This window comes from Triticum aestivum, chromosome 3A (assembly GCF_018294505.1).
Source record: "Triticum aestivum cultivar Chinese Spring chromosome 3A, IWGSC CS RefSeq v2.1, whole genome shotgun sequence".
Classification (NCBI taxonomy): Eukaryota; Viridiplantae; Streptophyta; class Magnoliopsida; order Poales; family Poaceae; genus Triticum; species Triticum aestivum.
In genome coordinates, this window is record NC_057800.1 from 474835332 (window position 1) to 474907420 (window position 72089).

A 72089-nucleotide genomic window follows, 5' to 3' on the forward strand; every position below is an offset into this window, starting at 1 on the left:
AGGATGAGGTGAAGCTTGCTTACTAGTACGCCTTACGCCCGCTCCCTCGCTCACGCGCGCGGTGGCTCACAGCACGAGGAGAAAATTTTACTACTCCCTCCGTTTACTCCTCGTCCCTACTACGTACTTTGGTTAGTACTCCCTCCATTTACTTATACAAGGCCACTATAAAAAAATACATTTTGCATCTATACAAGGCCACAAATAGTAATCGAGACAAAAGTTACTACTCCCTCCTTTCCAGTTTATGGCTCAATTTCAAAATCTCTCCAACCAAGGTAGACGGTGAGTGGTCGAATTAATTTCGTATGTTGCACAAGTAATTAGTACGCTCATTTTTCTCAAGAAGTTATGTTTACCGAGGCATTAATTAGAACGAATGCATGAATGACAACTAAATTTCCATGAACTTGTACATGCATTGGTTAGTTTCCTCTTGACACTGCTTGCGTCGGGTGATCTAACGCACCTCGAAAGCCAACATGTAATGGTACTACTACTAGTATAGTAGAATTGAGACTTATCAAACGGAAAAAAGAATGTTTTTTAAATGAGCCCTATAAACCCTAGTGGGTACGTACTCCGTAAAAACAGATTTTTCCAAAACTAAGTCGCTCCCTTTCATGAATTCTGTAGTATACTCCTCCGTCGACGCTCCCTTTCATGAATTCTGTACTTCCTATTGCCGACATGTGGGACATATAGCAACCGGGTCGATGTGTTAAGCACCAAATAACAGTGCAGAACAGGAGGGGGACGCACCCCACTCGTACCAGCCCAGTAGTAGTAATGAGCAATGAGACGTCAAATCACAATGCCGCACTTTCCCAGACGGACGAAGCAACCATTATTTCACACTTCGGTTCGCCATCATCTCAAACCACGTACTAGTATTGCTTCTTCCTCAAGAGGGACACGCGCATCGCCTTGGTACATCATGACATGTGGGACCGCATGACAGGCCATGCTCCCCCGCCGATTGCTCGGTAAAATCACCTCATTTTTACTATACTTCCTCCGTATCGGTTTACTACATGGCATGCACGTCGTTCTAGGTTGAGAATTTAACTGGCTATATATGTGATGAACAGTACTCTAGCCTTTTAAAAAATGTATACTTTTGTACAACAGTAGTATCGATGGATTGCGCCATGGAGCAAAAATTGAAATTTAAAAAAGGTGGTACATATAGAGAGCACTTGTCGCCAAATTATGCATATAGTACTATTAAAAAGGCTAGTCACAATAATGGTGTCCAACACAACCCACCCCTCAAATAAAACTAAGAGGGTGCTTGGATACGTTTTAGTCCCATGACTAAAAGTAGTGGGACTAAAACATGTAGCCTCACCCATGCTTGGATCCAAATACTAAAAAGGCTAAAATCAAGTTAATGAGCATTTATTATCCTCGAAACCCTCCAATCCAGAACTCGCCTGTGTTAAAGGAGAGGAGTTAAATGAGTAGAGAGAGGACTAATCCACATTTTAGTAGGGATACCCCTGACTAAATTTTTTTAGTCTCAAGACTAGTTTTAGCCCCTCTTTAGGCTGGTCGTAATGGTAGTATGATAACTAGTATCATGCATGCCAACTAGGCAATTTTGATGAGGTGTCATAATATTAAATGAAGAAAGAGAGGGTGGAGTATCATATCATGATACCGTATCATAATAAATGATATGCTACTTTGTGTCATGCATGGCAATAAATAGAGTACTACATGATACTAATATGTGATACTATGCATTAGGGAGGTAGTATCATACACTAGTATCATATGCATGATACTAGTATATGATACTCCCTGTTACAACCAGCCTTAGTCAGGGGTGCTTGGAACTTTAGCCTCTTAAAGAGACTATTTTTAGTCAGACTAAAATAAGTCCCTTGGATCCAAGCACCCTCTAAGCATCCTGGAATTCTTTGACAAAACTAAGCACCCTGAAATTCTTTGACAACTAAACTGCTGGCTATATGATGTTGGCCATATATATTGTACGTATATAATGTGAAGAAACGAGTGGTAGTACTATACCAGCTAAAAGATGAAATGTAAGAAATACTAGTATGTACGTACTGAAGAGTTAAAGTAACTAGAAGAAACATAACATAGTTCTGCTGGGGGCTCAGCACAACACACCCCTCAAATTAAATTAAGCACACCTGAAATTAAACTTTGCAACTATTCCAGTAGACACTGCATTAGAACCACCATGAGCAACGACACTGCCACCTTACTCGGAGTCCTCGTCCACGTCCTCGACTTCGTCCTTGTCCCTCTTCCTCTTGGCCGATACTTCTTTGCTTGAACTGCACACTTGGCTATTGCTCTTCATCCAACCCTTGTAGATATTGAAGCAAAGGTAGCCATCCATTGCAGCATAGTCGATGTGGTCTATATCTAGTACATTCCGCTGCCATGCATGACAATGAAACGTGTATGGAGGTTTCTCCAGTTTACCGTACGAAGGATGAACCATGGCTCCTGCCAGGGTCAGCATTGAAGGCTGATGAGAGGACACCAGCCGATTTCTGGAGGTCGAAGGTCTTGCCTACAACGAGGCCTATCCGATGCAGGACTTCTTTGTCATTACCAAAGTCTACAGTAACAAATTTGACTAGGTTGCTCTCGAGGGAGTCCTTAGAATCCTGGCACTCAACGTCGGCATGGCATATGTGGTAGACCAAGCATAAGTCATGCACGCAAACCTGGATCACGGCGGGCTTCTTCCTCTCTTCGTCCTTTAGATCCTTCTCTCGTCCCAGGACTGTGGTGTACTCAACATCTAGCCCAGCGACCCACTCATCATCTGAGCCTTCGGACATGCGTCTGAAGCGAGAAAGGCATCCTTTCACCGTCGTGGAAGAACGGGTGTAGATGGCGTCGAACTCATCGTCGATGATGGTTCTAACCTTGTACTCACCGCCGATCGTGGAGATTTGGGACGCCATGGATTTGGGAGGAGGGTTAGTATTAGTGGAACTGCCGTAATGTGAATGGACGGGATGACTAGGAGCGAACCGCCGTAGTATTGAAGGACGTGCAGGGACGAGTAGGAGCGAACTGCCAGCGTGTGAACGGCAGGGTAGTGGCTTTCCATTCTCCCATGATACGGGCTTCCGAGAGCCCTTGGATCTGAGATCGAACGGTTGCATGGCGTGATTCTAGACCTATGGGTGAATATCCTATCCTGGAGGGTGATTCTGCAAATTTTCAGCAACTTAGCATGCGACCGTTTGATCTCAGATCGAAGGGCTGCCAGCAGCCCATATCATGGTCGCACCTACCACGACCGTCGCATCGCTCGCGGGGTTGCGCCCTTGGAGATTTAACACAGTGCGTTAGGCTATCTGATGTTGGCATGTCATACATAGTCATCACTTAGTCACTCATACTACAACAAGGTTTGCTATAAGTGTATGTTTTTACTCCTCTCTATCTCTTTCTTCGTATTCAAGGAAGAAACGATGCTAAGCGCGTGTGTATTTATTGCATTTTCCAAGGAGTGACCTCTTCCAATGAAATGGTGTTGCTAATTTTGCTTCATTTAATTAGCTATAGACTCAAAATTGTCTTTTCACCTAGGTACACGCGCTTAGCACCGTTTCTTCCTTGTGTCACCAAACTAGTCTCTCTCTTCTTGATTAACTTGCCACATCAGACTTTATGATTATGTGGCCAGCTTAAGCACCTGTAGGAGCAAGTAAAAGTAAGTACAATAGTGCGCTTTACATGGCATTTTTGCATATGTGGAGGAAAGAGAGGCAAGGAAAAAGTGGAGAAGTGGGCTCTCATGCAAGAGCCAGCCTCTACTACATGGTGGAGCATTGGGAGAGGCACCTGTATGGAGGTGGTCAGGAATCTGGGAGACTCATGCCGGTCGTAGCACCGCAGTTAAAATGATAATGGCAAGTCAAATCACGGGGCCCCACCTGTCCAGCAGTAACTCGCTGTCAAATCACACAGCCCTACGTTTGCAGCAGCCTACTCCCTCGTCTTCTCGTGTCTCTGTCTAACCGACTAGGCGGAACTGCCCCACCACCTACCCCGCAGGAAAAGCCCCGCCCTCGACTTTGAAATACAACTACATCCACTTAAGAATCCAATGATATACTTTTTGTGACATAGTAACTCATATTTAGTTAGTCAAATGGATGACCTAGAACTACGTGCAGGCCCTATAAACCGAGACGCCTAAAAATAAAAAAAACCGAGACGGAGAGGGTAGTTCAGCACGTACTCCCTCCTTCCATCTATATAGGGCCTAATGCATTTTTCGAGGCTAACTTTGACCAAATATTAGAGCAATAATATATGACATGCAACTTAGACAAAGCACACCGTTAAATTTGTGTGTGAAAGGAGCTTTCAATGATCTAATTTTCACATTGTGCATGTCATGTACTATTAATCTTGTCAATAGTCAAAGACGGTCTTAAAAAACGCATTAGCCTCTATATAGATGGAAGGAGGGAGTATCTTTTTAGATCAATATAGTCGGGATTCACCAAGGAGCAAAACCAAGTGGTAGGCTGCTCCTATCGTGTTGGCGTAGCAACTCAAGCAGGGTCAGTCCGCACACGAAATGGTGACACACTTAACAGGACCCCTTTGGCCGACATGTGGCTCATCCACCGTCTTGTTCCACGTGCGATGCACCAAATTACAGTTTGGAGCAGCGGTTGGAATTGGAGGCACCTCGGTCGTAGCACCATAGTAGTAGAAAATGAGCGACAAGGGGTCAAATCACAAAGGCCCACCTTTCCCGCATTAAGCTAGATGGACGAAGCAACCATCATTTCACTCTAGGGCGCAAGAGCATAAAGAAAAGAGAAAACAATGATGTGTGTGGAAGCTACCTAGGGCACCCTAGGGTAGGGGTCTCCACTACAGATCCTTTTTTGAAAGCGCCTCCACTACAAATCGGCTTCTCCCTCGTCCTCTTGAAGAAAACCGATGATGAGTGCCGCGGTAGGGTTTGTAGGAGTACTACGGCGTGCGGGGACACGTCATAGTAAACGGGTTCGATCTGACACCTTAAATATGTGTTGGCCGCTTGGTTTTACGGGAACGAGGCAACATTTTGGGTTCGGGGACCAGTGGAGATATAGTACGCACAAAAAATTGTGGACGTAGGTTCGACCGAAAGGCAATGATGCATGGGCCCTGCATTTTGATATACCCGGGGCCGCGTGAAATTTGCTACTTTACTCAAAACTAGTATGGTACACATGTATTGAACGCATGAGATTTCGAAACCAAATTATGAATAAATACACACTATATGATGTAAAGCTTTGAGTCATATATGCATGATGTAGATGTTCATTTAGTTCTTATAGTTCATCTCATTCAAAATCAATAAGTTTTATAAAAATGTTAAGATTCATGGGGTTGTGCATTGTACTCCCTCCGTTCCAAAATAGATGACCCAACTTTGCACTAACTTTGTACAAAGTTAGTGCAAAGTTGGGTCATCTATTTTGGAATGGAGGGAGTAAATCATAAAGTAAAAAACAAATAATGGCAATTCATTTAGAAAAAAATAATCAATTATGATACAAAAGATTCTAGAACAAAGGAGAAGTGCTTGTGTTTTGAGGTTTGTGCATTATGCTTAAGTTCAACCATGGAGTCTTCTAAATTGTACATGTGGCAGATCTGGTGGAATGTTGATGATATCCAACGACCAGTAGTGCTCGGATTTGCCTATCTCTGCACTGTCGGGTTAGCTTCATCGAGTGGCCATCTTTCAAAGTTATTGGCACACTATATAGTTCTTGTGCCATAGTTGCATGTTTTGGAAAAAAGCTACTAGTGGGTTGTACTATCTATTTAGGAATAGAAGATGTATACATGGAAGTTGTAGGGAAAGAGATGACATGGAGCATCTCAATTCCTATGAGTAGGGATTGGAAAAGAGATGTCATTTGGTTCACATGATAGGGACTTTTCTATTGAATATAGAGATGACATGTTTCTCAATTCCTATGAGGAGGGATTAGAAAAGAGATGTAATTTGGTTCATATCATTGGAACTTTTCTATTGAATATACGCTAATGTTTATTTTCCTTTGAAATTAAGGGAGTATAGGAATCCATTCATATGAACCAAGTGGCTCTAAAGCTATAGAAATGATATCATGTTTATTTCCTTTGAAATGTGGAGTATATGAATCTATTCCTATGAACCAATTGACTCTAAAGGAAAAAAATCCTATAAAAATCATATCATATAGAGTTCCTATGATATTCCTCGACACTAAAGGATGCTTGAAATTGCTGCGGGTGATACGATGGTCTTTCTTTGTAGACTCCTCACCCAACTTTATAGTTACCTCTCGAAGATGAATGAAATGATATATACCTGGTATTCTACATGTGCAATTTGGTACACGAAAACTCGGTAAAAGTTTGCGAGGTTTGAATTTTCAATAAAGCCATATGCACTGCATTTCGGAACGGAGGGAGCATACGGCAGTTGCTAACACTCACGTGGAAGATTTGTGTGTAGGAGGAGTGGCTGTTCTGTTAAATGACATGGCAAACTGACACTGTCGGATGCCGATCTAACGGTCCTTATGGCGTTCGTCAGGAAAAGGCTTGTGGCGAACGTTTGTCGAATAATGATTTACGGACACATGCATTGCATTGATACGTGCCCCCCTCTCTCTCACGCACACGCACCCTCACGAGTCACGACTCTCCCGAGTCCTATCGCAGACTCTCACGTCGCACCCACCGTCTATCTGCAGGTAGACGTCACGCACATATGTGCTCTTCACACCCTACCCTCAGAACTTCTAAAAAACAAAAGACGACATGCACATTTTATTTTAGCTCACATGTCACACACTTGTACTATTACTCTTGCGGCGAATGTTCTTTGGGCATAGTATATTGTACTCTCACGAAGAGAAGCGGTGCACGCACGCACTAGTTCTCTCACACCCACTCGCGGGTACACGTAGGAGCGCATTTTTTGAAGCTGGTACAACAAAATCACTCCACTATATATAAAAGCAGGATCCTTAGCGCTTGCTTTACTAGGGTTCCTCTCGTTCACTCTCTCATGCTCTCTAGATCTAAGCAACACATAGGTGGCCACACTCTCTCTCAGCTCACGGCTGGTCACAAATCCGGCCGGACAACCTCGACCGGGGCAGGGGTGTAGGTGCATCGTTCACGCTGTCGTCAGCGGCGAGGGAGGAGACCAATGGCTGCCCGCGCGTCCCGATCGGCGGCCGTGTCGTTCTCTCCGAGAGAGCGCCGGCTCGGGAGGGCCTCCGACCCCTTCTTCCTTCCTGCGGTATTGTGGCCAAGATGCAGCCTCCCGACGCCGTCTTTGCGACATGCCGACGACCCTCAGGTATATATTCCTTCGAAACCTGCCTTGCTCTACTGCCCCAGCTCCCTTCGTGTGGATCCTTTTCTACTTCCATCCGCTGTTCCAAAGCCACCTAGACTTCTACTAAGGCATGTGCTTTGCACGTATGTTCTGTATGATAGATACTCATATACCTTCTTTTTAGAGGGAGAAATGGGTACTCGTATCTTGAGTAGATATCATAGTGTGTTTGTTTGCATGATCCAAGGACTATTCTGAAATAAGAAGCAAATCACTTGCACAAATCAAACTGAGTTCCAAGTAAGAATTTGATTAGAAGATAAAAGTTGTAGTTTTATTATATGTTGTTTCATGGGTTCCACTGATGTATAGTTCCAGAGTTGTTTGACGGTTTACATGCATGTTTATGGACTATTTTGTGCAACTAAATAAGTCATTTAGGTCTGACAGACACTCATGTCCTGTATTAGCTTGAGGTATAGCTTATGTATGACTGAAATAAAATATTACACTTTTTCTGCGAATAATAAAAATATTACATTTCTCGATGAAGAAGAATAAAAATTTAGTTAGCATCAGCCATGCAATGTTATGTTATGTGAACAGTGTAAACTTTGTAGTATAGCGACATCTAAAAAATCCATTTTTACAGTAATCTAAAAAAGTTAGTTAGTAGTAGAGTGTTTATTTCCCAGGTGACAACGGGGAACCAAAATGTGCTAGCTATTTGCCAACTTGTCGTACTTGCATGTGAGGAGGTGGCAGCAGTTTCTAGACATTTCTCAACTTTAGTAGGTGCAATCCAGATTCAACGGGGACTTCTTTATTTGTTTACTTGGAGAGCGGAGTCGGCCATGTGCATAAGGAGCGGGAGCGAATCCGGCAGCTCTTAGCCGTCAGATCATGTCATCCTTTGTTTGATGGACGGCAGTGATATGCATGAGAGGGGAAATGAACGGTGGATTTTGAGCCAATGCTTGTTTGGGCGGGAGAACCGAAGATGGAGTGGTAAATCCAATTTCAAAACTGCCGCATTATAGTAGTAGTAGATTAGAAGTAAAGCTATTTCATACAGTCTACTCAAAGCGTTGGTTCAAACAGGGAAGAAAGTGGGAAAGCTGTAGCATGTATCTAGGACTTGGTTCTAAGAGGAAACGGGGGAAAGTAGTAATATTTTTCAGTGTTTAAATAACCGTATATCTTATTTGCGCAAACAGGGATGTCTGTCTCCATATCGTTTCGGGATGTCTATCTCCGTATCGTTTCTATCCGTGCAATCAAAAGCACACACCTCAGTTTTAGTACAACTGCGCAAAATGAGATGGCTATCCCTCGCTGCCGTCGTCTAACCTCCCGTCTTCAAGGTATCCCTACATTGGTAGTAACTAAGGTAGAATGACCAACGCAATCTAAAAGAAGCTGATTCGTATGTTTTACTTCCTGATTGTAGTGCAGGGACGAGAGAAAACAACTGCATCCTAGTCCGGAATGCACTTTCTACCAGTTCATCCATGGACCAAGGACTAGCTGGCACGGCTGCACGACGGTTTTTTGGATAGGTGCGCGGACAAGAGGCATTGTGGTCTGCTTATTTCTGCAAATAGTGGTGCTTAAATTTAGTGGAATGCACAAGCATTTTAGCTGGTTAGTACACTGCATGGTTCAGTTCAACATTCCAATTGATACCAAAATTATAATTGGTTATTCTGGAATGAGAGAACCTAACCCTGAATGGTGGCAACAAGAAAAAACCAGAGTGAACTCCAGGAAATTTAAGCCTGCCGGGAGGCCCTTTGCTCAGAGAGAAGCCTTGCTTGCTTTTTCTTGATTTGTAAACCTTCTCACAACTTTGTCTTTTGCTGTGAACTAGTATATGTTTGTTATGTTCTATGAATCATTGAGATGTATAAAATTGCTTAACTTATGCTTTTCAATTTTTTTATGAAGACAAGTTTAATGTGAGTGTTCCACATGAGCGCTGGACTAGCGTGTGAACGTTTGGAATTTATTACATTGTGGCCTCAATTAACTGAATGAACCACTATAACAAGATACATAGTTGCTTATATGTCAGACAGCAGATTGTTGATTGTTAGATGGTCGATAGCCTAGTGTTGAAGCGAGCTGAGCCAATGTGCCGTGTTTTGCACAACTGCTTACAAGTGGGGTAGCACCAACAGTGTTTACAAGTACTTATGTATACGTCGGTGCACGGTTCTCGAACGAGTGCTCTATTTCATCAAAACACACACTGCTCGTATGATAAACTGTGACAACTTATGTCTTACCATGCCATATTCATGAAAAAACTAGTGAGGACGCATCTGTTTCGGCAACAATTACGATGGTTCTCACATGATTCACGGGCACACAAAAGTAGCAGCAGTTCCCATAGACGGATTCAAACAGAGTACTAGCCCCAGAGGGGTCAATAATAGGCAAGGTTCGGATAATTAGACACAATCCAAACTACTATTAAACACTAGCTGGGGCAACTATTTCATGCCTCAATCTAATTTGGGCGAGACACAAGACGGACCTTGCCATGAACATCATCGAGGATGCCCCGCAGCAGCTCAATCCTATGAACCTTCATGAAGACAACCTTGTGGCCTTGCCACTGATAAACTTGTTTGTGGAGGCATGCCACGTCATCTTCCTGCGTAAGCTTGACAAGAACATTATTCCTCACAAACGAAGGAGTAGCTTTGAACTTCTTGTTCTTCAGTACACCCTGGACAACACGCCTGACAACAGTGAGGCTGGAATACAATTCTTCATTGCTATAACCGCAAATGGCTTCCAGGATCCAACAGCCTAAGAACTCTGTTTTCCCAGTGCGTATATTCAGGTCGTCCGCCTCATAGCGAGTGACATGTACAACCACACAATCCTTGTCTGCATCAGGGCTCTAATTGAAACAGAAACAAATTCTGAATTACTTTTCAGTATAAGAAACACAAGTTATTTAAACCACTACATATACCATGGCATCGAAGCTAATAAAAGTGTGCATTATTAATCACCACATACTTCCTTTTCTAAAAAAATCACCACATACTTAGATGAAAAACCACAATTGAGATCGGCAAAGAAGGAAAGCACCTTGGGCCGCTCAGCAGGGGGGGACACATCCTTGAAGGGGGAAAACTGCTCCTGCAGTGCCACGGGGGCTATAACCTCAAACGAGGCGTTGACCATCTCAGTATCTGGGGTCGCCTCGGTGGTTGCCTCCATCTTCTTGGAGCTCTCTGTCTCGTGGGGATCAGCCTCCCGCATCTGCTCCAATATCGGTAGATCTTTGCCTGGTTCTCCTTGGTCCATCATGAAACTAACGAATACTAGGAGTCCACTGAAAGGAAAACACAATCGCAATGACAATGAAACAAAAAAGAGAGTGAGGATCGGTTACTGCTTTGCAAAAGTTCTTTTTTTCCTCTGAACAAAAATATACCAACATCACAAATCCGCTTACCTTCCCTTCGTTCGGAGAGAAGAACAGTGGCAGATGCAAGTGTTGCCTTTCTTGAAGATGGTGAGGGAGAAGGGGATTCATCAAAGAGTGAAATGATGGTTGCTTCGTCCGTCAAACTTAGACTGCGGGGAGGTGGGGTTTTGTGATACAACGGCTCGTTACTGCCGCGCTACGACCGGGGTGACTCTCCGCCTGCATACTGCCTTCTAATTTGGTGGATGGCATTTGGTCCCGTGCGCTGCATGGCCCGCATGTCGGTGAACAAAAGTATAACGGCATTCAGTAGAGGGAGACGTTTCAATGACCTAGGAGGAGCCAGGAGCGGCAGAGTGTCTCCACTGTACTAGTAGTAATTGTTTTTCTGGGTAGCTGTAGAGTGTCTCCACTGTACTAGTAGTAATTGTTTCTCGGGTCCCAAGACAAAACAGCCCATCCACACTAGTAAATAGTAAAATCAATTCAAAAAAACCTGGGTGCTCTTCTTCCTCCTCGCTCCCACCCACCTCACGTCAGCTCGCTCCACTCGTACCCCCAAATTCCTCACCTCACTCCTACAGAAAACCCTAGCTCCCCTTCTTCCTCACTCCAACAGAAAACCCCAGCTCCCCTTCTTCTTCGCTCGCACTACAACTAGGCTCGTCATTCGTTACTCTGCTCAAATCCGTGAGCGCGACGCGACGCCCTCGAGGAAAATGGAGTCGGCTGACCCCAGCGCCAAGAAGATGAGGCTCCTGCTAGCGGCGACGCCTGTTGTAGATCCTGCACCCGGCAGCGTGGGGAGAAGCGGCGACCCTGCCCCCACCGGATCCCAGGAACCCGTAGAATCTTGGGTGGACCGCATCAGCGATCTCCCGAACGCCATCCTTGGGGAGATCATCTCGCTTCTCCCCACCAAGGATTGCTGCCGCACCCTAGTCCTCTCAATTTGGTGGCGCCCTCTATGGCGCGCCGTGTGACACTCCAAAATTTTTACTTTGGTTTTCAGCAAAAAAAAAACTTTGTGGTTTTTGAAAAGAGGCCATTTAAAATTTTCCAGAAAACCTTCCTCTTAAGAAACTCTCTTTCCTTTGGCAAGGTTTTTTTGTTCTTGCTTCAAACTTTGGTGTTTGACCTTTTGAAACTTCTTCTCTGTTGGTTCTCTCTCAAAATTATTTTTGGGAGTTTAATCTTTTTCTTTTAAAAAGAAACTCCATGAAATTTGGGATTTTCATATCTTGGAACCACCATGACTTGGCATTCTTGCCCATGTGGTAAAACCCCTCCAAAACCTCCCCTACAACTTGTGATCAACCTAAATTCTCTGTCCCAACTAATCCAAACTGGTTTTGGATTTTATTCTAATTATTTTTCCCCTCAATTCAATTCTGAAAATTATTTGGAGCCTAAGAGATTTTCAAAGCAAGTGCCCTATTGCAATTGAGTTTTGACCTCAAACCAATTCTCCTGGATTGTCCTTTGAACCCACAACCCAGAACCATCTTGATCCACTCCTCCTCTTTTCAAATTTTCAAAATTTAGTCTCTGCAAGTTTGGACCAGATTTGCCAAATTTGGTGAAATTCATATCTACACTCCTCCAAAAATTCCACCAAAATTCAGGCAGCCTATTTGAGCAAAGAGAAGCCACTCCACCAAAAATCAGCTCAAGGAAAAATCCCTACATGCTTGGATCATTCGGTCGAACACCTGGTGGGCATTGTTACTGTTCAAAGTTCAGAAAATTCAGTTTTTCAGTTTCGACAGTTTCAGTCACGCGGCCACAGTGCACTTGGCACGTTGCTCGCGGCCTCGCTTGCTTGTCCGAAGCTTCACACGCGCACTTGGCGCGACCCTGGCGTCGGTGGCGCCCTGGCCCGCCTGCGCCGGCGTGTATTGCGGCGGCCGGCTCCCCGTTACGGCTAACAGGGAGGAGAATGGCGGCGCAACGCCGTTCGGCGCCGCCCAAATCCTCTGGTGGCTCCGCGTGGCCTTCTCCGTGCCAGCACACGCATGCGGCACCGTCGCCGTGGCGCAGCACGCACGGAGCGCGCTCTCTGCCGCCGACGGGCCCGCACCACCCCGTTCCGTCGAGCTCGCCCTTAGCACCCAAACCCCGGCTAGCTTAGCACAAAAACGGACCCTTTGAACCTCCGTGATGACGCTCGACCCCCTAACCACCCCGACCGAGCACTGCGCCACCGTAATCGCTCGTCGGAAATCTCCGTTCACGGCAAACCGCCTCGGGCCGCCTATAAAAAGGGCCCCGAGCTCACCCTCGTGCGCGCAGCATCACCACTCCTCACCAAAGCCCCGCCAGGCCACTAGGGGACCTCGAGGAGGTCTCCTTCCCCAGCTCCGGCCGCCCCGATCCGCCTCGGCCTCCAGCTCGATTCACTTCGGTGAGGCCACCTCCGGCGTCCAAACCTCGTCCGTAGCCCTCTCTTGCACCCAGTAGTCTAACCCCCACCTCAATTTAATCTTTGCAGCCCTCTCCGACGAGCTCCATCCACGCCCGAACCACCGTCCGCCGGAGTTGAGACCGCCGTCGACGTGCTGCTCACCGGCGACCAACACCACCACCCACCGTTGCGGAAGGACACGGTGAGCACATTGGTAACCTCTGATCCCCATGCCTCGCCGTGGATCGCCGCCGGCGACCACAGCAGCTCTCGGGCGCCGACGAGCCTCGTCCCTCCCATTTGAAAATTTAAACATGACAAGTGGGACCCGCTGTCAGCCTCTCTGTCCTTTCTAAACGAAGCGTTATCTGAAAACGCCTTCTGCCAAATACGTTTTCTCTTCGGGCTGGCGTAATCGCTACCGAAGCGTTTTCTGCTTTTATAAACTAGCCCCTGGAAATCTTCTGTTTCATTACAGATAAGTCCCTGGACAAAAACCCTTATAACTTTTAATCAGAAAAGTATTTTTGATTGATTCTTTTTCTGTTCTCTTTAAAATTTTGTCTAGTTTTTTATCAGATTTATTTGAAAAATATTTGGTTTACCTTCTGTGCTCTCCTTGGTATTTACGTTAGCGCATATATTTTCTTTAAACCGTAGATACCGAAGGAGGTGACGGAGCCGCGAACTTCACCGAGCTAGGCTCCGACTACTCTGAACCAGGCAAGCATGTTTGAACTTTTGATATGATGAGTGTCTTGGCATGTTTTGCATTTAGTTAGTTTCATGGCATGCCGGTGAGTATACCGATGAACGTTATTTTATGTGATAATGAGGTAAGTGAGTTCGATGATCCATACGTGGATGAATGTGAATATGAATGGCCATGTGTTGGCATGAGGATGGGTACGACGGCAGTGTTGTAGCATGCCAGTCTTACGCCAGACTATGTGACTTCAGTGTCAAACCATATCGGTCCAGTACCTATCATTTCCTTCCTTGTACTACCACATGTTTTCCGCAAGGAATATGGTTTAGTAAGTTTCAAACCGCTTTCATGGTACACACCAAAGAGGAGAGGCCGTGATGATGGTTCCATGGCCCTGGATTAAAGCCAGTCATCCGGTCAGGGGGCATGGGTGTTTCCGGTTGGGACCGAGAGGGGGGCACCCCTTAGAGCGCGCGTATATAAATTTGATCCCATGCTATTCGAGATTGTGATCTCCCCGTCTCAAAAGTTTTTCTTGGACGATGACTAGGGTGATTCCTAGCATCGAGAGGTAGGATGGGTGTGTACCGGTTAGCTGTGTTTTCTTCTGAAATACCGTAAACGGAACTAGTCCTTCGTGACTACGGAAATCCGTTGACTGTGGGAAAAATTTTGTACAAACTCTGCAGAGTCATATATTCCTCCAAATCATCTCTTCCATGTCAAGTTTCGTTCCTTCTTATCCTAATCAATTGTCAGCTTTGATGACAGAGACTCCGGTGAATCGCATGAGTGCTAAGTCCGGTTAAATGATTACTCCTGTGGATGGACTGACCCGTTTGTTTTCATGAATTGAATGTTTATTATGAGTATTATGTACTTGTGAATAAAAGCCCTTTATGTGATGTCGCTCAGACGTCCGACTGTGGCATTTCTTTTAAAGCCCTTTCTGCGATGTCGCTCAGACGTCCGACTGTGGCATTTCTTTTAAAGCCCTTTTTGTGATGTCGCTCAGACGTCCGACTGTGGCATTTCTTTTAAAGCCCTTTTTGTGATGTCGCTTAGACGTCCGACTGTGGCATTTCTTTTAAAGCCCTTTTTGTGATGTCGCTCAGACGTCCGACTGTGGCATTTCTTTTAAAGCCCTTTTGTGATGTCGCTCAGACGTCCGACTGTGGCATTTCTTTTAAAGCCCTTTCTGCGATGTCGCTCAGACGTCCGACTGTGGCATTTCTTTTAAAGCCCTTTCTGCGATGTCGCTCAGACGTCCGACTGTGGCATTTCTTTTAAAGCCCTTTCTGCGATGTCGCTCAGACGTCCGACTGTGGCATTTCTTTTAAAGCCCTTTCTGCGATGTCGCTCAGACGTCCGACCGTGGCATTTCTTTTAAAAGCCCTTTATGTGGTGTCGCTAAGATGCCCGACTGTGGCATCATTTCCTTATTTTTATTTGTTCACCTTTCGAGGCGTCGCTTCAGACACCCGATCGGTCCTTATTTATGTTCTGTGGAATTTCAGGCGGACTACCGCCGTTTTCCCTTTTTACTTACCCGTTATGCCAATTTTATTTATTGTGCATTAAGGAATTAATCATGTTGCATCCATGCATGCATTTGTTATATCTTACGTCCGAACTGTCTTGCGAGTACTTTCAAAGTACTCACTGGCTTGTTGATTTGGCCAGATGCTGACGAAGGCGATCTCATGGATGAAGAGTTCGATAGCGAGTCCGACACTTAGAGGAGTCCCAGTCAGTCTCGTGCGACCCTGGATTTGGCCACTGTTTTATATCCGCTTCCGCTACCAAATAAATTCATCGAGCCTCTCCTCGACGCTCGATGAGATGACAGACGTAGAGTCTTGTATTTCTCTCCCCGCTGTGTTTTTCCACCACCAGCCTATCCTTGAGTCAGTAGTATGTCTCCACACCACTGTGTTCTGTCCGCCATTATGTATGATTATTGGCGTGCTTGTAATAATTTGGTTGAGCAACCGTAGTTCGACCCTGTAATATATTTTATGCTACTGGCTTATTGTATCAAGAATTTGTCTGCCAGTGTGGAGGATTTCTCTCATACTGGACTCAAAAGACTGGTTTATCAATAAATATTTTTATTGGAAAACCGGTCGTGACAAGCTTGGTATCAGAGCCAGGCTGACTGTAGGAAGCCACTAGGTGCGATCGCTAATTGGTTATTAGCCTGATAGAGCTAATTTATATTTTTGCAATGGTAGTCATTTTCTGTCAGTCAGCATAAATTTATGATCTGACCATGCAGAATTTTGCCTACTTTTGTAGATGGCCGACATCAGCTGCGAGTCTCAGACCTTCGCCAACGTGCCCGATGGGTTCGTCAAGCTTCTTTCTTTCATCGTTCAGGTCGCGATGGGGCCATCCGTGCGCCCAGTCTTCACACTCTACCAGCACCGAGTCAACGACAGTCTGACCATGCACCAGGCCGCGGTGCAGTTCAGGGGAGGGCGTGGTGAGTTACGCCGCTTCCGGTTCGTGGGAAGAGCCATGCCTATGGAGAGGCATGCTATGCAGATGGCAGCCCGCGAGGCGATAGCTCGTCTCAGGGATGTCCTTCCCGTGATGAAGACTCGTCGTTACCGTTATCTTCCGTGCCATGTGCCTTACACCTGTCACTACGCATACTCCTGCCCCAGAGGAGAACGAGACGAGGCTTTTGAGATGCTCATTGAGTATCTCCGGGCCCTGGAGGCAGCCTTCGACAACCTGGTGGACGACTTCGTAGCTACCCGCATGGACTCAGTCCATGGCTGTGCTGCCAACAGGAGGGAGCTCCTACCCATCGCTCCGCCACCGACTTTTGTCTCGTCATCAGCATCTTTTACGCCTACTCGTCGCCTGCCTTCTACCGAAGAATTTAACCAAGTCATTGCACCCACTCCAGCGCGCACTACACCAACCTTCGCGCCCACTCCTGTACGTGTTGCTCCGCCCCTGGCAACCGCTCCGCCCGCTCTGCGCAACACTACACGTATGGAGCCCATTAGCGAGGAGGAGGTCGAGTCCCCAACCTCGCTACGCCTCGCCCTCGGCAGGGCAAGGGAGGTCGTCAACATTTCTGCCTGAGTACGCTTAGCTGCCATGTATTGTACCGCTTTGTAAGATATGTGCATAGGCTGTGAGAAGTAGCCTGTTTGCGCATCATGTAGGATCTGGAGAAGTGCACTAGCCTTAATAACATGTCAGGATTATGTACGCATATCCTGAGTGATGTACTGTATAATTACCGCCCGCGTGTAAGATATGTAATGAGCAGTCCTTCTCCGTGCGCAAGTCGATTTGTTTTTCTTAAGTAAGCTGAGTTATTTAATTCTATTTGCCAGCTTTATGCATTTTATGGATTTGTTTTTGCGACTTTTTCCGCTTTTCTTATGGGTTTTACAAAATATATCCCCAGAGTGAAAAATGTCTCGTCCTTGGACTCGCTCCATGCCAATTCCATCAGAGGAAAATTATGATGCACAACCCAGCAACGAGTTCACTCAGGGACAGTCTAGCCAACCGGGCAATGAATCGGCACTTTCACAAATGTGCCGCCTTTATGAACAGAGTCAGCAACAACATCGTGAAATAATGAACCAAGTCATCAACATGGGAAATCACCATGGACAGTATCAGCAACATTCCAAGTTATCTGAGCTACAGAAGACACGTCCTCAAACATTTTCTCACACTGACAAGCCTCTTGAAGCCGAGGACTGGCTTCGAGATATGGAGAGGAAATTAATTATTGCAAAGTGTTCAGATCTCGAGAAAGTACTATATGCTCCACACTATCTCACAGGAGCAGCCGCATCGTGGTGGGAGAATTTTCTGCACATGCATCCCAACGAAAATGACATAACCTGGGATGATTTCAAGGAAGGTTTCCGTGGTGCACATATTCCTAAGAGTATTATGAAAATCAAGAAGAGAGAATTTGATGACCTCAAACAAAGGAACATGACAGTGTCAGATTACAACAGTCAATTTACCCTATTATCCCGCTACGCCAATGAGGAGCGTATGACTGAAATCAAGAAGATGGAGAAATTCCTTGACGGTCTGGCACCCGCACTTAAATGCCAACTGGTCGTGCACACTTTTCCTGATTTTAAAACGCTGGTGGACAAGGCCATTACTCTGGAAAATGAGAGACGCAGTCTGGAAGATATCCGCAAGCGAAAAAGGGACCAGACTAATCACACTCGCAATCACCGAAGCAAGATAGATTTTAAAAAGGGTGGGACACCCAAATTCTCATCCAATGTCTCACGCCCAATCAAGAATTTTCATGCAAGGGACAAGGAATTCACCTATCGCCCCGGCGTTACTTGTTACGCTTGTGGAGAAGAAGGGCACTATGCCAAACAGTGCCCCAAGCCAAGGAACTCAACCCCAAAGCCGAACAACGGCGGCAATAATTCAGCGCCCAAACGAAACAATTTCAATCCCAACAATAACCACAGGAAGGGTCATCTGAACCACGTAACCAAAGAGGAGGCACAAAATGCTTCGGATATCGTACTCGGTACGTTTCCTGTCAACACAATACCTGCAATGGTTTTGTTTGATTCTGGAGCTTCTCACTCTTTCATCTCGAAAAGTTTTGCTTTGCAAAATAATTTTTCGATGCTTCCTTTGGAGAAATCCATAATAATCAAGTCCCCCGGGATTCAGCAAGTTTCTCAGAATTACTGTCAGAATGTGGTCATTGAGTTTGAAGGATTGGAGTTTTACGCAAATCTTATTGTATTGGAAAATAAAGGACTGGATGTCATCCTAGGGATGGATTGGCTAACCACCAATAAAGGTTTTATCGACTGTTTCAACAGGACCGTGATTCTCACACACCACCAAGGGAAGACAATAAGAGTATCAGCCAAGGAAGGAAAAAGACCCCGGCAACCGAGATTAAATAAGGTGGACGTTTCTGAGCTAAACAAGGTTCCAGTAGTGTGTGAATTTCCAGATGTATTCCCTGAAGAGCTGCCAGGCATGCCACCAGATCGAGAAATAGAATTCCGCATTGAGCTAGCACCAGGAACCACCCCCATATACAAGAAACCATACAGAATGGCACCATCCGAGTTGATCGAATTGAAGAAGCAAATAAAGGAATTACTGGATAAAGGATACATTCGGGCCAGCTCCTCACCTTGGGGATCACCAATTTTATTTGCCAAGAAGAAGGATGGAACGCTGAGATTGTGTATCGACTATCGAGCACTTAACATGGTCACAGTCAAAAACAAATACCCGATGCCAAGGATAAACGATTTGTTTGATCAACTTGCTCAGGCCAAGGTATTCTCAAAAATTGACTTAAGGTCAGGATACCATCAATTGAAGGTACGAACAGAAGATATCCCCAAAACAGCCTTCACCTCCAGATATGGACTGTACGAGTTCACAGTGATGCCATTTGGATTAACTAACGCCCCGGCATATTTTGTTCACCTCATGAACAAAGTATTTATGAAGTTTATGGACAAATTCGTCGTAGTATTCATCGACGATATTCTGGTATACTCCAAAACACCAGAAGAGCACGCAGAACATCTCAGGATTGTACTAGGAGAGCTAAGGAAACACCAATTGTATGCCAAGTTCAGCAAGTGCGAATTTTGGCTAAGACAAGTAGGTTTTCTAGGCCACGTGCTGACTCAAGACGGTATAGCAGTGGACCCAGAGAAAGTCAAGGCCGTACTTGACTGGAAGTCACCAGCCAGCGTAACGGACATACGAAGTTTCTTGGGAATGGCAGGGTATTACCGCAGATTTATTGAAGGATTTTCCACCATATCCAAGCCTATGACACAGTTACTCAAGAAAGATAAGAAGTTTGAATGGACAGAAGCCTGCGAGAAAAGTTTCCAAGAGCTAAAGCGGAAATTAACAACAGCACCAGTATTAATTGTACCCGATATACACAAGAATTTTGAAGTATTTTGTGACGCATCCAGAAAGGGTCTCGGATGCGTGTTGATGCAAGAAGGCAAGGTTGTCGCCTACGCTTCAAGGCAACTTCGCAAACACGAGGAAAATTATCCCACTCATGATTTAGAAATGGCAGCAGTTATTCATGCACTCAAGGAATGGAGGCATTTTCTACTTGGGAATCGATGTGAGATATATACGGATCACAAAAGCCTCAAATACATTTTTACGCAGCCAGAACTAAATTTACGGCAACGCCGCTGGTTAGAATTGGTAAAGGATTATGATGTTGGTATCCATTACCATCCAGGGAAAGCAAACGTAGTGGCCGATGCCCTGAGTCGGAACCCCAGCTCCGACGGGAACTATCTGCACAGCTTGAGGCCCGAATTCCATCAAGAATTTGTCAAGCTCAACTTGATAATGGTAGCAGAAGGCACCATATCAAACTTGGAAATACAACCACACCTTGTGGAGAAAATTAAAGAGGCTCAGTCCGGTCACCCCAGCATTGAAGGAATTAAAAGGAAGTTGAGTATGGGCAAGGCCTCGGAATTCGTCATAGACAATGAAGGAATATTATGGTACGGAGAAAGGCTATGCGTGCCAAACATAGAAGACCTTAAACAGCAAGTTTTAACTGAAGCACACACCACTCCATATTCGATCCACCCTGGAGGAACCAAAATGTATAAGGATATTCAGGAAAGATTTTGGTGGCACGGTATGAAGAGGGACATAGCCGCTTTCATTGCATGTTGCGACTCATGTCAACGCATAAAAGCTGAACATCAGAGACCAGCCGGACTACTGCAACCTAACAAAATACCTGAGTGGAAATGGGATGAAATAGGGATGGATTTTATTGTCGGATTACCTCGGTCACGACACGGGAATGATGCCATATGGGTCATCACTGACAGGTTGACCAAAGTAGCACACTTTATTCCAGTGAAGACAACCTACACCACTCAGAGGCTTGCCAGGATTTATCTTTCCCGCATAGTCTGTCTGCACGGTGTCCCGAAGACTATAATTTCCGACAGAGGCACTCAGTTCGTCTCAAGATTTTGGGAGCAATTACAACAGGCTCTGGGAACCCAACTAGCCTTCAGTACCGCATACCATCCACAGACTGATGGACAAACAGAACGCGTAAACCAGGTTTTAGAAGACATGCTGAGAGCATGTGTCCTCACCTATGGAACCAGTTGGGAGGACAGCCTGCCATATGCCGAGTTCGCATACAACAACAGTTACCAGGCCAGCCTGCAAATGGCTCCTTTCGAAGCCCTATACGGAAGGAGATGTCGTACCCCGTTAAATTGGTCAGAGACCGGAGACAGCCGCATCTTCGGACCAGATATGCTCAGAGAAGCCGAGGAAAAAGTCAAGCTAATCAGGGACCGACTTAAGACCGCTCAAAGTCGACAGAAAAGTTATTATGATCAGAAACATCGTAGGGTCAGCTTCGAACCCGGTGAATTCGTATACTTGAGAGTATCCCCGATGAGAGGATTGCAACGGTTTAAGATTAAAGGAAAATTAGCACCAAGATTCATTGGACCATTTTGCATAGTGGCACGAAGAGGCACTGTAGCCTACCAGCTAGACTTACCCGAAGACTTGTCCGACATTCACGACGTGTTCCACGTCTCTCAATTAAGGAAGTGCGTAAGCAACCCAGAGAAACAAGTATCTCATGAGAACATTGACATACAGCCAGACCTCACTTATCGAGAACGTCCCATAAGAATATTAGAGGAGTCTGAAAGGAGGACCCGACAGAAAACCATCAAGTTTTTCAAAGTCCAGTGGAGCAATCACACCGACAGTGAAGCAACTTGGGAAAGCGAGGATTTTCTTCGGACAGAGCATCCACACTTATTTAAGGATCAGCTGAAATCTCGGGGACGAGATTTTTCCTAAGGGGGTAGGTGTTGTGACACTCCAAAATTTTTACTTTGGTTTTCAGCAAAAAACTTTGTGGTTTTTGAAAAGAGGCCATTTAAAATTTTCCAGAAAACCTTCCTCTTAAGAAACTTCTTTCCTTTGGCAAGGTTTTTGTTCTTGCTTCAAACTTTGGTGTTTGACCTTTTGAAACTTCTTCTCTGTTGGTTCTCTCTCAAAATTATTTTTGGGAGTTTAATCTTTTTCTTTTAAAAAGAAACTCCATGAAATTTGGGATTTTCATATCTTGGAACCACCATGACTTGGCATTCTTGCCCATGTGGTAAAACCCCTCCAAAACCTCCCCTACAACTTGTGATCAACCTAAATTCTCTGTCCCAACTAATCCAAACTGGTTTTGGATTTTATTCTAATTATTTTTCCCCTCAATTCAATTCTGAAAATTATTTGGAGCCTGAGAGATTTTCAAAGCAAGTGCCCTATTGCAATTGAGTTTTGACCTCAAACCAATTCTCCTGGATTGTCCTTTGAACCCACAACCCAGAACCATCTTGATCCACTCCTCCTCTTTTCAAAATTTTCAAAATTTAGTCTCTGCAAGTTTGGACCAGATTTGCCAAATTTGGTGAAATTCATATCTACACTCCTCCAAAAATTCCACCAAAATTCAGGCAGCCTATTTGAGCAAAGAGAAGCCACTCCACCAAAAATCAGCTCAAGGAAAAATCCCTACATGCTTGGATCATTCGGTCGAACACCTGGTGGGCATTGTTACTGTTCAAAGTTCAGAAAATTCAGTTTTCAGTTTCGACAGTTTCAGTCACGCGGCCACAGTGCACTTGGCACGTTGCTCGCGGCCTCGCTTGCTTGTCCGAAGCTTCACACGCGCACTTGGCGCGACCCTGGCGTCGGTGGCGCCCTGGCCCGCCTGCGCCGGCGTGTATTGCGGCGGCCGGCTCCCCGTTACGGCCGACAGGGAGGAGAACGGCGGCGCAACGCCGTTCGGCGCCGCCCAAATCCTCTGGTGGCTCCGCGTGGCCTTCTCCGTGCCAGCGCACGCATGCGGCACCGTCGCCGTGGCGCAGCACGCACGGAGCGCGCTCTCTGCCGCCGACGGGCCCGCACCACCCCGTTCCGTCGAGCTCGCCCTTAACACCCAAACCCCGGCCAGCTTAGCACAAAAACGGACCCTTTGAACCTCCGTGATGACGCTCGACCCCCTAACCACCCCGACCGAGCACTGCACCACCGTAATCGCTCGCCAGAAATCTCCGTTCACGGCAAACCGCCTCGGGCCGCCTATAAAAAGGGCCCCGAGCTCACCCTCGTGCACGCAGCATCACCACTCCTCACCAAAGCCCCGCCAGGCCACTAGGGGGACCTCGAGGAGGTCTCCTTCCCCAGCTCCGGCCGCCCCGATCCGCCTCGGCCTCCAGCTCGATTCACTTCGGTGAGGCCACCTCCGGCGCCCAAACCTCGTCCGTAGCCCTCTCTTGCACCCAGTAGTCTAACCCCCACCTCAATTTAATCTTTGCAGCCCTCTCCGACGAGCTCCATCCACGCCCGAACCACCGTCCGCCGGAGTTGAGACCGCCGTCGACGTGCTGCTCACCGGCGACCAACACCACCACCCACCGTTGCGGAAGGACACGGTGAGCACATTGGTAACCTCTGATCCCCATGCCTCGCCGTGGATCGCCGCCGGCGACCACAGCAGCTCTCGGGCGCCGACGAGCCTCGTCCCTCCCATTTGAAAATTTAAACATGACAAGTGGGACCCGCTGTCAGCCTCTCTGTCCTTTCTAAACGAAGCGTTATCTGAAAACGCCTTCTGCCAAATACGTTTTCTCTTCGGGCTGGCGTAATCGCTACCGAAGCGTTTTCTGCTTTTATAAACTAGCCCCTGGAAATCTTCTGTTTCATTACAGATAAGTCCCTGGACAAAAACCCTTATAACTTTTAGTCAGAAAAGTATTTTTGATTGATTCTTTTTCTGTTCTCTTTAAAATTTTGTCTAGTTTTTTATCAGATTTATTTGAAAAATATTTGGTTTACCTTCTGTGCTCTCCTTGGTATTTACATTAGCGCATATATTTTCTTTAAACCGTAGATACCGAAGGAGGTGACGGAGCCGCGAACTTCACCGAGCTAGGCTCCGACTACTCTGAACCAGGCAAGCATGTTTGAACTTTTGATATGATGAGTGTCTTGGCATGTTTTGCATTTAGTTAGTTTCATGGCATGCCGGTGAGTATACCGATGAACGTTATTTTATGTGATAAGGAGGTAAGTGAGTTCGATGATCCATACGTGGATGAATGTGAATATGAATGGCCATGTGTTGGCATGAGGATGGGTACGACGGCAGTGTTGTAGCATGCCAGTCTTACGCCAGACTATGTGACTTCAGTGTCAAACCATATCGGTCCAGTACCTATCATTTCCTTCCTTGTACTACCACATGTTTTCCGCAAGGAATATGGTTTAGTAAGTTTCAAACCGCTTTCATGGTACACACCAAAGAGGAGAGGCCGTGATGATGGTTCCATGGCCCTGGATTAAAGCCAGTCATCCGGTCAGGGGGCATGGGTGTTTCCGGTTGGGACCGAGAGGGGGGCACCCCTTAGAGCGCGCGTATATAAATTTGATCCCATGCTATTCGAGATTGTGATCTCCCCGTCTCAAAAGTTTTTCTTGGACGATGACTAGGGTGATTCCTAGCATCGAGAGGTAGGATGGGTGTGTACCGGTTAGCTGTGTTTTCTTCTGAAATACCGTAAACGGAACTAGTCCTTCGTGACTACGGAAATCCGTTGACTGTGGGAAAAATTTTGTACAAACTCTGCAGAGTCATATATTCCTCCAAATCATCTCTTCCATGTCAAGTTTCGTTCCTTCTTATCCTAATCAATTGTCAGCTTTGATGACAGAGACTCCGGTGAATCGCATGAGTGCTAAGTCCGGTTAAATGATTACTCCTGTGGATGGACTAACCCATTTGTTTTCATGAATTGAATGTTTATTATGAGTATTATGTACTTGTGAATAAAAGCCCTTTATGTGATGTCGCTCAGACGTCCGACTGTGGCATTTCTTTTAAAGCCCTTTCTGCGATGTCGCTCAGACGTCCGACTGTGGCATTTCTTTTAAAGCCCTTTTTGTGATGTCGCTCAGACGTCCGACTGTGGCATTTCTTTTAAAGCCCTTTTTGTGATGTCGCTCAGACGTCCAACTGTGGCATTTCTTTTAAAGCCCTTTTTGTGATGTCGCTCAGACGTCCGACTGTGGCATTTCTTTTAAAGCCCTTTCTGCGATGTCGCTCAGACGTCCGACTGTGGCATTTCTTTTAAAGCCCTTTCTGCGATGTCGCTCAGACGTCCGACTGTGGCATTTCTTTTAAAGCCCTTTCTGCGATGTCGCTCAGACGTCCGACTGTGGCATTTCTTTTAAAGCCCTTTCTGCGATGTCGCTCAGACGTCCGACTGTGGCATTTCTTTTAAAGCCCTTTCTGCGATGTCGCTCAGACGTCCGACCGTGGCATTTCTTTTAAAAGCCCTTTATGTGGTGTCGCTAAGATGCCCGACTGTGGCATCATTTTCCTTATTTTTATTTGTTCACCTTTCGAGGAGTCGCTTCAGACACCCGATCGGTCCTTATTTATGTTCTGTGGAATTTCAGGCGGACTACCGCCGTTTTCCCTTTTTACTTACCCGTTATGCCAGTTTTATTTATTGTGCATTAAGGAATTAATCATGTTGCATCCATGCATGCATTTGTTATATCTTACGTCCGAACTGTCTTGCGAGTACTTTCAAAGTACTCACTGGCTTGTTGATTTGGCCAGATGCTGACGAAGGCGATCTCATGGATGAAGAGTTCGATAGCGAGCCCGACACTTAGAGGAGTCCCAGTCAGTCTCGTGCGACCCTGGATTTGGCCACTGTTTTATATCCGCTTCCGCTACCAAATAAATTCATCGAGCCTCTCCTCGACGCTCGATGAGATGACAGACGTAGAGTCTTGTATTTCTCTCCCCGCTGTGTTTTTCCACCACCAGCCTATCCTTGAGTCAGTAGTATGTCTCCACATCACTGTGTTCTGTCCGCCATTATGTATGATTATTGGCGTGCTTGTAATAATTTGGTTGAGCAACCGTAGTTCGACCCTGTAATATATTTTATGCTACTGGCTTATTGTATCAAGAATTTGTCTGCCAGTGTGGAGGATTTCTTTCATACTGGACTCAAAAGACTGGTTTATCAATAAATATTTTTATTGGAAAACCGGTCATGACACGCCGTTCCCCTTAATCTCGACTATTGTCTGCTATCTCTCTTCAATGATTTTGAAATCCCCAGAGCCATCATCTCCTCCCACCAGGGCTCTGTTCAAAGCCTCTGCATCCCGTCATGCTACCTGAGCAAGCATACCATGCCCTGCACGGTGGACGCCTAGCTGGAATCCACTGAATTCACAGAACTATAGCTGCTTGAGTTCTACTATTCCCCTGGAAATCACATACCACATAACGAACACCATGAACTTGTGCCCTCAGCACCGATGTCCATCTTGGGGTTTTCGTCCTCTCTCCACACCGCCACCTTTGCGCAGTGCTTCCTACCAGACAATCTGGTACTAAACCTTCGACTGCCATTTCTCAAGAAACTTTCACTTGTGCGGGTTCGTATATCGGAGGCCTCATTGCACATCATCATCCACTCCAGTTGCCCTGCGCTGGAGTGCTTGGTGCTTGTTTTCACAGTTAGAATCGGTTGTCTCCAAATAAAGTCGCCTAACCTTGTAAGAATTGGAATTTCTTTTGACGGAAGGCAGCTCATCATCCAAGATGCCCCTTCACTTCAAAGGTTGATCCTTGATTCTAGTTATTCACCGTTGCAAATAACCGTCCTCTCTGTGCCTAAACTGGAGACCTTGGGTGTAATACATGATCTCTGTGCTCATTTCAATATGGTGTTTGGCTCCACAGTTCTTCAGGTACTTTATATTATCATCTACACATGTAACCATAAGCTGCATTTTAAATTTCTGTGCATAATTTATATATCATCTTGGAGTACACATTTTGTACTAATATTATGTTCTATGCTCAATGAAGAGTTTCTCCATGGATGGCCTATCAATGGTGCTGGATTCTGTTAAGATCTTATATATCCAAATGAATAGTTTTGATCTGAACAAGATTACTGGCTTGCTGCAATGCTTTCCATGTCTGGAGAAGTTGTATATAAAGGTGATAATTTCACGCACATTGGAAGCCCGCATATAGTGTACTAGAATTAACCGTTCAGCTGTTGCTCTTTCGACACTCTTCTTTTAGACCTTAACTATTTTCAATCTTCATGTCTATTTAGGTAACAGGACGGGGTAAGAAAGTTATAACCAATCGGTGGATTCGTAAGCATCGGGATTTTCTCACTTCTGGTGAGATTCGATTGAAGACAATAACGCTAGAATGATATGTAGCCAACCATGCAAACACAAGATTTGTCACATTCTTCCTGCAGAATGCGAGGTTACTATTGTCCATCAGGCTTAAGTTGATCAGCAACATGGTTTTGACGGATGGGTATGTCGAAGAGCCAAAAAAGGAGTTTCAGGTGGGCAAAAGAGCTTCTGAACGTGCCGGGCTTCTATTTACAACATATTGTGGTCATAATCCAGTAAATTTTATGACCCAGGATGTTCATTCTATGGACCTGACCGATCCATTTGACTGTGACTGCCGAAAACAGTGCTGTAGTTAGATGTTGTTGCCCTTTTTAATCTGGTTTTTTTGTAAACCTCATGAACAATTAACCCTCATGCTTTTGTACAGTTTGTAAGCTAGAGTTAGATGTTCCTGCCCTTTTCAACTCGGCTGTGACTGCCATATTTTCTTTGAAACAAGGCAAATGGCTTGCCATTCATTTACTTTAGAGTGAAATATTGTAACAAATCCAAACCAAGGGAAATAACATCACTCTTGCCGGCTTCTTGAGCTCACTGTGCATTACAGAAGCCAAGTGATTAGCCCCCACCAGCACCCACAAACTTATTTCGAACTAGCACATCAAATGGGCTGTAAATTTTCATAGGAAAGGCTGCATGACCGTGACAGATTTGGATTCTGACATTTGGGACCCGCGAGGAAATAGCCTATCCAAGGTGGTGTTGACTTACTAGCCAGTCAACAAACGATTCTACCTACTAGCCGTTGGATTAACATCCAACATCTGTCGTGTATCTTCTATCTCTTGTCTTCTTCTTCCTCCAATCGCCCAAACCAAACCACCCCGTCGGCTCCGCCTGCTCCCGCCTCCCATGGCTGGCTGCGCCTCCGCCGCCCTACCGTACGTACCCTCCAATGTTGGCCAGTCCCTCCTTCTATTCCCCCACATGTCCTGTTATTCTCTGGCGACGTCAGCCCCAACACGCACCCGCGCCCGAACCAGTCAACCCTCGTACTCCCCTCCGCCTGCGACTGGAGCGGCGCATTTTCAATGGCTCCTGTCCGTTCCGTCCAAGGCCTCGCCATCGTCCTCCGCCTTTCGGCCTTGGTTCGCTCGCCGTGCGCGGTGCGCCGCCCTCTTGCGTTGTCAACGTCGTCAACAACCGAGAGGAACAAGGAGATGATTGTAGGTGGAGAGGATGACAGTAGGGACCCACCAGCGTCATGGCAGTACGCAAGCAAGTGCCTCTATAGTACAAGCCCAAAAATATGGTTCCTCCTAATGGTTGGACATCTGGGGCTCACGCCATTGTCAATCTAGTCAATAAACGAGAGAATTACACTACGAGCGGCTGACACCAGGGACCCAGCAAGTCGCCCTGGTGCTCTCGGCGCGGCGTGGTCAACGTGGTCAATGAACGACATCCATCGGAACTAGATTGTACGTGGAGAGGCTGACAGCTGGGTCCACGACCGCACGCAAGGAAATGCCTCCTTATTACGCGCAAAATAATGATTCCTCCACCTGACAGCTAGGACCCATAGGAAGGGACTCTGTATTTCGCGAAAAAACGTTCCCCCCACTAACAGGTCGGACCCACCAGCTATATCTTCCACGCAAGGAAGTGCCTCCTTATTACACCAAAAAAATGAATACCCCCTGCTAGCTTGGACCCACCATATTGTTGGGTTGACTTGTGGGCCTACTAAGTTGACAGGGACAGAGAGCTTTGTCAACTTAGTCAATACTCCAGTGACCGTATGATGTCCATCCAACGGCCATAGTGCTTCTTCAACCTCTGGTCTTCTTGCTTCAGCTGCCCAAAGCAGCGCCGGTCGTGCCGCCTGCTCCTGCCTCCCGTGGCCGGCTGTGCTACCGCGGAGGCCTCACCGCCCCCATACTACTCCCACCACTGTCCAGGCCATCCCTCCACTCACCCACACCACCTGTTATTCTGCGGCGACGGCAGCCTCACACCGCAGCCGAACCAGCGAACGCTCGTACTCCTCTACGCGTGGGCATCCACTGCCGCGTCTTGCACGGCTCCGTGTTGTCCCCTTCCTAGGCCTCGCTGTCATCCACCGCCGTGGTGCTCTCGGCGCGGCGTGGTCAATGTGGTCAACGACCGACTTCCATCGGAAGAGTACTGTACGTGGAGAGGCTGACAGCTGGGTCCACGGCAGCCGCAAGGAAGTGCCTCCTTATTACGCGGAAAATAATTATTCCTCCACCTGACAGCGGGGACCCACCGGACAGGCCACCAGTATTTTGCGAAAAAAATAGTTTCCCCCCTGACTGTTGGGACCCACCGGACGGGCCACCGTATTTCACGAAAAAAACGTTCCCCCCGCTGTCAGCTCGGACCCACCGGAAGTGCCTCCTTATTACGCACAAAAATGAATACTCCCCCGGCTAGCTGGGACCCACCTTGCTGGGAGGCTGACTTGTGGGCTACTAAGTTGACGGGGACGAAGGGCTTGGCAACTTAGTCAATATGAACGATTCTAGCTCCAGTGACCGTATGATGTCCATCCAACAGCCGTAGTGCTTCTTCAACCTCTTGTCTTCTTGCTCCAGTCGCCCAAAGTAGCGCCGGTCATGCTGCATGCTCCTGCCTCCCGTGGCCGGCTGTGCTGCCGCAGAGGCCTCGCCGCCCCCTACTATTCCCACCGCTGGCTAGGCCCTGCGGCGATGGCAGCCTCACACCACAGCCGAACCAGTGAACCCTATTAGTCCTCTCCACGCGGGCTTCCACTGCCGCATCGTCCCCTTCCTAGGCCTCACCGTCGTCCACCGCCATGGTGCTCTCCGCGTGGCATGGTCAACGTGGTCAAGGAACGACTTCCATCGGAAGAGTACTGTACGTGGAGAGGCTGACAGCTGGGTCCACGGCCACAACCCAGTTTTTTTGTGATTTGCCAAGTAAGTCACTTTGTCAGGCCTGTTGGGCTGTAATTCTTTCAAGACGGGGAGAGCTTTCATTCGGCTGGCCGAGAAAATGGCCCATCAGTAATGAGAAATGGGTTGTACATTTTTAAAACACATCAAACCGGCAATTAGTTTCAAATATATTTTTTTCATTTCAAGATTTTAAATTACATTAATTTTTATGCGTGGAGAATTTGTTGGATTTTATATTGATATACATTTATTTTTAAAATTAGTTTAAATGTGAGTCGAAATTTCGGGATTAAAAACAGTTCGGACCGCACCGAAATATGCAAAATTTCGTATAATTTTTTAACAGTTGCCACAATATGGGCTGTAATGCTAACAAAAATAATATGGGCTCCAAAAAAAACCTTAAGAATTAGCAAATGGGCTGTAAATTATTAGAAATAATGGCAGATGGGTTGTATGTTGTTTTCCATAGATTTGAGGCTTTCCTAAAAAAAGGTTGACGCACAAGCACTGACTGTTGGATGTCCATCCAAAGGCCATCGTGCTTCTTCAATCTCTGCTCTTCCCGCTCCAGCCGCTCAAACAAGCGCCGGCCGGACTTCTTGCTCCCTCCTCCTCACAGCTGGCTGTGCTGCCGCGCAGGTCTCACTGCCCGACCATAGTCCCATTGCTGGCCTAGCCATCCCACAACTCACCCACACCTGCTGTTATTCTCGGGTGACGGCAGATGAACCAGTAAACCCTCGTACAGTCATACTCCCCTCCGCGTGGGAAACAACTGCCGAGTCTTCCCTGCCTCCATGTCGTCCCCTTCCTAGGCCTCGCCGTCGTCCACCGCCCTGGTGCTCGGCGCGGCCTGGTCAACGTGGTCAACGACCGACATGTATCTGAAGTGGACTTTACGTGGAGAGGCCGACAGCTGGTTCCACGGCCGCACGCAAGGAAATGCCTCCTAATTACGCGCAAAATAATGATTCCTCCACCTGACATTAGGGACCCACCGAAAGGGCCTCTAAATTTCGTGAAAAAACATTACCGCCGCTGACAGCTCGGACCCACCAGCTATATCTTCGCACGCAAGGAAGTGCCTCCTTATTACCCACAAAAAAATGAATACTCCCCCTGTTAGCTGGGACCCAGTATAGTGGCAGGCTGACTTGTGGGCCTACTAAGTTGACGGGGACGGAATGCTTTGTCAACTTAGTCAATATGCATGATTCTAGCTCCAGTGACCGTACGATGTCCATCCAACGGTCGTACTGCTTCTTCAACCTCTAGTTTTCTTGCTCCAACCGCCCAAACCAGTGCAGTTCGTGCCTCGTGCTCCCGCCTCCCATGGCCGGCTACGATGCGGCAGAGGCCTCACCGCCCCCTACTACTCCCACCGCTGGCCAGGCCATCCCTCTACTCATCCACACCCCCTGTTATTCTGCGGCGACGGCAGCCTCACACCGCAGCGAACCAGTGAACCCTCGTACTCCTCTACGCGTGGGCATCCACTGCCGCATCTTCCCCGGCTTCGCGTTGTCCCCTTCCTAGGCCTCGCTGTCATCCACCGCCCTGGTGCTCTCGGCGCGGCGTGGTCAACATGGTCAAGGAACGACTTCCATCGGACGTGGACTGTACGTGGGGAGGCTGACAGCTGGGTCCACGGCCGCAGCAAGGAAGTGTCTCCTTATTACGTGCAAAATAATTATTCCTCCACCTAACAGCGGGACCCACCGGACGGGCCACCGTATTTCGCACCCTTACTGCTGGGACCCACCAGCTACATCTTCGCACGCAAGGAAGTGCCTGACAGTCGGGACCCACCTGGTCAAAGCGTACGTAGCGTTGTCATTCTGGTCGCGAACGTGTACGTACATATATACTGGTCGATGTAGAGGCGCGCACGTGTCATAGTAGAGGCGCGCACGTAGCATGTACACGTACGTACAGCGGCCAGGGCGCGAGAAAGAAAATACGGCCACGTATGTGTACATACAGGCGGGGTCTCGAACGCCTACTCGCGCATATGTACGGCCAGGGCTCGTGTACATGGCTGGGTCGGAACGGAGAAACAACGTCGTCGTCGTGTTCATGGGGAGGCAACAGAATGCGTCGTGTTCATGGGGAGGCAACGGAATGCGTCGTGTTCATGGGGAGGCAACGGAATGCGTCGTGTTCATCAGGAGGGCTTGGACGGAACAGGCGATGGAAACGAGGCCTGGTGTACCACAGAACGGAGGAACGGCCTTGTGTTCGACCAGCCACGATCGAAACGGGATCCTGTTGATCGGGAGGGGTCTGGCGTACTGCAAAACGGAGGAAACGGACCTCCTACGGTCGAAACGGGGGTCCTGTTGATCGGGAGGGGTGTGGCGTACCACAAAACGGACGAAACGGACTTGTGTTGGAGCGCTACGGTCGAAACGGGGGTCCTGTTCATCGGGAGGGGTGTGGCGTACCGCAAAACAGGACTCCATGGGATACTGTTCATCTCCACCGTCGACCCCCTCCAGCCTCCATGAGCTACTGTTCATCCACCGTCGACCTCCTCCAGCCTCCACCTGCGACTGTTCATCCATGGGCTCCTGTTCATCCAGCCTCCACCGCGTGCTACTCCACAGGCTACTGTTCAACCAGCCCTCTCCACAGGCTCCTGTTCAACCACCCCTCCACGGGCTACTGTTCATCCTACCCTCCACTGTCTACTGTTCATCCTGCCCTCCACGGGGTGGTCCTGTTCATCCAGCCCTCCACGTGGTCCTGTTCATCCAGGCCCAACCGGCCCGATTGATCGGGGTCCTGTTCATCCAGAGGCAACACCACGGGGTCCTGTTCATCCACCCCCATCGGGAACGGTTCATCCAACCCCCCCCCCCCACAGTGCAACGCTCACTGTTCATCCAGAGGTAGCATCGATTGGCTTCAGTTAGCAGCAGTAGCGAAGAATCGCTCGATCGGGTTCAGTTAACAGCCATCGATCGATCGCTCGGGTTCAGTAACGCGTAGCCTGCAGTGCAATCACTCGGGTGTAGTTATAGCCCAACGCCTCGCTCGGGTTCAGTTAGAGCCAACGCCTCGCACACACGCGCGTACGTGTACGAGAGAAACGCGCATCGCTCGGCCCCCGACATCCCACAGTAACCGGGAACTCCCCGAAATTTTCCTCCCCCTCGCTTCTACCACGGTTTTTTCCGTCATGGACGGCCCAAAGAATGTCATGCAGCTGAGTCTCCGGCCCGCCCAGGACGAAAAGCCCATTTTCTGTCATGATTTTTTGTCATAGAAGTAGGAGCCCACCACATCTATGATGATACCGGGTTTTGTCACAATTATCGTCATAGAAGTGTAATATGTATGAGAGAAAAAAAATTTCGGTCGGCCCAAAATGTCACAGATGTGTCTTTTTTTGTAGTGCATGGCTTAGCGCGCCATCTTACCATGGAAGACTGGAAAAACTGATGTGCCGTCCCGTCCCATCAGTGGTGCATCCCGTCCGTGCTGGGTCGCACATCGACATGATGGTCAAACGAGTGCACTCGAATCATCCAGATGAGGTACTCCCTTCTTTTCAAAAATGATCCATCCACTCATCATCTACCTTGGTTGGTGAGATTTTTGAATTGAGCCCTGCAAACCGGAAAGGATGAAGTACGTGTGTGATCCGCTATTTATTTGTGTAGGATCGAGTAGGTCGGATAGTGTACGTGTAGGATCGAGTAGGTCGGATAGTGTGCGTGTAGGATCGAGTAGGTCGGATAGTGTACGTGTTGAATCGCATTAGCTGATGAACATTCGCTGGGAGATAAGGCATTTGTGAACATTTTTCTGGCAGTTTCTTCAGATTCGCATGGCATTTTCTTCAGAATAGCTTGTCAGTTTCTTCAGAGGTAAGCATTTTATTCTGAAAATTGCCACCTTTGGATCTTGCGTCACAACTAAAACTGCAAGGAGCGTATTAGTAGGCTAGCTAGTGATCGATAAGTAACTTGTAAACACTGAGCGAACAGAAATAAGGAACTGGTAGTAACTTGTAAACACTGAGAACACAGAAATCAGGATCATGTTGTGCATAGTAGTAAGAGCCGATACGTTCGAAATGTTCACACGAGACTCACATGCTTGGCATTGTAATATGTTCACATTAGTAGCCCAAATTCACAGCCAACTAGTAACATGTTAATGCATCTTAATGATTCACAGATCATATACAAATATGTAGCTCCAAAAGCAAAGATCTAGAAAAAATATCTGTTCTTCCTACTAACATGGGTGCTTCTTTGGGCTAATATTCAATACAGAGTGAAAGACAAATTTGTTTGTGAAGTCTACAATTCCTCTTGCAAATGTAAGTGGTTTCACTAACGGCTGGAACCATGAGAATGAACCACACATGACGGAGGAACATCCACTGCAATATGATTTGGTCTTCTCTCGATCACACGGCGAGACTATTTTCGGAATACAAACTTTAACTCAGGCAAAATGATGCCCATTGTATAATCAGACCAAAGCAATGAAGCACCTAGTGTTGCCCAATAAATAGTACAATGCTACTTTTCTGCAATCCATGAAGTGACTATCCAGTCTTTCTGTGTCTATTTTCAAATGGCACTGCATGCAGTGACTATACTATTCTTTTGTCCAGTTCCACCAAAATTGCGGTCACTTTGTTTGCCAAATTGCAATGAGCAGACATCTGTCTGCACAAATATCAACTAGCTAGTAAACATATACCCCACCTTCTATTTTCAGTTTAAACACACCTCTTCCGCTTAGCATCTGTCATGTTTTGCACTGGACAATTTGATACTGTCATGTTTTACCCTGGACAATTTCATCCTGAATTCATTTGCTAGTTCAGAGCACAAATACAATGCCTATTCTTCATCAGACCAAGGACATCCATGTTCGCAGTGATGGAAGAGGTGAAATCGATACAACCAAAATTGAGCATCCAATCATTGAATCGTGTCCTGCACCTCCAATGTAGGTCCACCCTACCAATAAATTCACATGCAAACCACTAATATTACTATCTAATGACAGTACAAAAAGAGTAGCAAGATAGTAGCAAACTATGTACCTTCATAATGAACAACTCATAGTGCCACCAATTGGATATAAAGGTTTGGAAGAAAACATGCTCCTAATGTTGAACCATTTGGACTTTTGTTGCAGTTCCACTAAAATCGAGCATCCCTGTTTGCATAGATATTGAAAGTATGATTACTATAAAAGTGGCACTAGTTGAAGCATATACTCACAAATATAAGCACTCCAATTTCTTAATGAGTAAAGGTATCAAGACTATTTCTAACCACCTGTTTGAAGGAATAAATAAGGTAACATCGGCTGATGTCAGCAAGGCATACATAGTTTTTTTTCTGAAAAAGTGAACCATTCCTGACCTTTCCTCTTCTTTTAAGCATATTTTGTGCAGTTCAACTAAAATAAAATGCCATCACCGCCTTGACAATTCAGTGACACTGTACAAAAAGAAATGACTTAACATTACATCATGATGTCAGGTATGTAATCGACAAGCATTGGAGACAAATATACAGACCTCCTCCGATAACATAATGAACATTAATTTTAACAAAGGTGTGACTAGCTTTACCAGGATAATTTGAGTGAACTCTGCACCCTCTGTTCCTTAATATAAGACATTTTCGTAGTTCAATTTAAAGTACCCAAACGTCTAGTATTTAGAAAAACAGGTAGTAGTTTTCTTGAGCACATATCTGGGAAAGCTTTCCACACTTTTTATATGTCCATACGTTAATGCAACACCATTTGAATAATACAAATATACACTAATCCAGTGGCTAGTGCAACAGTAGAGTAGTTTTTTTATTATGGGGTACAGTACAATGGTTTTATTGAACAGATTTCCATAAGCTAGCACTGGAAGATTTCTATAAGCATTAATAATACAAAATGTAAAGGTAACAAGTTTCAGCATTGGTATACTAGCTGTGCAATAACATTAAACCAAATACAAAAGTCTGAAGGTAACTAGCATTATGAACTAATGACAGTATAAAAAATGCAAACCATGTACCTTCAAGGTAAATGTCATTTCAAACTCGAGGGGACTTGAAAAATTGCTATCCCAATCTTGATAATCAATCAAACATAAAAACTTGATCGAACGGATCAAGAGAACTACCGGAGGATCGGAGGAGGTGCCCACTCTTGACCTTTCCTCTTCTCTTCGTAATTTTTTGTGCAGTTTAACCAAAATAAAATGACATCAGTGCCTTGGCATTTTGATGACATTGTACAAAAAAAATTGACTTATCTCATGAAAGTGAGGTATGTAATCTATAAGCATTAACAGTGCAAAAATCTGAAGGTAGTAACAAGTTTTATCATTGGTATACTGGCTGTCCAACAACATTAGAATGCCTTAGCTGAAAAATATTTAATACATCCACAATCAACAGCTAACCCTGAAATAATCGAGTGACATTAAATGGCATTGATTAAATTTATTGGTGGCATTAGACTGAGTGCGGAATTAGTTAAATGTGGCATCACTTTAGCAGTAGCATTGCTTGAATTTACCGCTGGCGTTATACTAACAGCAAAAAAAGTGGCAATAAGAGCATGGGATGCCCATTTGGACAGTGGGCGCACCAGTACGATGTACCTCCACGGACGCATAGAGTGGTGCCCAGAGCAAAAAATATCCAGGCAACATATGTGGATTACGTCCCATTTTTGTGCTCTTTAGCAACCTTTTTTCTATGTGAGGACAACAAACCGATCGACCTGGTCATTCTCTATTGCGTTGTCATGCCTTTCTACCCTTTTCACCCTTTTTCAACCAAGAGACACGAGACTCGTTCCTTAACTACTGATTTCCCCTTTTCAACCTAGAAGCGGGTTCGATGCCTAGTCTCTTGGATAGTACTTTCGCCCTTCCTTTCCTTATTCAACCCAGACATGGATTAGTCTGCATGAAGTAGGGTTTCCTTTAATAGTGCAATTTAAGGTTTTATTTTGCATGACCAGCAGAGCAGAGGATAGCAAATTGGGAAGATGGTGGAGTGGAAAAAGATCCACATGCAGCGACATGGCAGACGGGGCAATATAACAAGGGTATGGTAAGGTAGCATACCTGAGGGTCGGCGGGAAGTGGCTTCTCTCATGGTCGTCGTCCTCCGCACACACTACGGCAATGAGCTTGGGGACGGAGACCATCCCGCGTGGGTGCTAGGTTTGAGAGGACGACCTTATCGTCAGTGCGTGACCTCGCTCACCGATGATGAGTGTGTCAATGCTGCATGTCCTTTTCTTCCCCGCCAGATCTGAGATCATTGGTGAGGAGGGAGAGAGATGCTATCTTTTTTAGATCTGGAGAGAGGGTGATAGTGTGAGAAGCAAGTGGGCAGCCCTTAGCAAGAAAGCGCTGAAGCTCCAGCCTATATATCTTTTTTGATACTAGTACTAGAGGTGGAGCAGTGGTAGAGTAGTTTATATTTTCTCTGCATACAGTACCAGTTAGTCGTGCTTCAAAACCGAACGACACACCATTAAAAAATAAAGGTCGATAACTAATGCGGCACCTCGGGCCAACACGGCCAGATCGCATTTTGCACAAGAAATTACACACCATGTTTCGTTGACATGTGGTCCCGTTCCAACATGTCAGTGAGACGACGGTGAGTCCTTTTGTACAATTTCTGAACGGACGTCTATGTAGGCCAGGGCGCCTCGTCGTGTACCGTGGCAACCGTCCACCGCCTCTTCGCCTTTCCTTCTTGATTTGGAACTACTATCGCACGCTCTTCCTCCCTCCTCCATTGGCCTTCACCCTTCCTTCTGCCATTATTCGATCGTCTTCTCCATGGAGGGAACAGGTCAGAAACGACCCCGTTATTCTTGCCCTGATCTGAAAGATGACGTGGTGGAGGAACTCATTGATCGGTGCGATGCCATCACCTCGGCTAGCATGGCAGGTTCGTTCAAGACCATTCTCGACTCAACTAATAACATCATTACAAGGAACCCAAGGGTCCAGGAGTGGTTTGATCTCCCCTATCTTCTTCGCCGTGACCCTGCTGACTGTCGCGCGGACGACGGAAGCCTCGCCTTGTGCAAGTTGATGTCTCTTGATAATGATACGTGTGATGTTAAGATGCCATCACTTGAGGGTAAGACTTGGGCAGGCGCAAATGGAGATTGGGTTGTTTATATTGGGTACAACTGCGAGTGGGAACTTGTGAATATGTACACTCGTCACCGGGTTCCACTTCCAAAAATCTCAGACTGCCTAGAGGTTGAGCACACCGGTATTCTACGTACATTCAAATACGATCATGGTGACTGCTGTCTATGGAAGATAGCAGTTTGTCGAGTTCCCAACCGCTCTTGGGATTACACGAACTATGAAGTTGTTGCTATCTTCGACAAGCTTGTTGCTGTCCTTACTTTCATGCCTCGATGGATATTTCTCAAAAATCAATTTCTGTACATGGATGAGTACTGTGATGCAATTCAATACGAGGATCTTGTGTTTGCTGCCACCACTCGTGGCACTGTTTTTGCATGGAATCCTGATGCTTTCGGTACGGTTGTCTTCCACCGTAATTATAATTGTTTCATCCACATGCATGCGGGTTAGCTAGTTTCCCTTTACTAATTAACCTTCTTGTGTTTCCAAGGTCCTGTGAACATTCCACCACCTATAGTGGAAAAATTTTATAACCAAGGGGGAGATGATGATGGTGATGATCACGAGCATGAGGACAAGCAGGACCCATATACTCAGTGGCGTCTGGCAACTTATTCCGATGGATCACCTCTTCTTGTTTGTATACAGGGCACTGCTGATGATACTAAGGAAGCAGGTTTTGTCTTGCATGGTCGCACTCTCTGGACCTATTCCAACATCCGTTGCAGGGTATTCGAGATGGATACTAGTGTGCTAGAGCCGACACCTTCTCCTTGGTTTAGTATTGATAGTCTTGGAGGAAACTCGCTCTTCCTTGGACAAAACTATCCAATGATGGTGAAAGGCGATCCAGCTACTGTTGACACAACGTCACTACCATTTATGAGAAGTAACTTTATGTATACCTCGGACATTGCTATGCTTCCCTACCGTGGCTATCACAATATGCATCCTAATATAGGCTGCTTTAGCCTGGATGATAATTCATGCATTGGTCTCGAGATTGACAATAGCTGGCCCTCCCCAGAGAATCACTTCTGGTTCAAAGCAAGCGTTTCCAACGCCGACGATTGGTTGAGCTAAAGTTCATTTCATTGCTTTTTATTTGTTGTGTGATGAAAACTTTAGTATTTATAATGTATCCTCATTGTCGTTGTGGGTTGATGACCTGTTGTATGTAATGCTAAATGATATGCCTATGATAAGCTTACTAAATTTACGAATGGCTTTTGCATCGCTTCTCAGAGTGGGTGCTGCGACGAGGCAAAAAAATATTTTCTGAATACATAATTGTACGTGCATTGCAACAGGTTATCGGATGAGTCCAATCAACAATAGTACTACTATTTGTAATAGCTTCACATGCTTCGCGCGTCGGGCGGGCCTTTTTACTATAGCTACGAATCCCATCATTGTAGGTCCTCGGATGAGTCCATTAGAAATTGCATTCTGATGTTTGGGTTCAAACTTCCAAAACTGCTACACTATCTCTACGTCTACGTATACATAATACAACAAGTTTTAAACTTGAGACCAGCCATCCACCGTCACAAATAACACTTTTTAACCTAGCACAAACTCCGGGAAATTTGGCCACAGTGTGAGGTGGGCCATATGTTAATGTGTTCATTGTATGTAACTAGCACCTTGAATCCTTGATATATAGCAGGGTGGCATGGGCCAGAACAAGCATTCACGTCGAGGAGTACGGCACACGCCACCAGCACGACTTCCATCTGACACCATATTTCTTGGAGTCCATGCTATAGCTATCTCTTCAACCTCCTCATTTCTCTAACTCAGCCATCGCACGGCGGGCGAAGTGGGGGTTTGCCGATAGTCGGTTTCCTCAACTGCGGTCCCACTTGTAAGGCCAACTCCAACGCACGACCCCGAACGGACGTCCGTTTTGCCCGGATTCTGTCCGTTTGGGTAGGGCAATGGGGTCGTGTCCGGGCCATTTCTCAGATGCGGTGGCCGTGCACCCAACATGCGGCCGCATCCCGGCCACATACATTTTTATTTGCAAACACAAATCTTTTTTTCATCACTGATTTTTGGTACATGGAAAAACATCACCAAATTTTGACTAGAAAAGCAAGACCAAAGAAAACAAGAACCACAAGAATACATTTTATAAGATATGCAACTTCCATAACTGCTCCTGTAAGTTGGATTAGTGCCTTCTCGATGCATTCATTGTTGATCTGCAGAGGCTCGGCTTGCGTGCTTCTTTCTTCTTCGAGTGTAAAGAAGTAGACGTTGCTTCCTCACATCTAGTCTCATGTCTAGCCTATATTCTATTGTAACACCCACGATGCGGCTATATCTCCCACGTGTCGGGGCACACCTTAGAGGCATAACCGCATGGTAGGCATGTCGCAAGAGGGGTAATCTTTACACATCCCATGTACTAAATGAGAAGGGGATAAAGAGTTGGCTTACAATCGCCAATTTACACAATACATAAATATATCAAACATCATCCAGAATACAATCAAGGTCTAACTACGGAACCAAAATAAAGAAAGACAACCCCAAATGCTAGATCCCCGATCGCCCAACTGGGCTCCTCTACTGATCATCCATAAAAGAAACAGAGTAACGGCCCAAATCCTTGTCGAACTCCCACTTGAGTTCGGTAGCGTCCCCTGCACTGGCATCATCGGCACCTGCATCTATTTGGAAGTATCTGTGAGTCACGGGGACTCAACAATCTCACACCCTCGCAATCAAGACTATTTAAGCTTAAAGGAAGGAAAGGGGTAGTGAGGTGGAGCTGCGGCAAGCACTAGCATAAATGGTGGCTAACTTACGCAAATGAGAGCGAGAAGAGAAGGAAAGCACGGTCGAGAAGCTATTAGTGATCAAGAAGTGATCTTGAAGCTACTTACGTTCAAGCATAGCACGAGACCATGTTCTCTTCCCGGACTCCGCCGAAAAGAGACCATCACAGCTACACACGCGGTTGATTCATTTTAATTAAGTTATGTGTCATGTTTTCTACAACCAAATATTAACAAATTCCCATCTGCCCATAACCGCGGGCATGACTTTCGAAAGTTCAAAACCCTGCAGGGGTGTCCCAACTTAGCCCATCACAAGCTCTCGTGGTCAACAAAGGATATTCCTTCTCCCAGGAAGACCCGATCAGACTCGGAATCCCGGTTACAAGACATTTTGACAATGGTAAAACAAGACCAGCAAAGCCACCCGAATGTGCCGACAAATCCCGATAGTAGCTGCACATATCTTGCTCTCAGGGCACACCAGATTGTCCAAACTTCCGGTAGGCCAGCCCAGAGCTGCCCCTGGTGGCCACCGGCGGCTGACAAGTTGGACCAACACTCAGAGGAGCACTGGCCCGGGGGTTTAAAATAAAGATGACCCTTGAGTCCGCGGAACCCAAGGGAAAAAGGCTTAGGTGGCAAATGGTAAAACCAAGGTTGGGCCTTGCTGGAGGAGTTTTATTCAAGGCGAACTGTCAAGGGGTTCCCATAACACCCAACCACGTAAGGAACACAAAATCAAGGAACATAACACCGGTATGACGGAAACTAGGGCGGCAAGAGTGGAACAAAACACCAGGCATAAGGCCGAGCCTTCCACTCTTTACCAAGTATATAGATGTATTAAAGTTAACAATATATAATAATGATATCCCAACAATATCCATGTTCCAACAAGGAACAAACTTCAACTTCACCTGCAACTAGCAACGCTATAAGAGGGGATGAGCAAAGCGGTAACATAGACAAACAACGGTTTGCTAGGAAAGGTGGGTTAGAGGCTTGACATGGCAATATGGGAGACATGATATAGCAAGTGGTAGGTATAGCGACATAGCAATAGAGCGAATAGCTGGCAAGCAAAGATAGAAGTGATTTCGAGGGTATGGTCATCTCGCCTACAAAGTTCTTAGTGTTGACGAAAGCTTGATCCTCGTTAGCGTACTCAACGGGTTCCTCGATCATGTACTCGTCGCCCGGCTCTACCCAAAGCAAGAACACAAGCAAAGGAAACAACAATCAACCACGGTTGAATGCGCAAGCAACATGATGCAAACATGGCATGATATGCGAGATGTGATATGCAATGCATATGCGTGCTCAAAAGGAAATGATTGATCAAGGCATCAACTTGGCAAACCAAGTGTGCCGCTGGAAAGATGAGATGATTTCGGTCAAAATCTATATAAAGATCACCGGAACCGAATGCACGGTTTGCAAATGGCAAACAAAACAATAATGGCACAATTCTGCGATTAACAGCACGATGCCATCTAGAATGCAAGAAGAAACTAAGCTACTGCACTCCAACATAGCAACAAAGCATATGGCAGGGATCTACTCAAGATGGTTGACAAAAGATGAACAGTGAGCTACGGCTAAATCACACAAGAGCAGGTTCAAACAAGCATGGCAAAAGTGCAAAAGATATCAGCTTCACAGACTTAGTGAAAAATACTAACATGCCATGAATTAACATCAGGAAGCCAGTTTTAGAGCAAGCAAACAACATGCTACAGGAACAGAACATAGCAAACAAAGGCATGGCATGAATATACTCAAAGAATAGAACAAAAGTCCCTTACTGATCAAGAGCCAAAAATTCATAGAAGATATTATCGCACCCATGTAAACATAGCAAGTTTTGTTAACAAATTCAGACTTAGCAGAAAAACTGAGCATGGCATAAACATAATTATGAAGGCCTCTTTGCGAGCTCGAATCACTCACCACAAGGCATTGCATGACAAATCAAGCATACCTACAGCAAGATGACATGTTCATGAAGCTAACCATGGCAAGAGAAAGTGCATAGCATGCATGTATCAACTACAACAACCATGGCGAAATTGATTAACATGTAAACAATCTGTCAGGAACATTTTATAGCAAAAGTAGAGCAATATTAAGACATTCTAGGGCACTCCATAATTGCAAACAGGGGCATGGATGGATATAGCACAACTATATGTCCAAATCATCCTTACTGAAGCAACTCAAAACAATCATGGATCTCGCTGTAGCATCATGGTTACATGGCATAAAAATAACAGCAGAGAAAGGACTTAGCAAAAACCTAAGTCCCTGAAATCAGCAATATCACGAAGACTACTTTGCATGCTTGTGCTAGTCACCACAAAGATCACAAAAATACATGGCAAGCACCCCTGTAAATATGGCATGACATAGACCAAAACACATGTAGAGCTCATGCCCATATGCAGCACACAACAAATGTGGCAAAAATGACAAATCACCCTAAACTGATAAGTAACATGAGCTAACATTTTATAGCACTCTTGCATCAGCGATTTGGGCATCAAGATGGACACAAACAAGCATGTCACAATGGAAAAAAATGGAGAGCACATCATGGTGAACATTTTGATATATTACACGCACAAAACAGAGCAATATGCAACAAGTTATGGCATGTCAAATGGGGCACCAGAATGCAGCAATTTTTGGGACTTAGTGGGATTTTTACCCCACGAAAAAGTCAACGGGCCGGATCGAGTCACGGAGGCAGAGCGGTTGGGCCGGGTCGAGGCAGAGGAGGACCCGGGCGGCGGCGGCGGCGTCTCCGGCGAGGTTGTCGCCGGCGGGGCGGCGCGGAGGAGATCAGAGGAGGCGGATCCGGGTTCTCCTTCCCCGGATCTGGATGGGCGGCGGCCGGCGAGGACGCGGCCAGGCGGTGCGGCATGAGCCCGCCTGGCTCAGGGGCGGGAGGAGGCGGCGGGGCCGGCGAGGAGGCGACGTGCCGGCGACGGGCGCGGGGCGGCGCAGGCACAGGGAGGCGGCGGAGCAGGGCAGCGCGTGCGATGGAGGGGAGCGGCGGGCGGCGCGGGTTTCGGGGGCCCACCATGGGCTCGGGCGGGCTGGCAGCGGTGGGCGGCGGCGTTGCCACGTGGCGAGCAGAGAGTGGCTGCGGGCGGCGGCACGGACGCGTCCGGTGGCGGCGGGGGAGGTTTTTAGGGTTTCGGGGGCCAAATTTTTGGACAGGGAGGACATATTTATAGGTAGGAGGAGTTTGGAATGTCCAAATGAGGTGTAGTTTTCGCCCACGCGATCGTGATCCGATGATGGAGGACATGGAAGGGGTTTGGAAGGGTTATTGAGCCGTTTTGGAGGGATGTTGGGCTGCAACACACACGAGGCCCTTGCGGTTACCCGGTTAACCATTGGAGTATCAAACCGACTCCAAATGACATGAAATTTGACAGGCGGTCTACTGGTGGTGTACCAAGGCCACTTGGCAAATCTTGGTCCATTCTGAGAATGTTTAACACCCTCACACGAAAAGAGACAAAAGGGGGCGCCGGAGGACGTAGGAGTGTCGGATTGCAAAACGGACAACGAGGAAAATGTTCGGATGCATGAGATGAACACGGATGCAAATGCGATGCACATGATGCCATGATATGAAATGCATGACATGGACAAAATGCAAAACAAATACAAAAATCCAACCATGACGGGAATCTCATAACTTAGAGCCAAAAATGGCAAGAGTCGGAGTTACAAATATGGCAAGTTACATCCGGGGTGTTACGTCTATCAACAAGTGCACTAGTTTCATCTCTAGCCTCTATGCTAGCTAAAAGTGCTGGAACATCTACTAAATTTCCCTCTATTAATATATCGATGTACTCTTCTTCCCAATACCAAAACTTGCATCCATTCTACACAATAAAATTTTAAGTTAGCACAACTAGTCAAATCCGAGAGCACAACCGAAGCTAAAGTAGCACATACCCCATCGGTTGAGCACTTGATGAACACCCATGTGGGATGTTCCGGCATTGTAGACACATGGCGCAAGACCTTCTTTGGGCAGTCATCCCACGTAATGAGTGGCAACGATGCGCCGACGAGCTTTTGGGCCAGCATCGAGCCTGGCCGACCGCCATTCATGTATCTACCAGCAGACTGCCGACGGTGTAGATCCGAGCAGCTAGAGGAGGTGTTAGTACATGCATGCGTCCTTGCCGGGGCCTTCCGGCCCGGTACCTGGCCAGTCCATGGCACATCGCGGCCTCCCACAGTCGGGCCAGCTCAAGCCCGACCGGATCCGCTCCAAATCCGGCCGCCGGGTGCGCAAAACACATAGCCGTGGTTGGGTAGCTCGGGGCGTCGAGGGAAAGGGGGCTGGGCGAGCGCGTGTCCGAGCTGCACGTACTGGAGTTGGCCTAAGTGAAGATGCAACACATCACGCGTTTCCCTAGCAGTGTGGCGGACCAGTCGTGTGGGGTGATAACCCACAAGTATAGGTGATCGTTTGTAGCCTTCTTCGATAAATAAGAGTGTCGAACCCAACGAGGAGCTAAAGGCAGAACAAATATTCCCTCAAGTTCTATCGACCACCGATACAACTCTATGCACACTTGACGTTTGCTTTATTGGAAACAAGTATCAAACTATTTTGCAAGGATAAAACTACGAGTACTTTGCAAGATAATAAAATTTAGGTGATTATAAAAAGGTTTTGTGTCAACAAGAAAGTTATTTGTCCCTAGGTAATCGATAACAAGTACCGATAATCATTCTTTCAATTCTATATGAGGGAGAGGCATGAGCCAACATACGTTCTCTACTTGGATCATATGCACTTATGATTGGAACTCTAGCAAGCATCCGCAACTACTAAAGATCATTAAGGTCATGAAACCCAACCATAGCATTAAGTATCAAGTCCTCTTTATCCCATACGCCATAGCCCACCTACTTGGGTTTAAGCTTCTGTCACTCTCGCAACCCACCATAAGCGAACCATGAACATATTGCAACACCCTACAGCGGGGCCCCTCATGTTTGCGCGAGAACGGAGTGCACCATAGGACAACATCATAAATAAAATATACAATCATACTAACCAAGATCACGATTAACCCACAGGACAAAAGAGATCTACTTAAACATCATAGGATAACCATAGATCATTGGGAAATAATATATGGAGTTGAGCACCATGTTTAAGTAGAGATTACAGCAGGGAGAAGAGGTGTTACACCGCTGCATAAAGGGGGAGAAAGTTGGTGTTGACTGTAGTAAGATTGTTGATGTAGATCGCCATCCCGATCATTGCCCCGATGGCACTCCGGCGCCATCGGAAGCGAGGGGGAGAGAGCCCCCTCCTTCTTCTTCTTCCTTGGCCTCCCCCCTAGGTGGGAGAAGGGTTTCCCCTCTAGTCATTGGTCTCCATGGAAGCGGAGAGGCGGGAGCCCCTCCGAGATTGGATCTCCCTCTCGGTTTCTCTTCTGTTTCGCGTTCCTAGATCTGGCTGGAAACCTTTTCTTATATTCTCGGAGATCCGTAACTTCGATTGCGCTGATATTTTAACATGGTTTTTTTCGGATATAAGCTTCCTTGCACCCGAAGTACAGCCCCAACCAACTTACGAGGTGAGCACAACCCACCACGGCACGCCTGGCTCCTCTGGCGCGCCCTGGTGGGTTGTTCCCACCACGGGCCTCCGTTTGCGGTGATTTCCAACTTCCAAAAATCACATATATTCCTAAATAGTTCTCCATGAAATTTCATTGCATTTGGACTTCGTTTGATATGGATACTCTGCGATACGAAAAACATGCAAAAAGTAGGAATTGGCACTTGCCACTGGATCAATAGGTTAGTCCAATAAATCATATAAAAAGTTGCCAAAAGTATGTAAAAGTTGTATAATATTGGCATGAAACAATAAAAAATTATAGATACGAAGGAGACGTATCAGCATCCCCAAGCTTAATTCCTGCTCGTCCTCGAGCAGGTAAATGATAAAAAAGATAATTTTTGATGTGGAATGCTACCTAGCATAAACTTGATCATATATCTAATCATGGCATGAATATTAAGACATAAGTGATTCAAAGCAATAGTCTATAATTTGACATAAAGACATCAATATTCAGGCATCCCAACAAACAATCATGTCTTTCAAAATATCAACGCTAAAGAAAGCTATCCCTACAAAATCATATAGTCTTGTCATGCTCTGTCTTCTTAACACAAAGTATTTATCATGCACAACCCCGATGACAAGCCGAGTAATTGGTTCATACTTTTTAACGCGCTTCAGCTTTTTCAACTCTCACGCAATACATGAGCGCAAGCCATGGATATAGCACTATGGGTGGAATAGAGTATGATGATAGGGGTAAATATAAAGAAGACAAAAAAGTAAGAAACCAATGGGCTATGGAGATGCCCATCAATCGATATCAATGCGAGGAGTAGGGATTGCCATGCAATGAATGCACTAAGAGCTATAAGTGTATGAAATCTCAATATGAAAACTAAGTGGGTGTGCATCTAATCCTATAATGAAAAATTCCCACTAGTATATGAAAGTGACAACATAGGAGACTCTCCATATGAAAAACATGGTGCTACTTTGAAGCACAAGTGTGGTAAAGGATACTAACAATGCCCCTTCTCTCTTTGTTTATTTTTTCCCTTTTTCCTTTTTTTCCTTTTTTCCTTTTTCTCCTTTTTCTCTCTCTCTCATTGTCCGGAGTCTCATCCCGATTTGTGGGGGAATCATAGTCTCCATCATCCTTTCCTCACTGGGGCACTGTTCTAAAAATGAATAATGATGATCATCACACTTCTATTTACTTGTAACTCAAAAGAAATAAAAATTACAACTCGATACCTATGATAAAGTATGACTCTATATGAATGCCTCTGGCATGTACTAGGATGTGCAATGATCTAGCGTAACATGTATGAAAAATGATGAACAGTGGCTGAGCCACAACTACTATGTCAGCTATATGATCATGCAAAGCAATATGACAATGAATGCTCAAGTCATCAAACGGAAGCGGTGGAAGTTGCAGGGTAATATATCTCGGAATGGCCATGGAAAAGCCATAATAGGTAGGTATGGTGGCTGTTTTGAGGAAGATATAATAAGGCTTATGTGTGATAGAGCGTATCATATCGCGGGGTTTGGATGCACATGCGAAGTTTGCACCACATCTCGATGTGAGAAAGGGCAATGCACGGTACTGTAGAGGCTAGGAAATTGCGGAAAGGTAAGAGTGCGTATAATCCATGGACTCACATTAGTCATAAAGAACTAATACAGTTATTGCAAAAGTTTATTAGCCCTCGAAGCAAAGTACTACTACGCATGCCCTTGGGGGATAGATTGGTAGGAAAAGACCATCGCTTGTCCCCGACCGCCACTCATAAGGAAGACAATCAATAATAAATCATGCTCCAACTTCATAGCATAACGAGAGACTATACGTGCATGCTTCGGGAATGACAAACCTTAACACCAATATTATTACTAACCACAACCTTTTACTAGTACCTCCCACATATTATCATCTCTATATCGCATAACTATTGCAAGGAATCAAATATATCATATTTAGTGATCCATAAGTTTTATGTAGGATTTTATGACTAACCATGCAATTAACCAATTCCTGTTGACTCTCTAAATAGATATAAGTGAAGCATTAGAGTTTAATTCTTCCTACAAAATACCATGCTCTAATAAATATAAGTGAAGCAAAATAGAATTCTAGAAATAATGGTTTTTTATGTGAAGAGAAACAGGCAATCCAAACTTCAAATGATATAAGTGAAGCACATGAAGCTAGCGTTCTATAAAGCCACACTCAAAAGATATAAGTGAAGTGCAATGAGCGTTCTCTAAATCAACCATGGACTATCTCATACCAGCATGGTGCATAAAAGAAAAATGAAAAATAAATGCAAAAGACGCTCCAAGGTTTGCACATATCACGTGAACGAAACGAAACCGAAAACATATCGATACTTGTTGAAGAAAGATGGGATGCCTTCTGGTGCATCCCCAAGCTTAGACGCTTGAGTCTCCTTGAATATTTACTTGGGGTGCCTTGGGCATCCCTAAGCTTGAGCTCTTGCCTCTCCTCCTTCTCCTCATACCGAGACCTCCTCGATCTTTGAACACTTCATCCACACAAAACTTAATCGAACTTTTAGTGGTGGGGTTAGTGAATATGGCAATGAAATCGCATCATGAACTGCTGTAACATTATTGTATAATTATAAAGAACATTACCCACTGTATTCTATCACAATTCTATGGCCCCAAGTCAAGGAGGCTTCAACAAGAATTCAAACATACGCAAATAATGAAGCTATAAAAGCAATCTGTGAAAACAGGACAATCTATAAAGATTTGAACATCCACCATACTTCTGTAACTCAAAAAATTCTGAAACATTAGGACAAGATAAAAATTTTGTATAGAAAGACACTACAAAAAGTTTTAGAACCGTTTGACGTTCTAGTAAAAAATATAAAATCGAGCACTACAACCAAAGTTTCTGTTTTGCACCACACAAACCAACAAGCAATTTAATCATCCTAAAGGCAAACCTTGGCACATTATTTTTATAATACAATGTATTTGTACATGGGGATAATTATTTTTGTGAGAATCTTCATGAAAGATTCTACATTGTTTCCATGAGCATGAACACAAGTGTTAAAGGTCGACCCTCACTTCTCCAATGCATAACTTCCAACCGCTTCTCTTTTGTGAAAAGGTTTTTAAGTTCCCCTCTATATTTTTTGTTTTTAAACTTTATAAAAGAACTCAACGGAAAGAAATGACTCTCTAAAACGTCCAGTTTTCTCCTTGGCAATGCTTTCTTTAAAGCCATTAAGCTAGGCATAAAGTGCTCAAGTAATGAATCCACCTGGATCCCAAGGTATATCAAAGCCAACTTTAATTAACAATGATTTGGCATTTAATAGTGATCACAAAGCAACATATATCAAGCAATAATGAAGTCTAATTCTCTTACCGTGCATCGACATGTCATACAAGAACAATTCATGCACATCAAGTAAAGGCCAATACATAACATAAGAAGTTTTTGCAATTCTATCGTGTTGGAAACATAGAGAGGCGGAGATATAGTTCCTATCTCATAATAATTGCAAGTAGAATCAGAAAGCACATGCATATTACGTTCATCAAAATTATCATGTGCAATGGTAAAAGGCAACCCATCAATCTAATCCTTATTAAGTGCAAACTTCTCCGATATAGTGTAGTTTGGAGAATTCAAAAAGATAATAGGACTATCATGTGTGGGTGCAATAGCAACAATGTCATTATTAACATAAGGAACTATAGCAAGTTTATCTTCATAATCATAATTCATAATGGCATCATGGCCACAAGCATAGCGAGCATAAAATTCATCAAAAAGGGATATTTCAAACGAATCAACGGGATCATAGCAATTATCATGGCATTCATCCTTCGGTAAGAACGAAGGGAAATTAAACAATGTATGAGTTGAAGAGTTACTCTCATTAGAAGGTGGGCACGGGTGATCAATCCACTCTTCCTCCTTTTGTTCTTCGCTCTCCTCCTCATCTTTTTCATCCAATGAGCTCACAATTTCATCATTTTCTTCTTCCATAGACTCCTGCAAAATATTAGTCTCTTCTTGGACAGTGGAGACTTTCTCAATAAATTCATCAATATCGGAATTGTATTTATGATTATCATAGAAATATTTAAGGATGGCAAAATTTTCAGGTCTATAAACATCATCATCAAAAGCTTCATACTTTTCAAACAAAGATTCAATTTCATAAGCACCCTTAAAAGCAACAAATTCTTCTATTCTTTCCACATCATAGTAATCATATATACCATTAGCATAAGAAGCTAAGGTTTCATTATCATTAAATTTGCATGTAAAGGGAAGGTGTGGAGCATTCATCCTAGAGCAACAAGTATAATCATATCTTAAGCATAAATCCCGATCATACCCATGCAACATATAAATTTGATCCAAAAAAAGTTTCCCTTTTTGTGTCAACCGATAATCCCTAAAGTATTCACGTTGATCCAACGTTAGTCCCATTATATAGTTGAATGTGGTTTTCTCAGGATTGTCAAATTAGTACATAATATCTCTCACATAATGAGCATCGAGGGTTTTAGGAGGTTCCCATCTCCATGAGTAGCAAGTACCACTATTTTTTTGGTGTTTCATGTTCCATATCTATAACTAAAGATAGAGAACAACTTAGAACAGAAAATAAAAACTACTTAGTGATAAAGCAAACAAGAACACATGAGAATATTCACCCCACGCTGTTGCTCCCCGACAACGGCGCTAGAAAAAGGTCTTGATAACCCACAAGTATAGGGGATCGTTTGTAGCCTTCTTCAATAAATAAGAGTGTCAAACCCAACGAGGAGCTAAAGGCAGAACAAATATTCCCTCAAGTTCTATCGACCACTGATACAACTCTATGCACACTTGACGTTTTCTTTATCGAAAACAAGTATGAAACTATTTTACAAGGATAAAACTACGAGTACTTTGCAAGATAATAAAAGTTAGGTGATTAGAAAAAGGGTTTGTGTCAACAAGGAAGTTATTTGTCCCTAGGCAATCGATAACAAGTATTAATAATCATTCTTGCAATTCTATATGAGGGAGAGGCATGAGCTCACATACTTTCTCTACTTGGATCATATGCACTTATGATTGGAACTCTAGCAAGCTGTCGAATTTCGGGTTCCAGCAAAACCCTTGAGGTTCGAACACTAGGGTGTGCACGAAGATCTCTCTCCCCCTCTCTAACTCACGCACATCATAATCTCAGGGGCTAGCTCAACAAACCCAAAGAACAAGAGACACAGAGTTTATACTGGTTCGGTGTGGTGTGGTGTGTTGCCTCTTGGGCTATGGATGAAAAGTTACAAGGGAAGAACAACCTCCTGAGGAGAGGTGTTCTTGTTCTTGGCGAACTTGTGTGGTTGAGGATGATTTGGATGTGATCTCTCCTCTCTCTCTGGATCCGTTGCCTCCTACTGTGGTGGCTAGTCCTATTTATAGAGGCCCTGGTCCTCTTCCCAAATATTGAGCGGGAAGGGATCCCACAACGGCCAAATTTGAAGGGAGACAACTAGTACAAGTTATTCTAACAAAAGTAGTCTTCGCTTGCCAAAGGCTCTGGTGGTGACGCTGTCTTGGGCTCCATGGTGACCTCCGTCCTGCCGTCCTGCTGGTCTTGGTCTTGTTGCACCGATATGGAAACCTTTGCCTGATTCCTCGAGACTCCTCGCCTGCTCTTGCCTCTTTAGCACCAGAGAGGAAACGAGGACACTGCGGCGCTGGCGCCCGCCTGGCTCCAGTCGTCATGGCTTGCGTCACAAAAACCTTGCGAGGTGTCCCTTCCCTTGATCTCTCCTCCCCTCGCGAGCCAGCCTGGTGAGGTTGCCCCCGAGGAGGTCCTGTGTCGTCCACCTTGCGAGGCTTGGCCCCTCGCGAGGGTCTTGAGTGTTTGCTGGTGAATATGGGCCGTACAGGGCCGCTGGTGGAGCCACGCTGTGGGCCGCAGGCAGGAAAGTCTGGGACCCCTGTTCCCAGAACGCCGATAGTAGCCCCCGGGCCCAAGGCACGCTCGGACTTGGCTTCGAGGCGAAGCCAAAGGGCAAGTGCGGAGCGCCGCGGGCCCCAACAGCCTGCGGCCCTGCTTGACGCGTGGCGATTGATTGGACGTGGGCATCTCCGCTTCCCCACGCCACCTCGGCAACTGCCCAACTTGACGAGTCCTTGCTGCATGCAGAAAAAGATCATTATTACCTTAGATCATGGAGGCCGTCGGTTGGCCTCCCCTTGGCTATAAATGGGAAGAGGAGGGCGGAGCCCCTATCGCCCATCTCTTCCTTTGCTTCTCCCACTCCTTGTTCTTCCTTGCTTCACTGCCGGCAGCGACACCCATGGCGCCTGCGAAGGGGCTCTGGGATGCAGAGAAGGGGAAGGCTCGCCAGGAGGGGCCTGGCTCACCACCGCCCAAGAGGGGCGCGGCCGTCCCCGCAAGCACACCATGACCCTCGTCGCGTCCCCTCGTGGTTGCGTTGGCACCTCTTCGCATGGTGGGAGTCGCCCAGGTCGCGGCAGCTCCGTCGATGAAGGGAGGCGCGCTATGGTCGCGTGGCCTCACGGGCCGTGCTTCCACTCGGTGGAAGTGCTGCGTGAGTTTGTCGTGTGGTCAAAGAACACGGCCGGTACTTGGCTTCAGCTCCTGCGCTTCTTCACCGGTGAGCTGCTAGCCACAGGTCCAGGTGGTTGTTGGCTGCAGGCGGACAGCTGCTACAGCAAGGCTTCGTGGGTCGCGGTCGAGGTCTCCGCTGCAGGCAACACAGCCCTGGCCCGTGAGTAGCAGACGTTTGCCTGCGCGTGCAGCCTGGGCCGGCGGTGCTCCCTCCACTTCAAGTACGATGGCCACCGCGTCGGCTGTTGCCCCAAGGACAACGACGGTGGTGAGGTGCTCGATCTCAGCGACGGCCGCGACGAGAGTGAAGGCGGGCTCGCCCTCGGTGCCGGCCATGGCTCGTCCAGCTACGACAACTCTTCCTCCGGTGATAGCTCCAGCAGCGGCGGCTACGATCAGCCGCCATGCCGCCGCGCCCGCTTCAAAGGTGGCAGTGGGTCGTCTCGTTGCCGCGCTTCAGTGAAGCGCGAGGAGGGGTCTAGCTGAGCTCAGGAGAGCGCCATGGGCCCGTCCTTGCGACCTGCCGCGGGAGCATGTTTCGCTTTTGTTTCATTCTTCTTTTCCTTCCTAGATTAAGAGAGAGACAAGTATGGGGCCCCGCTGGGGCGTGCGACAATTATGATTTCCAAGTGGCTGTCCTATGTTTATCGCTCTTGTGTCGTGTTGCAGCGTCAACATTTTATGTAGGTGCGTAGGAATAACTTAGCTTGATGCGCCTGAAGTAGTTTCCGCCTCGCGAGGCACACATTCTCTAGTGCCTGGCGAGGTCTCCTACGCTCGGAAGGCATCTGGGAACTACAAAAATTCATTAGGAAATTCTTATTCTTCCGAATCCTGGTCGCAGGCACTGCCGGCCATGAACTAGCACTTCGCATCGCGGTACCCGGGGGCACGAATTGAGAGGGGTGCGCCAGCTTGCGAGCTCGAGCGATGGTGCCTTGCAAAGAACAGGAAAACGCTCACGAGGGCACCAGTCCAGCCCCCTCGTGAGGCATGCGAGGGAGAGTACAGGTCAAAAACAAGGAACCGAGGGCAAAAAAAGAGGCAAAAAGGCAATGGAACCAAGCCAACAAGGAACACCAGAAAGCAAATTCTCACTAAAAAGGGGCAAGCCAACTACAAAAAGAAAATGAAAAGCAGCGTCCGACACCTAGTCTAGTCTTCTTATCTTCTCACCAGCGCGGAGCTAAGTGCTGCCACTAAGACGTGGGAGGGAGGTCCCGAGGCCCGAGGGCGGCACTCCTGAGACTCCGGGGCGTGTGCAGCTCCACTCATTATTACGTGAGAGTGTCACGAGCGGAGATCTTCACAGGCACTCGGCCTTGCTTCATGGGTAGAACTTCCGGAGGTGCTGGATGTTCCAGCCGTGCTGGACGGGGATCTCGTCCCGCGTCTCCAAGCGCGCGGCGCTAGGCCTGGAGACGAGGGCGACCCGAAACGGGCCCTCCCACATGGGCGAGAGCTTGTGCAGCCCTTCCCTGGAGAGCACCTGCCTCAAGACGAGATCGCCCACCTCGAGTGTCCTGGAGCGGACGCTGCGACAGTGGTATCGCAGCAACGCCTGCTGGTACCTCGCAGCTCGGAGCGAGGCTTCACGGTGGCGTTCCTCCCCCAACACGAGGTCCATCCCCCGCATGGCGTCCTGCCGTGTTCCATCAAATGCCAGGACCCGCGCGGAGTGATGCCTGACCTCATGTGGGAGAACCGCTTCTTCTCTGTAGATGAGGAAGAACATGGTCTCGCCTGTCAGCCTGGTGGCGGTGGTGCGGATGGACCACAAAAGGGACTGGAGCTCGTCGTGCCAGCCCCTTCCGTAGGCCTCGAGCTTCTTCTTGAAGGTCCTAGTCTTGAGACCCCTCAGGACTTCCTCCTTGGCGCGTTCGGCTTGGCCGTTTCTCTTGGGGTGCACCACGGAGGCGTAGCAGATCTGCGTTCCGAGGTTAGCACAATATGTTTTGAAGAGATTGCTAGTCAACCGTGAGCCGTTGTCGGTGATGATGCAATTAGGGACCCCAAATCGGCTTACGAGGCCCTTGATGAACTTGACTGCTGACCCAACTGGGATGGTGCAGACGGCTTCCACTTCCGCCCACTTGGTAAATTTGTCGATGGTGACGTAGAGGTAGCGGTAACCTCCAAGCGCTCGAGGGAATGGGCCCAGGATATCCAGCCTCCAGACTGCAAACGGCCATGAGAGCGGGATAGTCTGGAGGTCCTGAGCCAACTGGTGGATCTGCTTGGCATGGAATTGGCAGGCCTCGCAGGATTTCACCAGCTGAGCCATGTCGTTGAGTGATGTGGGCCAGTAGAATCCTCTGCGGAAAGCCTTGCCGACTAGGGTGCGCGACGACGAGTGGTGCCCGCAGTCTCCGCCATGTATGTCAGCCAGCAGCTCATTCCCCTATTCCCTGGAAATGCATCATAGAGAAACATCATTTGGCCGCTTCCTGTATAGCTCACCGCCCTAAATGCAGTACGTCGTAGCATGCCGGGCCACACGCTCTACGTCTTCTTCCTTCTCCGGCAACATGCCTTGCGTCAGGTACGCCCTGAACTCCTCGATCCAGCACCCCTCCCAAGGCTCGAGTGCTAAGAGGAGGCATGCTCCTGAGGTTGGGCCGAAGCGGGGGCTCCCGAGGATGGTGGTTGTGGGAGTTCCTCCTGAGGTGGCGCTGGCTCCGCAAGTGGAGGTGTTGCCGAAGGCTTGAAGAGCTGCTCCTCGAAGACGCTAGGCTCTTAGGGTAGCCGCTTGGATGCTCTTTTGGCGATGTCGTCGGCCTCCTTTTTGGTGCCACGGGGCACATGCTGTAGCTCCAGGCCCAGGAACTGCTTCTCCATTTTGCATACCGCCGCGAGGTATGCCTCCATGTGCTCATCCTTTGGCTCGTACACCTTGTTGAAGAAGTTGACGAGGAGCTGCGAGTCTCCCTTGATGGTGAGGCATTTCACCCCCGCAGCCTTGAGGCCGGCGTTGAGACCCTCGTACTCTGTGATGTTGTTGGAGACCTTCTTGCCGCCTGGAAGCAGAGCTGCATGGCGTAGTAAAGTTTGTCTTGAGTGGGCAAGATGAGCACGGCTCCAGCCCCCGCGCCCTGGCGTGCGAACGCGCCATCGAAGTACATGACCCAGCCATCCGACGCTTCACTCCCTGACAAGAGGGATTAGTTCTCACTTGCTTTGAGCCTCGGGGTGTTGGTACATTCTGCCACAAAGTCGGTGAGTGAAGCCCCCTTGGTGACCCTTGTTGTGCTGAACTCCAGGTCAAATGCTTGCAGCTCGATGTTCCATTTGGTGACCCTCCCCGCAGCATTGGGGCTCCTGAGCACTCTCTCCAATGGGTAAGCTGAGACGACCTTGATGGGATGACCCTGGAAGTAGTGGCGCGGCTTACATGAGGCCACCAGGAGAGCGAGCAAGAGCTTCTAAGGCATGGGGTATCATGCTCTCGCATCTCATAGCACTGTGCTGACGAAGTACACTGGGTGCTCGACGAGGGTGGGAGAGCTGACGGAGTTTTTGGCTCCTGGGGGCTGAGGTGTTTCCTGTGGGTCCTCAGCTTCTGGGGCTTGATGACTAGCCGGGGCAGCCGCTGTCTCAGGAGCATCGCCTTGGTGTTGTGCTGCCTCAGCCGGCTTGGAGGCTCCATTTGGTGGGCCCTTGACCTGGGGCTCCTCTCTGAGGGCCACCAGCGCGCCCTGGCAGAGTGGGGTGTGGCAGACAGGTAGAGTACCAAGGGCTCGAGAGGACGAGGCGCCACCATCACCGGCGGGCTGTTCAAGTATCTCTTGAGGTCTTGAAATGGCAAGTCGGCCTCGGGGGTCCACACGAACGAACCCTTCTTCTTCATCAGCTTGAAGAATGGCAAGGCGCGCTCCCCCAACTTGGAGATGAAGTGCCCCAGTGAAGTCACGTAGCCTGCAAGCTTCTGCATCTCCTTGAGGTTTTGTGGTGGGCTCATGTCTTCGATTGCCTTGACATTCTCCAGGTTGTCCTCGACCCCCTTATGGGACACGAGGAAGCCCAACAGCTTGCCGGAAGGGGCACCAAACATGCATTTCTCTGGGTTGAGCCGCAAGTCCACCTGGCGCAGGCTCGCGAAGGTCTCCTCTAGGTCCTGAATCAAAGTTCTCGCCTCCCGAGACTTCACCACAATGTCGTCGACATAGGCCTCAACGTTTCTCCCGAGCTGCCGCCCCAAGGCAATGTGCATCAGTCGCTGGAAGGTCGCTCCTGCGTTGCACAGTCTGAATGGCATGCAAGTGTAGAAGTATACCCCGCATGGGGTCAAGAAAGCCGTTTTCTCCACATCTTCCACCGCCATCTTGACCTGGTGGTAGCCTGAGAACGCATCTAGGAAACATAGCAGATCACACTCGGCAGTGGAGTCGACAATCTGGTCGATGCGCGGCAGCGGGAATGGGTCTTGAGGGCAAGCCTTATTGAGGTTGATGAAGTCAACACACATGCGCTCCTTCCCTCCTTCTTTGGCATGACGACTGAGTTCGGCAGCCACTCTGGGTACCGGACCTCGCGGATGACACCTGCTGCCTCCAGCTTGCGGGTTTCCTGAATGATGAAAGGCTGCTTCTCCGTGGACTGTCGCCTCGCCCTGTGCTTCACAGGGCGCACGTTGGGGCATACCCTCAGATGATGCTCAATCACTCCTCTCGGGACCCCAACCAGCTGCTTGGGCTCCCAGGCGAATACTTCCTTGTTCGCCCGCAAGAAGTCTGCCAACTCCCTTTCTTGATCTGGGACGAGGTCGGTGCCTATTGTAAAGGTGGCGCCAGAGGCCCCATCCTCATCGACCAGTATCTGCTTCGTCTTGGCGTGACCTTGAGTGAATAGCTGCTTCTTCTTGGTCGGCGCAGCCCCCTTTGGTCCTGGGCACGACCTTGCCGGCCGGGCAAGCTGCCGCCGTGGCCCTGAAGGCGAGTTTGAGAGCCGCCAAGGCTTCCTTGGTGTCTCCGGCCACGGTGAGGACGCCCTTGCTCCCTGGCATCTTCATGAGGTTGTAGGCAGGATGAGTAGCCGCCATGAATGGGGCCAGCACTAGGTACCCGAGGATGGCATTGTACGGTAAGTCGATGTGGGCGATACCGAAGTCGATTAGCTCGGTGCGGTAGTTGTCGCGTGTGCCGAAGGTCACAGGGAGACGGATCTGCCCCAGGGGGTTGGAGGAGCCGCCGCCGACTCCAGAGAAAGGCTTGCTGGGGCGGAGCCGCTCGAGCGGTATGTGAAGGAGGCTAAAAGCCTCCACGGAGAGCATGTTGAGGCCGGCGCTGCCGTCGATGAGGGTCTTGGTAATGGCTAAGCTGCAGATGGTGGGCGGGCAAAGCATCGGGAGCATGCCTAAACCGACGGTGGTGGCTGGGTGATCCCCCAAGTCGAAGATCAGGTCGGCCTTGGGCACCGCCCAACCCGGGGAGCCCCCTGCCACGTGGAGGCGGCGCCGATCTGGCGAAAGAACGACTTGGTGTGACGGTCCGAGGGCGGCGCCTGCGAGCCACCGAGGAGAGCCACGACGACGGGGGGTGCTCGTCCCCCGAAGCGTGTGATGAAGAGGTCGTGTATCTCCCCCAGAAGGCCACAGAAGATTCCAGTAGATGGAGGAGCCAGGCGCGTGGCACGCCAGCAAGGGCCATTGGCAGCCAGTTGGCCATGACCTTATCATCACCCCCGGCCTCCAGAATGGCCTCCTCGTAGGCCAGCAGGAAGGCCGTCAGATCCGCCGCACCATCGCAATGGGCGGCATCTCCGGCTTGAACTTGTGCGGCCACCGCACCCGCCACAAGGCGGGGGCGAAGGCCTAGAGCCCCATGGCGTTGTGGAGGGCGCCTGTCGATCCAGTCGGAGAAGAAGTGGCATCCATGAGAGCCGGTCGGAGCGGCAAGGCCGTCGGGGGAAAACTTCGGCGCACCCCTACCTAGCGTGCCAAATGTCGAATTTCGGGTACCGGCAAAACCCTTGAGGTTCGAACACTGGGGTGCACACGAAGATCTCTCCCCCCTCTCTAACTCGCGCGCATCATGATCTCACGACCTAGCTCGACGAACCCAAAGAACAAGAGACGCAGAGTTTATACTGGTTCAGGCCACCGATGTTGTGTAATACCCTACTCCAGTGTGGTGTGGTGGATTGCCTCTTGGGCTATGGATGAACAGTTACAAGGGAAGAACAACCTCCAAAGGAGAGGTGTTCTTGTGCTTGGCGAACTTGTGTGGTTGAGGATCATTTGGATGTGATCTCTCCTCTCTCTGGATCCGTTGCCTCCTACTATGGTGGCCAGTCCTATTTATAGAGGCCCCGGTCCTCTTCCCAAATTTTGAGCGGGAAGGGATCCCAAATGGCCAAATTCGAAGGGAGACAACTAGTACAAGTTATCCTGACAAAAGTAGTCTTCGCCTGCCAAAGGCTCTGGTGGTGACGCCGTCTTGGGCTCCACGGTAACCTCTGTCCTGCCATCTTGCTGGTCTTGGTCTTGTTGCACCAATATGGAAACCTTTTCCTGATGCCTTGGGACTCCTCGCATGCGCTTGCCTCTTTAGCACCAAAGAGGAAATGAGGACACTGCGCGCGCTGGCGCCCGCCTGGCTCCAGTCATCATCGCTTGCGCCACAGAAACCTCGCGAGGTGTCCCTTGCCTTGATCTCTCTGCCCCTCACGAGCCATCCTGGTGAGGCTGCCCCCGAGGAGGTCTTGTGTCATCCGCCTCGCGAGTCTTGTCCCTCACGAGGGTCTTGAGTGTTTGCTGGTAAAGATGGGTCGTACAGGGCTGCTGGTGGAGCCATGCTATGGGTCGCAGGAAGGCAAGTCTGGGGACCCCCGTTCCCAGAACGCCGACACAAGCATCCGCAACTACTAAAGATCATTAAGGTCGTGAAACCCAACCATAGCATTAAGTATCAAGTTCTCTTTATTCCATACGCCATAGCCTACCTACTCGGGTTTAAGCTTCTGTCACTCTTGCAACCCACCATAAGCGAACCATGAACATATTGCAACACCCTACAATGGGGGACCTCACGTTTGCGCGAGAGCGGAGGGCACTGTAGGACAAAACCATAAATAAAATATACAATCATGCCAACCAAGATCACGATTAACCCACAGGACAAAACAAATCTACTCAAACATCATAGGATAGCCATAGATCATTGGGAAATAATATATGGAGTTGAGCTCCATGTTTAAGTAGAGATTATAGCGGGGAGAAGAGGTGTTACACCACTGCATAGAGGGGGAGAAAGTTGGTGTTGACGGTAGTAAGATTGTTGATGTAGATCGCCGTCTCGATCGTTGCCCCGGCGACACTCCGACGCCACCGGAAGCGAGGGGGAGAGAGCCCCCTCCTCCTTCTTCTTCCTTGGCCTCCCTACTAGATGGGAGGAGAGTCCCCCCTCTGGTCCATGGACTCCATCACGGCGGAGGGGCGGGAGCCCCTCCGAGATTGGATCTCCCTCTCTGTTCTCTTCTGTTTCGCGTCCCCCAGATCTGGCCGAAAACCGTTTCTTATATTCCAGGAGATCCGTAACCCCGATTGCCACTAGTGCGCGTCGGTCCTAAACAAATGGGTTTTAACCCCTTTCCACCACAACATTTGGAACCATCTCCAAGTGAGTGTGTGTGATAGGGTGTCCTTCCCACACGACCCAGAAACCGTCGGGGATATGGAGGAGTGATCCAGTGGCCTTCCAAAATGTAATAGTGTGTGATGCAGCACACACTAAATTCTTCCGCACGTGTGTTATCGGTGGTTAAGCGTTTCTAATGACGTGGTGAAACCATACGGTCTATCGTAACAAACCGTTTGGGAAACAGTATGTAAGGCATACGGGCCAACATATGAACTGTGTGCGATGGGGCGGTGATTAAGCGTTTATAATGATGCAGTGAAACCATACGGTCTATCATAATGAAGCGTTTGGGAAACAGTATGTAAGGCACACGGGCCCACATATGAACTCTGTGCGATTTGTGCCCCATCGCACATGAGTTTTCTACATAACCCGTCTGCCATGCTAGACTCTATCGCACACATTTGCCAACAATTACCGTCTGCGATAATGTTCTATCACAAATGGTTGAGGAGCCCCTTCACACACGTACAAGTGTTGCAGACCGTTTGTGATTTGTTGGGTATCACCAACGGTTGCCACAAGAGTGATGTTTGCTTTTCGTTTGGGATCCCACACGTTCCTGAAAAATTACGACTATGATTGTATTTTGCATCGGGCACGGTTTACTCCCAGTTCACGTGTGCGATAACGCGATATCACAAACGGTTCCGGAGACCCTACACACGCAGTAGCGCTACAAATAATTTGTGATCTGCTGTGTATCACCGACGGTTCCGCTACGATTGACGTATGCTTTCTCATGTGGATCGCACACACTCATTTAGTTGAACCATATGCGGAGCAATTGCCAGGTTAAAACAAAAATATCCCATTTGAATCGGCGCATAAAAAGCAAATTCTCCATAATATTGAATTGAACAAATAAACAAAAATATCACATTTTGAATCAACACGCAAAAAGCAAATTCGCCACAATATTCAATTGAACAAATAGTGTCCACGGGAAGAACATTCATCAGATTTCACAACAATTGCAATTGAACATATGGTAGCTAAATTCCAATGATTTTTCCACACATATATGCATTACATAATTAATCATAGTGTACGAAATACGAAGACCTCATCAGATGGAAAACAATGGATCCATGCGTTATATGTTTAGCGGCTAACTCTTACTCAATGTTTCAGGAGAACGCATGCTGAAATCTTCATTATCACCAGTGAGATTGATGTAGTGATCCTGGAAGAAGTCACTGATAAATCTCCGAACCATCAACAATTCACCAGCCGGGAGCGGTTTAGGGGTCCTCGGTTTTAAGATGAGATGCAGTATTTTTAGGATCAGAATGAGCCATGTGAGTGGAGTAGAAGATATTAATTAAGATAGACTTACTGGTACTAATTCGCGAGGATCGTCACAACTATCAGCAGATTTGCAGATGGAGATCATGTGTCTGCAAACATAGTATCCACAAAGGTTGGTCCCTGCTTCTTGCTGAGGACACTAGATTTTTTTGTACAAAATTAGTCATGTATTTGTCCTGTTAGGAACAACCTAACCGGTGTTAGATGTATTATTTTTTCTTTGGACAAAATAGAAAGAGGTTTATTTAGAAGCTTGAACATTTGACTAGCGTAAGGAAAGGTATTTACAGACTGTTGGATAATTTTTTTGAAAATAATGGATTTCGGTGTGTGACCGGAGAAACGATCTCGTGCGGCAGAGGTTGTTCCGTCTTGAACAGGTTCCCTGGTTTAGTTTTCCACAATGCGAGCACACTGCAAATGATGATGAATTTGACAACATCAATTATTGAACCAGATATGAATGCAAATTAATTTCAACATCATAGAATTCAATACCTGTCCAAGAATTGCTGAACATGCATCAGATCCTGAGCGTTTGTTGACTCTCCGAGAGAATCGATGTAGTAAACCATGTTCTTGTTTGGAACAATGAATACCAATGTCCAACGATTGCTACATAATAAGAAATCCATGAACTTACGAATGATGTCAAAATCTATGCGTGGTTGTTTACATGACTTATCGTTCATGATATGGCCAGAGAAATGATTGCGCATGGGACGTGTTTTTGAAGATACGGACGACCGTGTTAATGGCCCAGTCCCGTCGGTCCTTACCATCTAATGTTGTGTCATTTGCTAATGCAGGATCTATGAAATACACACTATCCCTTTTTCTTCTCTGCGTGTTCAATCCCCTGAGAGGAATAAAATGCAGTTAGTTGTTTATCATTTATAGCCTTGTATGGAGAAGTTGATCAGAGTTTGTTAAGTACTTACAAAATCAGGAATCTAGCAAGAGTGGCATCGAGCACGTTGAAGTTGAAGAAGAGATGTAAGTCCTCGAAACTCACATTGATGGAACTAGCATCATGTAAGAAATGATCTCTGTTGTAGTGGACTAGCAGACCATGATGACCTTCTGACATTTGATCCATGCAATATTCATGTAACTCGCGACAACTGGAGCTGCACTCATCAAAGTATTCGCCAACAAGAAATGGCTGGCCATGGACATACTTGCGTGCTTGAAGTACATCTGCTTTACTTTTAGCAAGCAACAATTCTACTACTTCATCATCCATGGCGTCAAAAATAATATTACTCCATGATCCGAACAAGCTACTATTAATTTGGTTCTAAGCGATGAGTGCTTTAAGTAAGAGGCAATCGTTCTCTTTCCTCTTCACTCTCCTGCTGCGCTTCCTCATGGGTGTAGCCTTTTTGGCCACTTCCTTCTTGGTACTTGAAGCATTTCTGGCATAACGTCTGGTTGGCTGCAAGGTAGACTGCCGAGCAGACGGTGAAGCTTGGACGAACTGCTTAGCAAACGGTTTATCTATGCCGAACCGCTGAGCTGGCGGTGCTGGTGTGACGGACTGCTGGGCTGTAGGAGCAGAGGCATCAGACTGCTGACCATGCGTTGAAGCTATGTCGGGTTTCTGCGCAGGTGGTGCCAACTTGTCGGTGTGCTGAGGAGGCTGTGCCAACACATTGGTTTGCTGAGCAGGAAGTGCTGACACATTGGTATGCTGATCACGCGCCTGCGGACCGACGGACTGATGAGTACTCGGTTCTGGACCTACAGACTGCTGAGCAGGCGGTTCTGAAGCATCAAACTGCTTAGCAGTCTGTTCTACCAGGTTGGTCTACTGAGCATGTGCTGCAGCTAGGTCTCCCCTGCTGCTTAAGCGGCCGGCATCTAAACCGGCGGTGCGTCATCAGCAGTTGTAGGCCTTGCCACTGGCTGCTTTGGGGTGGAGGATGATATGGCCTGTACGCCACAAAGTCGGGCCGGCTGATCACAGGTTGATGCATCAACCTGCGAGAGCTGCTGTGGCAAGGAGAGCGTCACCGGTTGAGGGGCGATAGTGGTTGCTCTTGGCGGTGCCTCAGGAATCTCATTGATGAACTCTATTTCCTTTCGTGGCCACTGGATGTGATGTAACATTGTTTCTCCCAAGGTCCTTTGCTCATTGAAGTCTCCTAGGACATTGTTCAAGGCAAATTCATTGAATCCACGCTTTATTTCAGTCATGTAGCACTTCACACAACCCGGCTTCAATGGCACATTGTCCAAGAAGAGGCCATCTTCCAAGAAGGGTGGGCAAACCGAGGCTGTTGCACATTTTAATGTACCTTCATAATGTGTAAGCACGCCCTTCACTCTGTGTTTCATTCCAGATAGATTAGATATAGCATCATCACGAGAAGCTGTAGTCTCAGTGTCGCTGGGGTCAGCTGATGCACATCTACTCTTGTGCAGTGTTGTCGTGCAATAAGCAACATCCTCCATGCCCGCCCCTCTCCCATATGCTGGCTATCTGTTAGTGTTAGAGTCTTCTGCATCATTATTGACTCCTCAACATCCTTTTGAATAGCCGGATAAATCTCATTCCTCAAACTTTCATACAATGCATTTTGCGTCATTTCACTCCTCACTTTTTTCATGCTGAGCCTCTCTTCTTTGCTGAGTGTGAAAGCCGTCTTGTGTGGGACATTAACACCTATACCCCTTGCACGACCAGGGGGCTCTTTCGTGTCCAGAGCAATGGACAAAATGTCACATGGCCCTGAGTTCCTGTAGTACCTTCCAGGGATCTTGGAAGCCTCTAACATCACTTCATACAGTTTGGCATCACGTGCGTTTTCAAAGTAATAAGTTCCGTCATCATGCCTCTTTGCACATGCCTGCAAGTAGTCTCTCGCGCGTTCGCCCCTGATTTACCTAAAGGCCGGATTCCCACCCGCCGCTACTGCTTCTTTGTCCTCCTGTTCCCATATTAGTTTCATGCCATAGTATCCTGCCACACCCATATGATGGGGGTGTATGTTCTACTTCTGAAGTTCCGATTGCTTGAGACTCTTCTCAACAAACTCTTTAGTTGCCCTGACCCTTTTGAATTATGCCCAGTCTGCCTTTGTAATTTGGGGGTATGCGGGGATTGGGTCCTTGCCTTCACTCAAGTACTTCTTGTACAACACGTGCTTCCAGTTTCTCCAAGCATCCCTAGCCTTCTTCAGTGTAGCGTGTTCCACCTGCATTCTCCACTACTCTAGAGCATTGAAGTGATCCATGATTGAGGGAGTCCTGGACTAAGGGGTCCTCGGGCATCCGACCTGTTAGCCATGGGCCGGACTGATGGGATGTGAAGATACGAAGACCGAAGACTACACCCATGTCCGGATATGACTCTCCTTGGCGTGGAAGAGAAGCTTGGCGACCAGATATGTAGACTCCTTTCTTTGTAACTGACCCTATGTAACCCTAGATCCTCCCGATGTCTATATAAACCGGAGGACTTAGTCCGGATAGGAAAGACTCATTATCATAGCCATACAAGCTAGACCTCTAGGGTTTAGCCATTACGATCTCGAGGTAGATCAACTCTTGTAATACTCCTATTCATCAATATCAATCAAGCAGGACACAGGGTATTACCTCCATAGAGAGGGCCCGAACCTGGGTAAACATCGTGTCCCTTGTCTCCTGTTACCATCAACCTTAGATGCACAGTTCGGGACCCCCTACCCGAGATCCGTCGGTTTTGACACCGACATTGGTGCTTTCATTGAGAGTTCCACTGTGCTGTCGCCAAAAAGTTTGATGGCCCCTTCAATCGTCCATAATGACGCTGTCCAAGGAGAAACTTTCCTCCCCGAACAGATCTTCGTGTTCGGCGGCTTCATGCTACGGGCCAATTCGTGTGGCCATCTGGAGCAGATCGAAAGTTACGCCCCTGGCCATCAGGTCAGATTTGGGAGCTTGAACTACGTTGCGGACATCCGTGGAAACTTGATCGTTGCCGGATTCGAGACCACGGTAGCCGCTCCCGGCCACCCCGATGATCATGACCTAAATCTATCATCTGGCCACATCTAGGAGATTGCTCCTGTAATCGCTCTGGCCCTAGATACGGAGCAAGCCGCGCCATCCAAGAACGGTGGATCAACCCCACTACGGAGGCCACAGATTCCATGGCGTTGGAGCCACACATAGACTTAACCTCTCACGACGTTTTTGTCAGCGGAACTCTGGACTCGTATCAGGTTGTAAGTTCCAAACCACGTGAGCCCGCGGATGCCGAACTTGATCATTTGTCGACCTTCGAATTCAGCACCGCAGACATCTTCCAGCACTCGCCTTTGGGCGATGTGCTAAACTCATTAAAAAACATGTCCTTGGTGGAGGACTCACAGCCGAACTATATCTGGCTCGAACTAGGGGTTGACGATGGAGAATTTTGCTTTCCACCTGCCACCCACTCTATAGCCACGGTCGAGGATTTAACCGACGAACTTGATTATGACTCCGAAGACATCGACGATATGGACGACGATGCCGGAGAAGAAGAGGCCCAGAACCTGCCGTTCACCGGACGCTGGACGACCACTTCCTCGTATGATGTATACATGGTGGATGCACCAAAGGAGAACAACGACGAGGACAATTAAGATCCAGCTGAGGATAAACCTTCTAAATACAGTCCAAGTGCCGGCGTCAGCAGCGCCGCTCTAAGTCACGCAGCAGCAAAGACAGCAACACCAGCACAGGAGAAGACAACACTCCAGAAGGTGTCGAAGACAACGAAGACCCCGTCGATACAGCTAATGAACAAGATGAACGGGAAGGCGGGCAGGTTAGCCCTGGCAAACAGGCCACACACGAAGATTCAGAGGACGATAACTACCTTCCGCTCTCCAAGGACGAGGTGAGCCTCGGCACTGAGGATTTCATCGTGCCCAAGGAACCTCTTGAGCAGGAGCGCTTCAAGCACCAGCTAATTGCCACTGCAAGGAGCCTGAAAAAGAAGCAGCAGCATCTTCAAGCTAACCAAGATCTGCTCAATGATAAATGGACCGATGTCCTAGCAAGTGAAGAGTACGGCCTCAAGCACCCAACCAAAACCTACCAAAAGCGCAAATTGCTACCTCAGTTTGACGAGGAGGCGCCGAACTACATACCTCCATCGTACAATGCGGCTGACCGACCACCACGTGGTTGAGACAAAATGGCAACTCACGCCGAACACCAGCCAGCCCTGCCTTAGTGCATAGGTAGAGGCAAATTAGCCCACGGTCATACATATGACCTCCGGCAAAACCTGAGCAATAAAGCAGGACATACTAGATCAATCTACGGATCGCGAGGGCGTGCCTCGACACACGATGATGGCCACCTATTCGGACGTGACAAACTTGGTCACGCACGGGCCGAAAACCGCACACGGACTCCATCCGAGCTACATCGCGATGTGGCCCGATATAGAGGCGCCGCAGACCCTCATTGCTTCACTGACGAGGTCCTAGATCATGAATTCCCAGAAGGGTTCAAACCCGTGAATATAGAATCATACGATGGAACCACGGACCCCGCGGAGTGGATCAAAGACTTTATTCTCCACATTCATATGGCCCGCGGCGACGACCTCCACGCCATCAAATACCTCCCTTTAAAGCTCAAAGGGCCAGCTTGGCACTAGCTCAACAGTCTGCCTGCAAATTCCATTGGCAGCTGGGAGGACTTGGAAGAGGCCTTCCTCGATAACTTCCAAGGTACATATGTTCGACCTCCGTACGCTGATGACTTAAGCCATATAGTTCAACAGCCCGAGGAGTCCGCCAAGAAATTCTGGACTAGGTTCTTAACTAAAAAGAACCAAATCGTCGATTGCCCGGATGCCGAAGCCCTAGCAGCCTTCAAACACAGCATCCGCGACGAATGGCTTGCTTGCCACCTCGGCCAAGAAAAGCCAAAATCCATGGCAGCCCTCACGACACTCATGACTCGCTTTTGTGCGGGCGAGGACAGTTGGTTGGCCCGTAGTAAAAAACAATGCAAGCGACACCGGCACCCCTAAAGCTAAAACTAGCAAGGACAAGTCTCGATGCAATAGATACAAGCGCCGAAACAACATTGATAACACCGAGGACACGACAGTCAATGCCGGATTCAAGGGCTCTACGTCCGGTCAGCGAAAGAAGCTGTTCCAAAAGAACAAGTCATGCCCATCCAGCTTGGACCGCATACTTGATCGTCCGTGGCAGATTCATGGCACCCCAGACAAGCCACCCAATCATACAAATTGAGACTGCTGGGATTTTAAATAGTCTGGCAAATTGAACGCCGATAACAGGGAAAAGGGATTGCAAAGCGAGGACGATGACGAAGAGCCCTAGCAACCGAACACAGGGGGACAGAAGAAGTTTCCCCCTCAGGTCAAAACGGTGAACATGATATACGCTACCCACATCCCCGAGAGGGAGTGCAAGCGTGCGCTCAGGGACGTCTATGCGATAGAGCCAGTCGCCCCAAAATTTAATCCATGGTCGTCATGCCCGATCACCTTCGATCGTCGGGATCATCCGACCAGTATCTGTCACGGTGGCTCAGCCGCACTGGTCTTAGACCCAATAATTGATGGGTTCCACCTGACTCGCATCCTTATGGACGGAGGTAGCAGCCTCAATCTGCTCTATCAGGATACAGCGTGAAAAATGGGCATTAACCCATCAAGGATCAAGCCTACAAGGACTACCTTTAAAGGAGTCATACCAGGCATACAGGCCCATTGTACGGGCTCAATCACGTTAGAGGTTGTCTTCAGATCTCCGAACAACTTCCGAAGCGAGGAGTTAATCTTCGATATCGTCCCATTCCGCAGCGACTATCATGCACTGCTCGGACGACCCGCGTTTGCTTGATTCAACGCAGTCCACGCGGCGTCATAACAGTCAATGGAAATACGGAGCTCTCCCTCCATACAGAAGAGCACACAGCTGCCTTAGCAGCAGAAGTACAGAGCGGCCTTCTCAAGCAGAACCTTAATTCGGCTGTCGAGCCCACAGACACAGTTAAGAGGGTCCGAACTACTCTGCAGCCTCCGTCGCAGTTCCGATCAAGTGGTGGCATTCGTGCCGCGCGTACATAACTACGCACTCAAAATCCCATGGGCACCGATGAAGGCATAGCTAGCTTGTGGTCCGTAGTACGGCTCAACCGACATCGGATACACGCATACTTTCACTTTTACTTGTTTCCTTTTCAGGTCTCAATCCCACATGCACCATCTAATGGTCTGGTCATCGGTCCTCTCGAAGGATAAACACACCAAGACAGCGAGAAACACAGACATACGAGAACTTTTTTAGGTGATTCCGTTAATGATAACTTTACCTATTTTTCAGGACCCACATGCAGCTCTCCCTTGGTTTCGGCGTGTTAAATAGCCTGTTGCTTATCGCACTACCTGTATCAACACGCTTTGACGTACTAATTAAATTACAATGAGAACAGTTTGTAGCTGGAGCTTCTGGACCTCAACTTTTTACCTTTGTACCTTCTCTGTTTTCTTTCTCTTTTTTAGCTCCCCTATGGATAATCCTATCAGGTAGCACCCGTACACTTTGGTACGTTTCATGTTCGCCAGGGGCTGCACAGCACCCCACACTATGTCAACAAAAGTCCGAACACTTTTTATAAGTATAGTTCGGCACCCCAAATTTAGCATTATATGCATTGGCTCCGAATCATGTCTTTGGTTAATACTTGGGTTGCCTGGCTCCTGTGCTTGCTACCTTACATTCCGCTATATCGGCTAAGGTAGTAAAGGGAGAACTACTGTGATTGTGCCTTGGTTTATCCAAAGGAGCACCTCAGTAGAGAAATTCGAAAACTAACTGTCATGGTGTGGCAAGAGCCGGTCAACTGTTCGGAGGTTGCAAATCGTTGGAGATTTCTTCCGCATTACGTGAAGGATTGGTACTTCCTGATCAAACGCTTATAGCACCCTAGTTCAGATACTAGGGGTTGCGCCCATGTTTTTATTGTCGCACTCCTATGGCTAAGTGAGGGCGTTACAGCCGCATAGTCTGGTTGCCTGGTTCGTTGTGCTAAACAACTCCTTCAAGGACCATCTAATTGGATCAAGATTGTTTAGATTCCATCCCGAACACCCCTGTACTACCTACGTGGGGGCAGAAGCCGACGACTGGTTAACCCTGAGATTTTATACAACACGGCCGGACAAGAAGTAAAAATTTAAAAACATAACAAGCATTATATTGCATAAACACCTTGTTTTATCATACAAGGCAGAGGGAAATCACATACATTCATTCAAAGATAGTGTCTTTCGTACAGTGATCCGCAACAATGCGGGATCCCTCCAGGACACCATCAAAATACAACTCGGGTTGAAGGTGCTCCTTGCCCTCAGGTGGCCCCTCGGTCATTAGCTTCTTGGCATCCATCTTCGCCCAGTGTGTTTTGACGCAGGCAAAGGCCATCCGTGCACCTTTGATACAGACCGACCGCTTTACAACCTCAAGCTGGGGGCAGACATCAACAAGCCGCTTCACAACTCCGAAGTAGCTGCTAGGTATCGGCGTGGAAGGCCATAGTCGGACTATCAGCTCCTTCATGGCTAGCTCGGCTGCCTTGTGTAGCTCGACCAGCTGTTTCAGCTGGTCGCTGAAGGACACTGGATGTTTGGGCACAAGATATTGAGACCAGAACAGCTTCTCCATAGAACTCCCCTCCTTGGCTCAATAGAACTCGGCAGCGTCTGATACACTGCGTGCCAAATCCGTAAACGCCCCTGGAGAGCTCCAAATTCGGGTAAGTAAAAGGAATGCTTCCTTCACAGACTTGCTTTGCATAATAAAAGCCTTATCCGTCGCGATCTTCCGAGCCGCCTAGATTTCCAGAAGGGCGCTCTGGGCTTCGGCTCGAGCTTCCTGTGCGCTCTGGAGGGCCTTCACAAGTTCGGACGCTTGCGTCTTAGAATCACGCTCCAAGGACTCGCACTTCTTGACGGTGTCCTGGAGCTCTTGCTAAACCTCGCCGACTCGGGCCTCGTGCTTCTCGCGCGCGGCGTGTTCCTTGGCTGCTTTGTCCTCGGCCTTCTCTAATGCCTTCTTGAGGGCCGCCACCTTGGTCATTGTGATGCCCGGATATTTGAGCTACAGTGAACCTCTACTAATGATGCCACGTCACCTCGATTTCTGTTGGTAATCTCGTGTTAGTTCAAAAACCGATTCAAATTCAAATTCAAAATATGGCAAACAACAAAAGTTTTCAAACATTAGAACTAAAATGTTCGGAGTGATCCAAATAATGCATAGTTAATTATGGTGGAGAAACCACACCTTTATAAAATATTTAAATACTATTATGTGAAATAAAACAGTAGCAAAACAATTAATTAAATGTCCTTTTGTAATTAATAAAATGTTAAGATATTTTATTTAGTTACCCAAAATTAATGGGGCAGTAGCATAACTTTAATACTAAATAAGGACTATTGCTTTTATGTTTTTAAGACTAGTAAATAGAAAATAAAATAAAACAGTAAAAAAACAAAGGAGAAAACAAATAAATAAATAAATAAGGGGCAAACCCTCCCTGGCCAACTGGGCCGAACGGCCCGGCTGGCCGCCGAACCAACCGACCCAGCTGGCCCGGCTGGCCGCCGAACCAACCGGCCCAGCTGGCCCAGCTGGCCTCCCCCCACTGCCCCGCTTAACCCCCTCCCATTGAACCCTAGCCCACTCCCCACTTCGCCCCCACTCGTCCCACTCTCTCTGCCCATCCCGATTTGGATTGGGGGGAACTGAGCCGGCCGACGCCTCCCCGCTG